The 59,200-nt window shown below is 45.8% G+C and overlaps 1 protein-coding gene across 1 annotated transcript; it reads left to right on the top strand.

Moving 5' to 3' along the window:
* The first annotated feature begins 48,843 nt into the window (after nucleotides 1-48,843).
* On the top strand, nucleotides 48,844-50,957 carry LOC119325267 (transcription factor bHLH94-like). The gene is made up of 3 exons (XM_037599007.1): nucleotides 48,844-49,518; nucleotides 49,625-50,101; nucleotides 50,485-50,957. Exons 1-3 carry the CDS (start codon nucleotides 49,075-49,077, stop codon nucleotides 50,602-50,604), a joined length of 1,041 nt encoding a protein of 346 aa, XP_037454904.1. The 5' UTR covers nucleotides 48,844-49,074; the 3' UTR covers nucleotides 50,605-50,957.
* Nucleotides 50,958-59,200: the final 8,243 nt, after the last annotated feature.

Below are 59,200 nucleotides of genomic sequence, written 5' to 3'. Positions count from 1 at the left end.
ACTAGGGTCCATGATTGAGCTGCAACAAACAAAAGTATATCACTACATTGTGCTAATCCGAGCAATTGGACTGACAAAAATGATTAGAAAATCGCCAAAAACCCTAACTCTGTAATCGCAAAAAATCCCCAATTTTTCTCTCTGAAACCCTAACAGTAACAATGCAATCAGAGCTTCAATTGCAGCCATAGGAGGAGGAGGAGGTCGGAGACCGTACCTTTGACGTCGCTCGTCGTCAAGCCGTCACGATCGCTGCCGCCGGAGCCGATCACCCGCCCTTCGCCATTGCCGCCGCTTGAGCAGGGGAATTTCAGGGGACGCCGCGAGTGGGGATGGACTGCCCCTTGCATGGGCTGGCTCTGATTAAGAGCAGGGGTGCGCCCTGGGCCTCATGGGCCGGCCCAACTTTTCTCCGCAACGCGGCCTACACCCTCCGATCCCAGTTTTGGTCTGCCACCTCATCAATCCCTGTTTGGAAGTGGGCTCAGGGTTCATTTTGGACCGGGATTAGAGAGTTGAGAGTGCTGATTACCGGGATTAGGAGTTGAGGGTTCGATTTAGCTAGGGTCTACGAGTTCAGGGTTTATTTTGGACTTTTTCCAATGCATGCATATGACTGGAGCATAAAAAAACCTAGTTTTGCGGGCCACATGCACGCATAGTGTAGTCGGGAGTAACAAACAAGCAGGAAAAATGTAACATCCCAAAATTCTAAATTTTGGAATGTTATAATAAATAGATAGATTTGATTGATTGTTTGATTGTTGGGTGAAAGTGAGTGAATTGAAACTTTTTGAAAGTTAAATGAGAGGGAATAAAAGGACTTCCCCAAACTTTCATTTTCCTTTTCTGATCTTCATGATTTCAAATTCTTTTCACCACAAAACCCTGGAGAAAAGATGACATGACTTCTTCCATTTATTTAAATGACAAGGGGTGTTGAAAATATTTGAATTTCATTTGGAAAATATTTTCAACCCAGGAACTTTATGCAACTCAATGATTTTCACGAGCGAAGATAAAATGACTTCTTCAAAACACATGAAATATGAGTTGGGAGTTTCAAAGAATATAAAATTCAAAGTTCTTTTGAATTTATTTTCAATTTGGAGTTATTGGAGTTTTTATTAAAATTATTTTTCTCCAAAAATAAAATATACAGAAATTAGGGTAACATGATTCCCTACATCAGAAAAATGGAGAGAAATAAATTTGAATTAATTTTGGTATTTTTAAAATGATTTTTACTGGATTTTACTAGGGCAGAAGCACTCTTTTCTTTATTTGAATTTGTGTGAATTTTATTTGATGCTAGGATAATGTTCATCTTGTAGAAAATATTTTTCTGAAGATTTTGATATATTATATGCGTATACAATATTTTTATTTATTTGGTTTTATTATTTTTATTTCGCCTGGTAAATGTTTAAAGAAAAACTCTTCCCTCCGCCGCCGAACTGGGCCGACCCAACAGGTCGCGGCCCAGCCCAGCCGCGTCGCTCACCCCGACCTCGGACTCCCGAGCGCGCACGCGCCGCCGCCGTGCCCGATCCGGCAACCGCCACCGCCTCGCCGTTGCCCCTCCTCCACGCCACCTCCTCCCCTCCCCTATAAATCCCGAAGCCCCGGGCCCCTCTCTTTCTTTTTTCGCGCTGCCGCCGCACCTCTCGCCGCGCTCGCGGAAGCCCCCGCTCCGGCGAGATCCAGCCACCGCCGCCCGCTCCACTCCGTCGCCCCCGACCACTGCCGCCACCACCATCCTCACCGCCGCGCCGCGCCGAGCGCCCCGATGCCCTCGCCGCCGCCAGAGACCCACCGGAGCCGCCGCCCCACCCGTAGCCTCCGCCGACGCTGTCGTCCTCTCCGCCGTCGGCGACTCCAACCGCCGCGGTAACCACCGCCCCTCCTCGTCTGTCCGATCTGGATCTAAGGATCCAGATCCATTTGTTTTTTTCTCTCTAAGCATTTTTTTATTTATTTAGAGAGCGTTCGTTAGCTTAGATCTCCTTAGTTAACGGTTTCCGGTAATTAGCATTCGGCAGCGAATGTTCGCTTTTTAGCCTTTTTCTTTTTCTGTTAATTTCGGCCAGGAACCCGTATGTAATTAGTTTCTTCACAGATTAGTCCCTAATCTTAAAACGACCACATCTTTTTACTCGTTGATCCGAATTCAATGAAACCAATGCCCACTTCTTCGTTATGATCCCCTCTATCTAGATAAACAACTTAAACATGTTTTTGACAATTTAAAATTTGAGTTTAGTTCAGATTAGTATTCAATCTTGTTTCGTCTGTAACTTGAGTTTCGTAACTCCGATTTAGTTGATTCTTTTTGTTGTTCGAAGCTCTTGACCTAAACTTTCTGATAAGGCCAAATTCACATAATTTTGGTATTGTTAGAAATTGTTTTATGTTGCAAGAGTTAATTGCTTGGTTTTGATGTTTTCCGAATCGTCTTCTTCGTTCTTTCTGGTCTTTTGAGTGATTACTTATGTGTGGTTACTATTGCTTGCTCACGATAGATTGACCGGAGTGTGACGAGTAGAACTATCAAGAGTTTTGAGTGCGAATCATCTTCATCAACATTGCAGGCAAGTAACACTTAATCATATCTTTTCTACTACCCAGTTTTTATGCATTAGATCAATCCTCAAACATTGCATGATTAGGATCTAATTAAATTGTGGGATGGGAAGTAGACGAGGTAGTACCTATTACCTGTATTACCATGAAACCTTTGGGACTTACTTCTGCGTTTGCTTATTATGCCATGCTATGCTAGTAGACGTGGATTGGGTGAGTGAATATCCATGACAGATGTGAGCTTGTTAATTAACGGTTTATCTAAGGTGGCAACTTAAATACACATCTGGGTGGATTGATGCACCTGGGGTATCCAGTGATTGCCTGTTTTTTTGGAAATCCTGGGGTTACCGAGTGATTTTCCTATGGACCGCCACCCAGGCTCAAAGGGATCATAAGATAATTCATGCTAGTAACTTCCGTGTGTAGCCACAAGCCATTATGGGCTCTGGCATAGTTGACTAAGTTGTGCGAACTCTTATAGTGGTAGACTAGCAGATGTAGGGGATGTAGGTGTACCGGTCTACCCATCGTAAGGTGCTAGCGCTTCTGAAAGACTATGTCTCGGTCATCCGTTTCTCAAACACCATGTAGTGCGAGAAACCAAATGGAGGCGATCGAGTCTTGTGGGGAAAAGTGCGCAAACCTCTGCAGAGTGTACAAACTAATCATGATTAGCCGTGTCCCCGGTTATGGACATCTTGAGTATCTAGTACTTGAATATCATGTGAATCTCAACATGTTACTCTAATTAATATTGTTGGGTTTAATGAGTACTTTTAATTGGGATTGAGAATGCTGCACCATGATAGTTAAATAAATTTATTCCTTTGCAGTAGGGAAAAATTGGCTTTTCGCAAAAAACTGTAACCATAGAGCTTTCCATCAGCCATATATGCATGTAGTGATAGACTTTATTCATCATTGCTCTATGGTGTGAATTTGGCAGTACATTCAATGTACTGACCCTTTGTGGCTGCAACGGCTCATGTTGCAGGATCTTACGACGAGTAAGTGTTACGTTAGGGTTATGATTTCCTATACTCAACTTTGCCGTTGGTGTTGATGGGAATCCACAACCTTGTTGCTTCCGCTATTTGGATTGAGGTAATAGTATTTACGTTACTTTATACATGTGATTTACCTCTGTTATAAATCCTCGAGTACTGTGTGTGTCAGCATACCGATCCAGGGATGACACGTAAGCACAGAGACTTGACCCATTCGGGTCGGGTCGCTACAAAAAATGGCGTAAAGAAAGTCACGTGCATGGCCTAGAAAATGGCCCGGAGCCTGGCAATCTGCCAAAATCTCGGCTAGTTTCGGCCTAAATCGGTGGATTCTAGCCTAGACGGCTGGATTATCAGTTTCAACAAGTGTTGCCACTATTTACCTAAATCTGGGCTACTTTTAGGCAGGTCTCGGGCTTGCCTCGCTTTGTTGCCTCAAATTTGGATGGTTTTTTGGCTGAGACGGATGGATGGGCCGAAGAAAAAGGAAAAGAGAGACATAGAGAAAAGGCCGGGCGTTGACCCCAAGTACACTTTGATGGATTGGTTTATGAGGAAGTGTGGAATCCTTCCCGTGACTCCTTGAGTTGCACGCGTGTATACATATAGGCGAATATGTCAGTACATTACACTTTTTTAGCATGTCAATTTCTTTTTGATTGTTGAATTTAGGGAAGTACAACGTCTGATTATTTTGAACGTGGTGAAATTCTTTTGTGTACATCATGGCATTTTTTGTTATTTTAACTATTTAAAATTGGGGACCAGAAAAAGTCCGCTAGGTGGTCTACGGATTTAGATGTAATTTTTATTATTTCTTGTGTCCGTTGTACTGTCATGATTGAAGATGAATAGATTGAAAGTTTTCTGAAAACAATCCAAAATCTAGTTTTAAGTTCCTATGGATGCACCCGAGGATTGCTTTAATTTGTAGATGCTCTTAGGGGATTAGTTTAATTAGTGTAGAAAGTTTAGTATATATATCATGGATTGCTTTGTGTCATGTAGAATCCAAGTTTTTCTTCCATGTTAATCTCCAAGACTGCTAGCTTTCCCCAATATAAACACAAGCACCCAGGCAAAGAACATGAATTCGATGAAATCAACGAACAATATTAGCAGGAAAGGAATAGCTAACTATCTCGCATGGCAGGTATGCGGAACTACACACGGGCCATGTGCTTCGTAGCTCTTGTAGCCATGGCCACCACTGTCTTTTCAGGTCATGCAGCAGAGCATTACATAGGTATGGTTTTCTTCTTTCTTCCATGATCTCTTCTCTCATATTTTGTTGCACAAACATATATTTTCCTGGTGGGTTATATGTGTTGATTGAGGTATCTCTATTGCGATTTGTGCACAGATACTGACCTGTGTGCAATTGTGAACTATTATTCGCCACCAGACCAAGCTAGTGGCAACATTGCATGCAAAGCTTACTGTGTTGCCTCCCAACAAGTTCTTCCTTTATAGCCATTAAGATAGGCATGAGATTTCAATGATGCTGACATGAAAGACAAGAATTGAAGCACAAACAGAGCATCATAAAACATGTGACAAACACATTTAAGTCTAACATGCTTCCTATGCGCATAGACATTTTGTAGGCAACCAAATTATCAAGACAAGAAACATCTAGCATATGCAAGGAAAAAGAAAGAGACAATAGCAATCTCAACATGATGAGAGATAAATTAGTAGCATGAAAATTTCTACAACCATATTTTCCTCTCTCATAATAACTGATGGAGCATCTGTCAGCAAAGGATGCAATTTTAACCTTAGCCGGTGTATCGCCAGGATCTGGAGTATTACATCAAGAAGTTTAAGATGGACTTTAGGAAGTCATATTTTACAAGGAGGCAATTGGTGAAGAACTCAGGAACCAGAAACTTAAAGTAGCCAAACTGGAGGAACAAAACCTCGAGATACCGGAGATTTGTCAGGAACTGAAGGACATTAGGACCATGGTTCATGCCAAAGATGTTGAAATCCTGAAGTTTGGAACGCAACTCCAAAAATATTAAAGGACGTCATGATAGACTTTGCGACAACAGAGATGATCTGTCAAAAGAACTTGAGTAGGACAAGCATGATCAGAAGAAGCCATCGGAGACATGAACAAGAATCGAAGAGTTTGATGATGTTGAGATTTATTGACCATTAGAAGACCAAACCCCGTTGTACTTACGTTAGATGCGACATTTGTGAGCTGTCATTTGTTTGTTGTTTTTCTGACAGCCACAATAAAACCTGTATTTTCAAAACTATTGTTTGTACTGTGTGCATCCCTCTCGATCTCTCTTATCCCACCCCAAAACCCATGGACCCAATAGAGGATGAATGGAGATGAGCTTGTAATTTTCTGGACCGATGAGTCAATTGGAGACAGTCCAATGGATTCAGAACATGGAGGATCACATGAAGAATAACCCTATAGTCAGAAAGGATATGGCCCAACATGCCCTATAGTGCTTGAAAAGAGGTGCTGCTACTTGGTGGAGGATGTACCAAACCATCAATGGATGGCAAGGAGTAACCACCTGGAAGGAATTTAAGTTGACTCTGCAAAGATCTCGTCTTGTGTCCCAGAAGTTGAGGCCTTATGGAAATGATATGAAGAAACCTTGTGCATACAAACTTTGTAGAGAAATAGGACACAACCATAAAGAACACCAGGATGAATACCCTCATAAGCGAGGGATTACCAAGGGAGTTAGTCGAGGATTTTCAGGGAACTTCGGTTGGAGATTGTTCCCAAAGGTTTTGTTGTAGCAATGGAAGTTCAGTTTACCTTGTTGGGAAAGATCCGTGAAGCTCAGAAGGATGACAAAGAGATTTCTGAGTTAAAAGAGAGGATGAGCAAAGGAAAGACCAAAGGTTTTCGTAAGGATGAGTATGACATCTTATGGTTTGAGGACCGTGTATATGTTCCCAATAATGCAAAGACCAGGAAGTAAATACTTCAGGAGGCTCATGACTCACCATACTCGATTCGCCCTGGAAACACCAAGATGTATTTGGATTTGAAGGAGTGTTTCTGGTGGACTGGTATTGCGGAGCATATAGTCGTGGGTGATGTATGCCAGAGAGAGTAAAAGCAGAGTATCAGAGGCAGGATTACTACAGCCTATGCCGATACCCAAATGGAAGTGGGAAAAGCTTGGCATGGATTTCATTACCGGATTTCCCAGAACCCGAACGGGACATGATTCTATCGGGGTAGTAGTTGACTCCCTTGACCAAAGTGGCTCACTTTATCCTAGTGAAAACCACCTATACAAGTGCGAAGTTAACCGAGATATATTTGACTAGGATTGTATGTCTGCATGGAGTTCCGAGGACCATCGCATCAGATAGAGGAACACAGTTTACCTCAAAGTTTTGGAATCAGCTGCACCAGACTTTGGGTACTAGGCTAGAGTTCAGTACAGCCTTTCATCCGCAGACAGATGGATAGACCGAGAAAGTCAATCAGATTCTGGAGGACATGTTGAGAGCGTGTGCGCTAGATTATGGATCTAGTAGTGATGATAATCTACCTTACGTAGAGTTCTCATGCAACAACAGTTACCAAGCCAGTTTGAAGATGGCCCCTTTTGGAGCTTTGTATGGGAGAAGGAGCCAGACACCGTTGATGTGGGATGAAGTTGGAGACCGTCAATTGTTAGGATCAAATGTGATCAAGGATTCAGAAGAGAATGTTAAGTTGCTTCGAGATAGACTGAAGGTAGCTCAGTCCTGGCAGAAGAGTTATGCAGACTCAAAAACGCAAGGAGGTAGTCTATGAAATTGGAGACAGAGCTTGTCTTCGTGTGTCCCGTCTGCGAGGAGTTAAACTATTTGGAGTTAAGGGAAAGTTAGCCCCGAGATTTGTCGGACCATACCAAGTTTGGAGCGTATGGGAGAAGTGGCCAACAAGTTGGAGTCACCGAAGGACTGTTAGAAGTTCATGATGTGTTTCATGTTTCCCAGTTGAAGAAGTGCCATGCAGAGATGGCCAATATTCCCCTGTAAGGGCGCTTGACCCTAGAAAGGATAATGATGTTCCATGAAGTGGAGTATGGACTTCATAAGTATAAGTTTTTATCTCGGTATGTGGGATATCCCACGAGGATGAAGAGATGAATTACTATTAGATATAAAGGAGGTATGATGTTGGAAATATGGATCAATGGAAATTCCATGATGAGTCTGAGTAATCATGTCTTAGTTTGGTGCCAACTGAAGGAAGAAAGACAGTACAATTGGATGGATTTAAGAATGCTAGGAAGTTGGATGTTGGAATAATGATCAGTTGCCGAGAGGATGAGTTCAAGGTTTACAAGTGATGAGATGGGCCATAACCCACAGGCCTCAGGACCTGCCAAGAAGCAAGCACACCCTTGCTGAAGGAAAACCCTTGGAAGAGGATATGCCTTTACCCACCGACGATTCTATAGGAGCATACGCAAAACCTGAGAGTTGTTAAGGAACGATAGATGTTCGTTTGGCTTGCAGAATCAATGGATTTATCCGAACTTGGTTCGTCGACAAGAGAAAATTCTGCAATGCTTGTGAGGAAGACCGAGTGTTAGCATGCGAGATTCGCTAAACCGTATACAAGGTAATGATTTGGGTGCGGGATGGATTGATCACCATACCGACTTACTCTTATTATTTGCCTTGCTATATGGGATGGTAAATCTGAGTGACTTACCTATAGTAGAGAGACGACGATCAAAACCTTGTTTGAACCTTAGAATGGTATAAGCAATCTTCCCTTGTACAAGGCAGTTGTTGCCAATCGTAGGTCATATGGTGAGGTTCAACCCAGACCCGTTTTCTGCAGGAGAAACCATAAATTGTTGACCACCATGAGATATCGATAGTTGTTTAGTATTGGCGCCAGACCCGTCAGCTAAGAAGTGAAGGAAATATGCCCTAGAGGCAATAATAAAGTTATTATTTATTTCCTTATAAATGTTTATTATTCATGCTAGAATTGTATTAACTGGAAACATAATACATGTGTGAATACATAGACAAACAAAGTGTCACTAGTATGCCTCTAGTTGACTAGCTCGTTTATCAAAGATGGTTATGTTTCCTAGCCATGGACAAAAGAGTTGTCATTTGATTAACGGGATCACATCATTAGGAGAATGATGTGATTGACATGACCCATTCGGTTAGCCTAGCACTTGATTGTTTAGTATGTTGCTATTGCTTTCTTCATGACTTATACATGTTCCTGTAACTATGAGATTATGCAACTCCCGTTTACCGGAGGAACACTTTGGGTACTACCAAACGTCACAACGTAACTGGGTGATTATAAAGGAGTACTACAGGTGTCTCCGAAGGTACATGTTGAGTTGGCATATTTCGAGATTAGGTTTTTTCACTTTGATTGTCGGAGAGGTATCTCTGGGCCCTCTCGGTAATGCACATCACTATAAGCCTTGCAAGCAATGTGACCAATGAGTTGGTTACAGGATGATGCATTACATAACGAGTAAAGAGACTTGCCGGTAACGAGATTGAACTAGGTATTGGATACCGACGATCAAATCTCGGGCAAGTAACATACCGATGACAAAGGGAACAACGTAGGTTGTTATGCGGTTTGACCGATAAAGATCTTCGTAGAATATGTAGGAGCCAATATGGGCATCCAGGTCCCTCTATTGGTTATTAACCAAGAATAGTTCTAGGTCATGTCTACATAGTTCTCGAACCCGTAGGGTCCGCACGCTTAAGGTTTCGATGATAGTTATATTATGAGTTTATGAGTTTTGATGTACCGAAGGAGTTCGGAGTCCCGGATGAGATCGGGGACATGACGAGGAGTCTCGAAATGGTCGAGACGTAAAGATCGATATATTGGACGACTATATTCAGAGTTCGGAAAGGTTCCGAGTGATTCGAGTATTTTTTGGAGTACCGGAGAGTTACGGGAATTCGCCGGGGAGTATATGGGCCTTATTGGGCCATACGGGATTAGAGGAGAGAGGCCGAAAGGAAGGAGGCGTGCAGCCCCCCTCTGGTCCGAATTGGCCAAGGGGTGCGGCCCCCTTTTCCTTCCTCCTCTCCCCCTCTTTCCCCCTTCTCCTACTCCAACAAGGAAGGAGGGAGTCCTACTCCCGGTGGGAGTAGGACTCCCCATGGCACGCCCCCTCCTAGGCCGGCCGCCCCCTTCCCCTTGCTCCTTTGTATACGGGGGCAGGGGGGCACCCCATGACACACAAGTTGATCTACAGATCGTTCCTTAGCCGTGTGCGGTGCCCCCCTCCACCATATTCCACCTCGGTCATATCGTCGCGGAGTTTAGGCGAAGCCCTGCGCCGGTAGAACATCATCATCGTTACCACGCCGTCGAGCTGACGGAACTCATCTCCGGAACTCGGCTGGATCGGAGGCCGGAGATCGTCATCAAGATGAACGTGTGCTGAACTCGGAGGCCCCGTACATTCGGTGCTTGGATCGGTCGGGTCGTGAAGACGTACGACTACATCAACCGCGTTGTGCTAACGCTTCCGCTTACGGTCTACGAGGGTACGTGGACGAACACTCTTCCCTCTCGTTGCTATGCCATCACCATGATCTTGTGTGTGCGTTGGAAATTTTTTGAAATTACTATGTTCCCCAACAGTGGCATCCGAGCCTAGGTTTTATGCGTTGATGTTATATGCACGAGTAGAACACAAGTGAGTTGTGGGCGATACAAGTCATACTGCTTACCAGCATGTCATACTTTGGTTCGGCGGTATTGTGAGATGAAGCGGCCCGGACCGACATTACGCGTACGCTTACGTGAGACTGGTTTCACCGTTACGAGCACTCATGCTTAAAGGTGGCTGGCGGGTGTCTGTCTCTCTCACTTTAGCTGAATCGAGTGTGGCTACGCCCGGTCCTTGCGAAGGTTAAAACAGCACCAACTTGACGAACTATCGTTGTGGTTTTTGATGCGTAGGTAAGAACTGTTCTTGCTAAGCCCGTAGCAGCCACGTAAAATTTGCAACAACAAAGTAGAGGATGTCTAACTTGTTTTTGTAGGGCATGTTGTGATGTGATATGGTCAAGACGTGATGCTATATTTTATTGTATGAGATGATCATGTTTTGTAACCGAAGTTATCGGCAACTGGCAGGAGCCATATGGTTGTCGCTTTATTGTATGAAATGCAAACGCCCTGTAATTGCTTTACTTTATCACTAAGCGGTAGCGATAGTCGTAGAAGCAATAGATGGCGTAACGACAACGATGCTACGATGGAGATCAAGGTGTCGCGCCGGTGACAATGGTGATCACGACGGTGCTTTGGAGATGGAGATCACAAGCACAAGATGATGATGGCCATATCATATCACTTATATTGATTGCATGTGATGTTTATCCTTTATGCATCTTATCTTGCTTTGATTGACGGTAGCATTTTAAGATGATCTCTCACTAAAATTATCAAGAAGTGTTCTCCCTGAGTATGCACCGTTGCCAAAGTTCGTCGTGCCTAGACACCACGTGATGATCGGGTGTGATAAGCTCTACGTCCATCTACAACGGGTGCAAGCCAGTTTTGCACACGCGGAATACTCAGGTTATACTTGACGAGCCTAGCATATGCAGATATGGCCTCGGAACACAAAGACCGAAAGGTCGAGCGTGAATCATATAGTAGATATGATCAACATAATGATGTTCACCATTGAAAACTACTCCATCTCACGTGATGATCGGTCATGGTTTAGTTGATTTGGATCACGTAATCACTTAGATGACTAGAGAGATGTCTGTCTAAGTGGGAGTTCTTAAGTAATATGATTAATTGAACTTAAATTTATCATGAACTTAGTCCTGGTAGTATTTTGCAAATTATGTTGTAGATCAATAACTCACGTTGTTGCTTTCATATGTTTATTTTGATATGTTCCTAGAGAAAATTGTGTTGAAAAATGTTAGTAGCAATGATGCGGATTGGATCCGTGATCTGAGGTTTATCCTCATTGCTGCACAGAAGAATTATGTCCTTGATGCACCGCTAGGTGACAGACCTATTGCAGAAGCAGATGCAGACATTATGAACGTTTAGCTAGCACAATATGATGACTACTTGATAGTTTAGTGCACCATGCTTAACGGCTTAGAATCGGGACTTCAAAGACGTTTTGAACGTCATGGACCATATGAGATGTTCCTGGAATTGAAGTTAATATTTCAAGCAAATACCCGAGTTGAGAGATATGAAGTCTCCAACAAGTTCTATAGCTAAAAGATGGAGAATCGCTCAACTAGTGAGCATGTGCTCAGATTGTCTGGGTACTTCAATCGCTTGAATCAAGTGGGAGTTAATTTTCCAGATAAGATAGTGATTGACAGAATTCTCTAGTCACCATCACTAAGTTACTAGAACTTCGTGATGAACTATAGTATGCAAGGGATGACGAAAACGATTCCCGAGCTCTTCGTGATATTGAAATCGACGAAGGTAGAAATCAAGAAAGAGCATCAAGTGTTGATGATTGACAAGACCACTAGTTTCAAGAAAAGGGCAAAGGGAAAGAAAGGGAACTTCAAGTGGAAAGACAAGCAAGTTTTCACTCCTGCGAAGAAGCCCAAAGCTGGACCATAGCCTGAAACTGAGTGCTTACACTGCAAAGGAAATGGTCACTGGAAGCGGAAATGCCCTGAACATTTGGTGGATAAGAAGGATGGCAAAGTGAACAAAGGTATATTTGATATACAGGTTCTTGATATGTGCCTTACTAGTGTTTATAGTAGCCCCTGAGTATTTGATACTTGTTCGGTTGCTAAGATTAATAACTCGAAATAGGAGTTACAGAATGAACAGAGACTAGTTGAAGGGGAAGTGACGATGAGTGTTGGAAGTAGTTCCAAGATTAATATGATCATCATCGCACACTCCCTAAACTTTCGGGATAAGTGTTAAACCTAAATAAATGTTATTTAGCGTTTGCGTTGAGCATGAATATGATTTGATCATGTTTATTGCAATATGGTTATTCATTTAAAGTCGGTGAATAATTGTTGTTCTGTTTACATGAATAAAACCTTCAATGGTCATACACCCAATGAAAATAGTTTATTGGATCTCGATCGTAGTGATACACATATTCGTAATATTGATGCCAAAAGATGCAAAGTTAATAATGATAGTGCAACTTATTTGTGGCACTGCCGTTTGGGTCATATCGGTGTAAAGCGCATGAAGGAACTCCATAAAGATGGATTTTCGGAATCACTTGGTTATAAATCATTTGATGCTTGCGAACCGTGTCTTTTGGGCAAGATGACCAAAACTCCGTTCTTCGAAACAATGGAGCGAGCAACAAACTTGTTGGAAATAATACATACTGATGTATGCGATCCAATGAGTATTGATGCTCGTGGCAAGTATCGTTATTTTCTGACCTTCACAAGATGATTTGAGCAGATATGGGTATATCTACTTGATGAAACATAAGTCTGAAATAGTTGAAAGGTTCGAAGAATTTCAGAGTGAAGTGGAAAAATCATCGTAACAAGAAAATAAAGTTTATGCGATCTTATCGCGGAGACGAATATTTGAGTTACGAGTTTGGTCTTCAATTAAAACAATGTGAAATAGTTTCACAGCTCACGCCACCTGGAACACCACAACGTTATGGTGTGTCCAAACGTCGTAACCGCACTTTATTGGATATGGTGCGATCTATGATGTCTCTTACTGATTTACCAATATTGTTTTGGGGTTATGCATTAGAGACAGCTGCATTCACGTTAAAAGGGCACCATCTAAATCCGTTGAGACGACAGCATATGAACTGTGGTTTAGCAAGAAACCCAAGTTGTCGTTTCTTAAAGTTTGAGGTTGCGATGCTTATGTGAAAAAGTTTCATCCTGATAAGCTCGAACCCAAATCGGAGAAGTGCGTCTTCATAGAATACCCAAAGGAAACTGTTGGGTACACCTTCTATCACAGATCCGAAGGCAAGATATTCGTTGCTAAAAATGGATCCTTTCTAGAGTAGGAGTTTCTCTCGAAAGAAGTGAGTGGGAGGAAAGTAGAGCTTGATAAGGTAATTTGTACCTTCTCCCGAATTGGAAAGTAGTTCATCACAAAAATCAGTTCCAGTGATTCCTACACCAATTAGTGAGGAAGCTAATGATGATGATCATGAAACTTCAAATCAAGTTACTACAGAACCTCGTAAGGTCTTTCAGAGTATAGTCCGCACCAGAGTGGTACGGTAATCCTATTCTGGAATTCATGTTAGTAGACCATGATAAACCTATGAACTATGAGGAAGCGATGATGAGCCCAGATTCCACGAAATGGCTTGAGGCCATAAAATCTGAGATATGATCCATGTATGAGAACAAAGTATGGACTTTGATTGCCTTGCTCGATGATCAGCAAGCCATGTTAAATAAATGGATCTTCAAGAGGAAGACGGACACTGATAGTAGTGTTACTATCCACTAAGCTCGACTTGTTGCAAAAGGTTTTCAACAAGTTCAAGGGGTTGAATACGATGAGATTTTCTCACTCGTATTGATGCTTAACTCTGTCCGGATCATGTTAGCAATTGCCACATTTTATGAAATCTGGCAAATGGATGTCAAAACTGCATTCCTTAATGGATTTATTAAAGAAGAGTTGTATATGATGCAACCAGAAAGTTTTTGTAAATCCTAAAGATGCTAACAAATTGTGCAAGCTCCAGCAATCCATCAATGGACTGGTGCAAGCATCTCGGAGTTGGAATATACGCTTTGATGAGTTTATCAAAGCATATGATTTAATACAGACTTTTGGAAAGGCCTGTATTTACAAGAAAGTGAGTGGGAGCACTACAGCATTTCTGATAAGTATATTTGAATGACATATTGTTGATCGGAAATAATGTAGAATTATTCTGCAAAGCATAAAGGAGTGTTTTAAAGGAGTTCTTTAAAAGAAAGACCTCAGTAAAAGCTACTTACATATTGAGCATCAAGATCTATTGAGATAGATCAAGACGCTTGATAAGATTTTCAATGAGTACATACCTTGGCAAGATTTTGAAATAGTTCAAGATGGAACAGTCAAAGAAAGAGTTCTTGCATGTGTTGCAAAGGTGTGAAATTGAGTAAGACTCAAATCCCGACCACGGCAGAAAATAAAAAAGAGAATGAAAGTCATTCCCTATGCCTCATTCATAGGTTCTATAAAGTATGCTATGTTATGTACCAGACCTATTGTATACCTTGCTCTAAATTTGGCAAGGGAGTACAATAGTGATCTAGGAGTAGATCACTGGACATTGGTCAAGAATATTCTTAGTGGTGACTAAGGAAATATTTCTCGATTATGGAGTGATAAAAGAGCCCGTTGTAAAGAGTTACATCGGTGCAAGCTTTCACACCAATCCAGATGACTCCAAGTCTCAATCTGGATATATATTGAAAGTGGGAGCAATTATCTAGAGTAGCTCCGCGAAGAGCATTGTAGACATATAATATTTGCAAAGTACATACGGCTCTGAATATGACAGACCCGTTGACTAAACTTCTCTCACAAGCAAAACATGATCATACCTTAGTACTCTTTGGGTGTTAATCACATAGCGATGTGAACAAACCCTTTGGGTGTTGATCACATGATGATGTGAACTATGGGTATTAATCACATACAGATGTGAATATTGGTGTTAAATCACATGGCGATGTGAACTACTCTAGTGCAAGTGGAAGACTGAAGGAAATATGCCCTAGAGGCAATAATAAAGTTATTATTTATTTCCTTATAAATGTTTATTATTCATGCTAGAATTGTATTAACCGGAAACATAATACATGTGTGAATACATAGACAAACAAAGTGTCACTAGTATGCCACTAGTTGACTAGCTCGTTTATCAAAGATGGTTATGTTTCCTAGCCATGGACAAAAGAGTTGTCATTTGATTAACGGGATCACATCATTAGGAGAATGATGTGATTGACATGACCCATTCGGTTAGCCTAGCACTTGATCGTTTAGTATGTTGCTATTGCTTTCGTCATGACTTATACATGTTCCTGTAACTATGAGATTATGCAACTCCCGTTTACCGGAGGAACACTTTGGGTACTACCAAACGTCACAACGTAACTGGGTGATTATAAAGGAGTACTACAGGTGTCTCCGAAGGTACATGTTGAGTTGGCATATTTCGAGATTAGGTTTTGTCACTCCGATTGTCGGAGAGGTATCTCTGGGCCCTCTCGGTAATGCACATCACTATAAGCCTTGCAAGCAATGTGACCAATGAGTTGGTTACAGGATGATGCATTACATAACGAGTAAAGAGACTTGCCGGTAACGAGATTGAACTAGGTATTGGATACCGACAATCAAATCTCGGGCAAGTAACATACCGATGACAAAGGGAACAACGTATGTTGTTATGCGGTTTGACCGATAAAGATCTTCGTAGAATATGTAGGAGCCAATATGGGCATCCAGGTCCCGCTATTGGTTATTGACCAAGAATAGTTCTAGGTCATGTCTACATAGTTCTCGAACCCGTAGGGTCCGCACGCTTAAGGTTTCGATGACAGTTATATTATGAGTTTATGAGTTTTGATGTACCGAAGGAATTCGGAGTCCCGGATGAGATCGGGGACATGATGAGGAGTATCGAAATGGTCGAGATGTAAAGATCGATATATTGGACGACTATATTCGGAGTTCGGAAAGGTTCCGAGTGATTCGAGTATTTTTCGGAGTACCGGAGAGTTACGGGAATTCGCCGGGGAGTATATGGGCCTTATTGGGCCATACGGGATTAGAGGAGAGAGGCCGAAAGGAAGGAGGCGTGCAGCCCCCCTCTGGTCCGAATTGGCCAAGGGGTGCGGCCCCCTTTTCCTTCCTCCTCTCCCCCTCTTTCCCCCTTCTCCTACTCCAACAAGGAAGGAGGGAGTCCTACTCCCGGTGGGATTAGGACTCCCCATGGCACGCCCCCTCCTAGATCGGCCGCCCCCTTCCCCTTGCTCCTTTGTATACGGGGGCAGGGGGGCACCCCATGACACACAAGTTGATCTACGGATCATTCCTTAGCCGTGTGCGGTGCCCCCCTCCACCATATTCCACCTCGGTCATATTGTCGCGGAGTTTAGGCGAAGCCCTGCGCCGGTAGAACATCATCATCGTCACCAAGCCGTCGAGCTGACGGAACTCATCTCCGGAACTCGGCTGGATCGGAGGCCGGAGATCGTCATCGAGATGAACGTGTGCTGAACTCGGAGGCCCCGTACATTCGGTGCTTGGATCGGTCGGATCGTGAAGACGTACGACTACATCAACCGCGTTGTGCTAACGCTTCCGCTTACGGTCTACGAGGGTACGTGGACGAACTCTCTTCCCTCTCGTTGCTATGCCATCACCATGATCTTGCGTGTGCGTAGGAAATTTTTTGAAATTACTACGTTCCCCAACAAGAAGACCCAGTCTCGGAATAACCTTACCAAGATGAAAGGACAGAAGAACTGCGGTAAAAGTTATGCCACTACTGGAAGAGCCAGAGAAGGAATTTTCCCGAGATCTGAGAAGACCGACACTGTCAGCAATAACGATGGAGTATATGAGTTTTGATGGAACCGTAACAATGCTTCTAAGGGTGGTAGCACCCGAGACCCCGGAGACGGTCGATGGATTTTGAAGACCCCCAAACCCTAACCTATTTCTTGCTAGCCTCTCCGAATCTCGAGGACGAGATTCATTTTAAGGGTGGTAGGTTTGTAACATCCCAAAATTCTAAATTTTGGAATGTTATAATAAATAGATAGATTTGATTGATTGTTTGATTGTTGGGTGAAAGTGAGTGAATTGAAACTTTTTGAAAGTTAAATGAGAGGGAATAAAAGGACTTTCCCAAACTTTCATTTTCCTTTTCTGATCTTCATGATTTCAAATTCTTTTCACCACAAAACCCTGGAGAGAAGATGACATGACTTCTTCCATTTATTTAAATGACAAGGGGTGTTGAAAATATTTGAATTTCATTTGGAAAATATTTTCAACCCAGGAACTTTATGCAACTCAATGATTTTCACGAGCGAAGATAAAATGACTACTTCAAAACATATGAAATATGAGTTGGGAGTTTCAAAGAATATAAAATTCAAAGTCCTTTTGAATTTATTTTCAATTTCGAGTTATTGGAGTTTTTATTCAAATTATGTTTCTCCAAAAATAAAATATACATAAATTAGGGTAACATGATTCCCTACATCAGAAAAATGGAGAGAAATAAATTTGAATTTATTTTGGTATTTTTAAAATGATTTTTACTGGATTTTACTAGGGCAGAAGCACTCTTTTCTTTATTTGAATTTGTGTGAATTTTATTTGATGCTAGGATAATGTTCATCTTGTAGGAAATATTTTTCTGAAGATTTTGATATATTATATGCCTATATAATATTTTTATTTATTTGGTTTTATTATTTTTATTTCGCCTGGTAAATGTTTAAAAAAAAACTCTTCCCTCCGCCGCCGAACTGGGCCGGCCCAACAGGTCGCGGCCCAGCCCAGCCGCGTCGCTCGCCCCGACCTCGGACTCCCGAGCGCGCACGCGCCGCCGCCATGCCTGATCCGGCAAGCGCCACCGCCTCGCCGTTACCCCTCCTCCACGCCACCTCCTCCCCTCCCCTATAAATCCCGAAGCCCCGGGCCCCTCTCTCTCTTTTTTCGCGCCGCCGCCGCACCTCTCGCCGCGTTCGCGGAAGCCGCCGCTCCGGCGAGATCCAGCCACCGCCGCCCGCTCCACTTCGTCGCCCCCGACCACTGCCGCCACCACCATCCTCACCGTCGCGCCGCGCCGAGCGCCCCGATGCCCTCGCCGCCGCCGGAGACCCACCGGAGCCGCCGCCCCACCCGTAGCCTCCGCCGATGCTGCCGTCTTCTCCGCCGCCGGCGACTCCAACCGCCGCGGTAACCACCGCCCCTCCTCATCCGTCCGATCTGGATCTAAGGATCCAGATCCATTTGTTTTTTTTTCTCTCTAAGCGTTTTTTTATTTATTTAGAGAGCGTTCGTTAGCTTAGATCTCCTTAGTGAACGGTTTCCGGTAATTAGCGTTCGGCAGCGAACGTTCGCTTTTTAGCCTTTTTCTTTTTCTGTTAATTTCGGCCAGGGACCCATATGTAATTAGTTTCTTCACAGATTAGTCCCTAATCTTAAAACGACCACATCTTTTTACTCGTTGATCCGAATTCAATGAAACCAACGCCCACTTCTTCGTTATGATCCCCTCTATCCAGATAAACAACTTAAACATGTTTTTGACAATTTAAAAATTGAGTTTAGTTTATATTAGTATTCAATCTTGTTTCGTCTGTAACTTGAGTTTCGTAACTCCGATTTAGTTGATTCTTTTTGCTGTTCGAAGCTCTTGACCTAAACTTTCTGATAAGGCCAAATTCACATAATTTTGGTACTGTTAGAAATTGTTTTATGTTGCAAGAGTTAATTGCTTGGTTTTGATGTTTTCCGAATCGTCTTCTTCGTTCTTTCTGGTCTTTTGAGTGATTGCTTATGTGTGGTTACTATTGCTTGCTCACGATAGATTGACCGGAGTGTGACGAGTAGAACTATCAAGAGTTTTGAGTGCGAATCATCTTCATCAACATTGCAGGCAAGTAACACTTGATCATATCTTTTCTACTACCCAGTTTTTATGCATTAGATCAATCCTCAAACATTGCATGATTAGGATCTAATTAAATTGTGGGATGGGAAGTAGATGAGGTAGTACCTATTACCTGTATTACTTATGAAACCTTTGGGAGTTACTTCTGCGTTTGCTTATCATGCCATGCTATGCTAGTAGACGTGGATTGGGTGTGTGAATATCCATGACAGATGTGAGATTGTTAATTAACGGTTTATCTAAGGTGGCAACTTAAATACACATCTGGGTGGATTGAGGCACCTGGGGTATCCAGTGATTGCCTGTTTTTTTGGAAATCCCGGGGTTACCGTGTGATTTTCCTATGGACCGCCACCCAGGCTCAAAGGGATCATAAGATAATTCATGCTAGTAACTTCCGTGTGCAGCCACAAGCCATTATGGGCTCTGGCATAGTTGACTAAGTCGTGCGAACTCTTATAGTGGTAGACTAGCAGATGTAGGGGATGTAGGTGTACCGGTCTACCCATCGTAAGGTGCTAGCGCTTCTGAAAGTCTATGTCTCGGTCATCCGTTTGTCAAACACCATGTAGTGTGAGAAACCAAACGGAGGCGATCGAGTCTTGTGGGGAAAAGTGCGCAAACCTCTGCAAAGTGTACAAACTAATCATGATTAGCCGTGTCCCGGTTATGGACATCTTGAGTATCTAGTACTTGAATATCATATGAATCTCAACATGTTACTCTAATTAATATTGTTGGGTTTAATGAGTACTTTTAATTGGGATTGAGAATGCTGTCAACCATTCTCAATGTTTAACAACCACCATGATAGTTAACTAAATTTATTCTTTTGCGGTAGGGAAAAATTGGCTTTTCGCAAAAAACTGTAACCATAGAGCTTTCCACCAGCCATATATGCATGTAGTGATAGACTTTATTCATCATTGCTCTATGGTGTGAATTTGCCAGTACATTCAATGTACTGACCCTTTGTGGCTGCAACGTCTCATGTTGCAGGATCTTACGACGAGTAAGTGTTACGTTAGGGTTACGATTTCCTGCACTCAACTTTGCCGTTGGTGTTGATGGGAATCCACAACCTTGTTGCTTCCGCTATTTGGATTGAGGTAACAGTATTTACGTTACTTTATACATGTGATTTACCTCTGTTATAAATCCTCGAGTACTGTGTGTGTCAGCATACCGATCCAGGGATGACACGTAAGCACAGAGACTTGACCCATTCGGCTCGGGTCGCTACAAAAATGGCGTAAAGAAAGTCACGTGCATGGCCTAGAAAATGGCCCGGAGCCTGGCAATCTGCCAAAATCTCGGCTAGTTTCGGCCTAAATCGGTGGATTCTAGCCTAGACGGCTGGATTATCAGTTTCGACAAGTGTTGCCACTATTTACCTAAATCTGGGCTACTTTTAGGCAGGTCTCGGGCTTGCCTCGCTTTGTTGCCTGAAATCTGGATGGTTTTTTGGCTGAGACGGACGGATGGGCCGAAGAAAAAGGAAAAGAGAGACATAGAGAAAAGGCTGGGCGTTGACCCCAAGTACACTTTGATGGATTGGTTTATGAGGAAGTGTGGAATCCTTCCCGTGACTCCGTGAGTTGCACGCGTGTATACATATAGGCGAATACGTCAGTACATTACACTTTTTTAGCATGTCAATTTCTTTTTGATTGTTGAATTTAGGGAAGTACAACGTTTGATTATTTTGAACGTGGTGAAATTCTTTTGTGTACATCATGGCATTTTTTTTATTTTAACTATTTAAAATTGGGGACCAGAAAAAGTCCGCTAGGTGGTCTACGGATTTAGATGTAATTTTTATTATTTCTTGTGTCCGTTGTACTGTCATGATTGAAGATGAATAGATCGAAAGTTTTCTGAAAACAATCCAAAATCTAGTTTTAAGTTCCTATGGATGCACCCGAGGATTGCTTTAATTTGTAGATGCTCTTAGGGGATTGGTTTAATTAGTGTAGAAAGTTTAGTATATATATCATGGATTGCTTTGTGTCATGTAGAATCCAAGTTTTTCTTCCATGTTAATCTCCAAGACTGCTAGCTTTCCCCAATATAAACACAAGCACCCAGGCAAAGAACATGAATTCGATGAAATCAACGAACAACATTAGCAGGAAAGGAATAGCTAACTATCTCGCATGGCGGGTATGCGGAACTACACACGGGCCATGTGCTTCGTAGCTCTTGTAGCCATGGCCACCACTGTCTTCTCAAGTCATGCAACAGAGCATTACATAGGTATGGTTTTCTTCTTTCTTCCATGATCTCTTCACTCGTATTTTGTTGCACAAACATATATTTTCCTGGTGGGTTATATGTGTTGATTGAGGTATCTCTATTGCGATTTGTGCACAGATACTGACCTGTGTGCAATTGCGGACTATTATTCGCCACCAGACCAAGCTAGTGGCAACATTGCATGCAAAGCTTACTGTGTTGCCTCCCAACAAGCTCTTCCTTTATAGCCATTAAGATAGGCATGAGATTTCAATGATGCTGACATGAAAGACAAGAATTGAAGCACAAACAGAGCATCATAAAACATGTGACAAACACATTTAAGTCTAACATGCTTCCTATGCGCATAGACATTTTGTAGGCAACCAAATTATCAAGACAAGAAACATCTAGCATATGCAAGGAAAAAGAAAGAGACAATAGCAATCTCAACATGATGAGAGATAAATTAGTAGCATGAAAATTTCTACAACCATATTTTCCTCTCTCATAATAATTACATGTAGGATCATACTCAAATTCAACAATATAGCTATCACATAACATATTCTCTATATGACCTCATGCAAAGTTGACACTCTTCCAAAATAGTGGGATTATCGTCAAATAAAGTCATGACCTCTCCAAACCCACTTTTTATCAAAAAATTCATAAGATTGATAATTCTCAAAAGTAGTGGGATCATTATTACCTAAAGTTGACACTATTCCAAACCCACCTTCAATATTATCGCAAACATATTCATCATGAGGCTTAAATAATTTTTCAAGATCGTAAGAAGAATCACCCTAATCATGATCTTTGCAATAACTACAGGACATATCAAAATTAGCATCCCCAAGCTTGGGGTTCTGCATATTACTAGCATAATTGACATTAATAGAATTTATTATAACATCATTGCAATCATGCTTTTCATTCAAGGAGTTATCATGAATCACTTCATAAATTTCTTCTTTTATCACTTCATCACAATTTTCAGATTCATGAATCTCAAGCAAAACTTCATAAAGATAATCTAGTGTTCTCAACTCAGTAGCAATTGGTTCATCATAGTTGTATCTTTTAAAAAGATTAGCAATTGGATGTGGATCCATAAGGTTTTTGGTTTCACATTTCCAATAAAACACACAGTTATGCCACACAAACAAGCAAACAAACCAGGAAAGACATAAGGGCAAATGAAAAAGAGGGTGAATAAAAACAACAAATTTTGGTGAAGTGGGGGAGATGAAAATGAGAGGAAAATGGAAAATAATGTAAATTGCAAGGAGATGAGATTTGTGATTAGGAACCTGGTGAATGTTGAAGATCTTCCCTGTCAACGGCATGAGAAATTGTTGGGGAATGCAATAATTTCAAAAAAAATCCTACAATCACGCAAGATCTATCTAGGTGATGCATAGCAACGAGGGGAAGAGAGTGTCTATGTACCCTCGTAGACCGGAAGCGGAAGCGTTATGTAACATGGTTGATGTATTCGAACGTCTTCGTGATCTAACCGATCAAGTACCGAACGCACGGCACCTCCACGATCTGCACACGTTCAGCTCAGTGACATCCCTTGAACTCTAGATCCAGCTGAGGCCAAGGGAGAGTTCCCTCAGCACGATGGTGTGGTGAAGGTGTTGATGAAGTTACCGGTGCAGGGCTTCGCCTAAACACTACGACGATATGACCGAGGTGGAAAACTATGGAGGGGGCACCGCACACGGCTAAAGATCAACTTGTGTGTCTATGGGGTGCCCCCTGACCACGTATATAAAGGAGGGGAGGGAAGAGGTGGTCGGCTCAAGGGGGGCGCGCCAGGTGTAGAGAATCCTACTAGGACTCCTCAGTCCAAGTAGGAGTTTCCCCTCCTCTTTCCTATTCCTAGTAGGAGAAGGAGGGAAGGAGGAAGAGGGGAGAAGGAAGGAGGGGGGCGCCACCCGATCCTAGTCCAATTCAGACCAGCCCATGGGGGGAGCGCGGCCACCCCTTGAGTCCCTTCTCTCCTTTCCCGTATGGCCCATTAAGGCCCATTACTTCCCCCGGCGAATTCCCGTAACTCTTCGGTATTCCAAAAAATATTCGAATCACTCGGAACCTTTCCGATGTCCGAGTATACCCTTCCAATATATCGATCTTTACATCTCGACCATTTTGAGACTCCTCGTCACGTCTATGATCTCATCTGGTACTCCGAACAAACTTCAGTCATCAAATCACATAACTCATAATACAAATCGTCATCAGACGTTAAGCGTGCGGACCCTACGGGTTCGAGAACTATGTAGACATGACTGAGACACATCTCCGGTCAATAACCAATAGCGGAACCTGGATGCTCATATTGGTTCCTACATATTCTACGAAGATATTTATCGGTCAAACCGCATAACAACATACGTTGTTCCCTTTATCATGGGTATGTTACTTGCCCGAGATTCGATCGTCGGTATCATCATACCTAGTTCAATCTCATTACCGGAAAGTCTCTTTACTCGTTCTGTAATACTTCATCCTGCAACAAACTCATTAGTCACAATGCTTGCAAGGCTTATAGTGATGAATATTACCGAGAGGGCCCAGAGATACCTCTCCGAAACACGGAGTGACAAATCCTAATCTTGATCTATGCCAACCCAACAAACACCTTCAGAGACACCTGTAGAGCACCTTTATAATCACCCATTTAAGTTGTGACGTTTGGTAGCACACAAAGTGTTCCTCCGGTACTCGGGAATTGCATAATCTCATAGTCTGAGGAACATGTACAAGTCATGAAGAAAGCAGTAGCAATGAAACTGTAACGATCATAATGTTAAGTTAACGGATGGGTCTTGTCCATCACATCATTCTCCTAATGATGTGATCGCGTTCATCAAATGAAAACACATGTCTATGGTTAGGAAACATAACCATCTTTGATTAACGAGCTAGTCAAGTAGAGGCATACTAGGGACAATATGTTTTGTCTATGTATTCACACATGTACTAAGTTTCCGGTTAATAACATTCTAGCATGAATAAACATTTATCATCAAATAAGGAAATAAATAATAACTTTATTATTGCCTATAGGGCATATTTCCTTCAGAAATTCCTTTTGATTGCCTGCTAGAACTACGTCGGTATTTCCCCAAAGAGGAAGGGATGATGCAACACAATGACTGTAGGTATTTCCCTTAGTGATGAGACCAATTTTACCGCAGTAGAAGAACCAAGCAACACAACGTAAACAACCCCTGCACAAAAATAACAAATACTCGCAACCTGACGTGTTAAAGGGATTGTCAATCCCTTTCGGGTAACGATGCCTCAAATTGGTGAGAAGACGTGATAAAGTTGTGATAGATAGGATAAATAGATCGCAAAATAAATAAAGTGCAGCAAGGTATTTTTGTATTTTTGGTTTAATAGATCTGAAAATAAAAGCAAATAAAAATAGATCGCAAAGGCAAATATGATGAGAAGAGACCCGGGGGGCGTAGGTTTCACTAGTGGCTTCTCTCGAGAAAAATAGCAAACGGTGGGAAAACAATTACTATTGAACAATTGATAGAACTTCAAGTAATCATGATGATATCCAGGCAATGATCATTATATAGGCATCACGTCCAAGATTAGTAGACCGACTCCTGCCTGCATCTACTACTATTAGTCCACACATCGACCGCTATCCAGCATGCATCTAGTGTATTAAGTTCATGGAAAAACAGAGTAATGCAATAAGAACGATGACACGATGTAGACAAGATCTATTTATGTAGAAATAGACCCCATCTTGTTATCCTTAATAGCAACAATACATACGTGTCATTTCCACTTCTGTCACTGGGATCAAGCATCGTAAGATCGAATCCATCACAAAGCACATCTTCCTGTTGCAAGATAAATAGATCAAGTTGGCCAAACAAAACCCAAATATTGGAGAACAAATACGAGGCTATAATAAATCATGCATATAAGAGATCAAAGAAGACTCAAATTACTTTCATGGATAAAACATCAGATCTGATCATAAACTCAAAGTTCATCGGATCCCACAAACATACTGCAAAAGACTTACATCATCTGGCTCCAAGAGACCATTGTATTGATAAGAGAGAGAGAAAGAGAGAGAGAGAGAGAGAGAGAGAGAGAGAGAGAGAGGAAGCCATCTAGCTACTAACAACGGACCCGTAGGTCTACAATGAACTACTCATGCATCATCGAAGAGGCACCAATGGATATGATGAACCCCTCTGAGATGGTGTCTAGATTGGATCTGATGTTTCTGGAACTTGCGGCGGCTAGAATTTATTTTCGTCAACCCCCCCTAGGGTTTCTGGAATATTGGGGTATTTATAGAGTAAAGAGACGGTGCGGGAGGCCACCGAGGTGAGCACAACTCACCGGGGCACGCCTGGGCCCCCAGGCGCATCTTGGTGGGTTGTGATCCCCTCGGAGCTCCCCTCAGGTGCTTTCTTGGCCCACTGGATGTCTTCTGGTCCAAAAAAATCCACAAAAAGTTTCGTTGCGTTTGGACTCCATTTGGTATTGATTTCCCGCGATGTAAAAAACAAGCAGAAAAGAGGAACTGGCACTAGGCACTATGTCAATAGGTTAGTACCAAAAAAGATATAAAATGACTATAAAATGATTGTAAAACATCCAAGAATGATAATATAATAGCATGGAACAATAAAAAATTATAGATACGTTGGAGATATATCAATGTTTTGATAGGTCTCGAGGTAGATGTTTTGATATCTCTCGAGACAGAGGTAGCAAAATAGCGCCCTTGTAATCAAGACCGCCACAATCAATTGCAATCAAGCAGGATGTAGGCTTTCACCTCCACTGTGAGGGGCTGAACCTCGGTAAAATCGTGTCTTATTACATTTCGATAAACCCCATCCAAGCTTCCGCCTAGCGGAGATGGCCTCACAACCTAGTCTTCTCACGAGGACATATGTCGTGGCAAAACCACAGCAGGAACTCCACCTCCACTCCGGCGAGGTTCATGTTGGATTTGCAGGCGATTCGGTTACTCCTCCCGTGCTATTCGGCTTGGATTGATGAGCGCTCCATGCATCCTGCTGACCTCCTTCCCCTTTTTTTTCTTGTGCAGCTCGATGTCGCGCCACCTGCAGTTCGCTGCTCATCACCACACGCCCATACAGTATGACTCAATGAGCTGCACTCCTCCCCTTGCAGTCAAGGCGTCCCGGGCTTGTAGTGCACAGGAACACCCAAGTGTAGTTCATTCGTCACCTTCTCCCCAAAACTTATTTTCTGCAGTTCGCTATTTTTAATCTGGGCAATGTTCAGTACAATGCGCTTCTTATTTTGAGTGTAGGTCCATTTGCGTGAAGATAACATTCATGTGACATGCGGTTTGTACATGCTGGTGGAGCGGGAGCTTGAGATGTGGTTCCGTGTGCGTCTCTACGCAGTTGATGGGCACACTGAGCGATGACGAAAAACAACGTCTTGGTTTGTAGCGAGCTCTATGTTCAACACTGTTGCAGTTTGAATCCCAACATGACACAGTGCACTTCCCCGCGCTAAGACGTCTAGTTGGGGGTATGGTGTTCGACTATGATGGCAGATGAGTATGGTGACGATTAGTCACATCGTAGGCGTGTCCAAAAGGACCGGATTAAAATATTGATTATATGTTTTAGGTCCATTTTTACCATACACACCCGTGTGAAAAAAGAAGCATTGCAGTTCATTATCTCCTCTATAAAAAATACTAAAAGTGAAAAAATAGAAATGATTCCCATAGTACATAATCATGAAAAAACAACTACGGTTCACTAAGTTTGACCATGGAGTCCATATATGTTTGTATTTTTTTATAAAAAGACAAAAAAACTAATGCGGTTCATTTAGATTCCATGCCAACTAATAGAAAACACAATTATGATAAAAGAAGGAAAAAGAATGCGGGAAACACCCATGGTTCATTGCTCATTGCTCAAAATGCGGTTATCGTACGCAGTACAAAAATCCAAACTTGGTGGGATGCAGTCCATATTGACAAAAAAGATTATTTGGGATGCGGTTCAATGTAAACATCTTCTGTAGTTCACTTTGTAAAACGGGAAAAAAATGAAAAACATCGCAAGAAGTTCACTTCTTTCTAGATGTAGTTTATTAGTTTTTGCCCCGTGGTTCACTTTCAAGAGTGATGTTGTTCACTTGTGTCCACCGAGAAATGCGAAAATATTAGGAAAACAACAAAAATAATAATTCAATTCACTTCTCGATGCAGTGTGGTTCGCTCGCTCAGTCCATGCGGTCCACTCGACACGTCTATGTGCGCAAAAAAATAAGTATGAAAAGGACAACAAAAACTCACGCGGTTCACTTTTTGGGGGGGGGGGTTCACTTTAGGTAGTGTCGCGGTTCACTTACGTCCGATATGATGCACTATCCAGTTCCTCAACGGGAAAATTTATGTCTGAATAGAAGAAACCATGCAGTTCGCTTGCCCGTGTGATGCAGTTCGCTTGCCCGTGTGATGCAGTGCGCTTTTCCGTATGAAGCACTGCATTCTTCTGTCGGATGCAGTCACTTCATCAATTTTGGTGTCGCAAAAAACAAAGTGTCCGCATTTCGGTAATTTAAAAACAACTCTTAGGCCGTAATGAATTAGAGAGAGTATTCTATAAGAAAAAGTTGTGCCTCGTCAATATATTTCCATTGGCGTATCATTTGCATCATTCCGACGAGCGGTTTGTACAAAAACACGAAAAACCGGTTGCTGCCACTCGTCGGATGCCGCACCATTTTGAAAATTCATTTAAAACCGCAAGGAATATCAAAACAATATCATAGATTTGAAAGTTGTCCCTATTCCATAACTTTCAAATGGCGTATCACAAGCCTTGTTTTGACAAACGGTTAAAAAACTTAAATGAAAGGAGTATTGGAAAATCACAAAATTTGAAAAATAGAGTTTTCGTGTTTCGGTAAATTTGAAACTGCTCTTAAACCGTAAAGAATTAGAGAGAGTACTCTATACGAAAAAGTTGTGCCTCTACGATATCTTTCCAACGACGTATGATTTGCATCACTCCGACAAGCGTTTTGAAAAAAGGGAAATATGTTCGCTGCCACTCGTTGGGGGCCGCACCATTTTCAAAACTGCTCTTAAACCGTGACGAATATCGAAAAGTGTTCAACGTGCAGAGTTGCACCTAATCCATAACTTCCCAATGGTATATTACACGCCTCATTCCAACGAACGGTTTAAATATTTCATCGCAAATAGTACCGAAAAAGGGCATGCAGTTTTTTCTGCTAACATTGCAGGTAGTTTTGCTAGCAATGCAGTTCTCTTAGCCTCCGGAATAGAAGTTTATGGAAATAACATCGACCAGAAAAAAAAGATATTTCTTAAACTGTACTACTACACAGTAATTGTTTTATGGTTGGGTTGCTTAGATTTACTACATGATAATTCGTTTACTGCACATTGCTTCACTTTTACCATCAATGAAGAGGTTGTTTTTGTGTAGGCACGTGTGACGGTTTAATTTGTTGGTGCGCGTGGTGGTCGGAACGTAAAATTATATACTTCAATATTTTTGTTATTGTATATGTCAATATTTTTGTGTATAGATTTGATCAAACTTTATAAAGCTTCACTTTGACCAAAGCTAATACGTGAAGTAAATAAAAACGGAGGGAGTACTGTATGTGTCACCCCCTTTTTTTTTTTTTGAGGTAATGTGTCACCCCTTATTGCTTCTATTCTACCCGCGGGTGTCGGCACTGGCCAACACCATCATGAACCACGGTTACAAAAGCGCGATCTTTGGGTATCTTGCAAGGAAAGAAAGAGGCGGTCCGTTGCACCCGTCGAACAAAAGCTACGCCGGCGCCTTTCTCCGGCCCGGGGCACAGCTTTAGCGCCGCCTGATGGTACCCTGGATGAAAAACAAATCCACCATTAGGAAGGTCCGTGCACGCAGCGGCAGCGATCGCTGTCACACGATTCCACGGCCGTACGTGGGCTCGTCACGCTCCTTTGCTCCGGCCACCGGCCCACCGCCGCATCCTGGCCCCGCTAGTCAACCGCGCCCGCTGGCCTCTGCTTTGCGCGGCGCGGGCAACAAACTCCGTACTACGTCGTGACCTCTGCTTCGTGCTGTGTGCGGCGCCATGTTTCTCTTTTCAAATCAAGCCACCAGACACCTCCGCACGAATGCACCACGTAGTATCTAGCCATCATTCCCTCCCCGCGATCGAGCCCTCCACTCCGCTCGCACTGATTGCCATTTACCTCCCACCAGTCCACCGCACCCTGCACCGCGCGCGCGCCGGCCGGCCGGCAACCATGTCTCCGCGTCGCTGCGCCGGCCGCGTCCCGCCGCCGAGCAGGGAGCGGGAGCACCACCCGTCCTTCTCCGCGGCGCTGCTCGACGCCATCTACCACTCGCTCGACGCCGACGCATGCGCGCCCGCCGAGGAGCTCCGCCGGGCCAACGTGTCCCCGTTCGAGATGCCGTCGCCGCCTCCTAGCCGTCACCGGCGTCCGTCCACCGGCTCATCGCCGTCCGTGTCCTCTGCACGGTCGCCTCGGCCGCCCAAGCCGCCGCGGCCGTGCCGCGTCCTGCCCCACCCGCAAGCACCGTCGCTTCTCTTGCCGCCGCCGCCGCCGATATCGATGCCAGCGCCGCCAGCCGTGGAAAGCAAAGAGAATAGGAAGATCAGGAGGAAGAAGAGAAGCAAGTCGGCGACGTTCGCGTGCCTTCTGAACGCTCTGCTTTGCAACCGGAAGCCCCCGGCAAGGTCGTCGTCTGTTGACGCGACGGCGATGAGGGCTCTGCCGCCGACAGTTGCGGCAGAGCCGGCATCAGCGAGGTCGATTCTGTCTTCTCGCGCTTCCCGGCGGGACTCCACGGCGGCCGCTGGCGGGTTTCTGACTCCGGGGAGGCGGGCCGTGAGGTTCTCGCCGGCGGTGGAGGTCGTGGTGGACGAGGGGGAGCACGGCCATGGAGCCAGGACGACGGGGAGGCTACGCGACGCTAGCGGGAGCGGGACGGAGTCGTTGGCGGCTGCTGATGCGGAGCGGAGGGTGGAGGAACTGCTGCGCGCGCTGAGCGTGGCGGAGGAGAGGGAGCGGGCCAAGGAGAGCAGCGAGTCCAGCTCCGACCTGTTCGAGCTCGAGAGCTTGCCGCCGGCGCTCGACAACGCCGAGTTGCCGCGGACGACAGTCGCCGCCGCTGGATTGGCACCGCCGAGGCGACGCGTTCTGCTAGACGAGATGGTTGTATAGTCGTCGATCGATGATCCTGCCTTGGTGGTGTGATCGTGTGATGGATCTCTCAGTGGAGCATTTGTGCATTGAGCGCGCGTGCGGATGCCTACGTAGATGGCATGTCAATCTAAAGTTGTCCTACACATTGGTTCCATCCTAGTACTCCTCTATGGCCCAAATGTGATGCATCATGCACGGAAGGAGATTGCACTTGCACTTTTGCTAACTTGAGTGAGAAACAAGGCATAGGAACATCATTCTGCACTTAGGCTATCATCACATTTTTCCGACATCTATTATTGTGTCAAAGGTCATTTATTGTGTGAGGATATCTTGTGGTCACAATCGTTCTTTCAATGATATAAGCAATTCCGAATTGGGAAATCCAATTAGTACTTGCTTATAATGAAAGTTACAAAATTGCATATTATGTGATATGTGTGGTACACACAGGCTAACTTCTATCAGGAAGCATTAAGGAGCAACATATTTACAAACTCTAAGCTGCTTAGAGCAACTCTAGGAGAGTCGTTATATTGGCAGCCACCATAACGTGTATCAAGCGTCCTTCATAATTTTATAGACTCTTGAGGTCGATGTGCAAACACAAAATCGCCATAAATACAACCTAAAACAAATTCATGTGGGTCCCATTTGTCTTTGGTTAACAAGACCTCGTCCTCCCTCATCTTATATAACAAAAGTGAATTCAAACTTTGGGCCGAAAGGAACCATGTGTCTCATATGGGCCAAAAGAAGCAATGGGTCATACTTAGCTTGAAAGACCCATGAGCCGCTAGTGGGCTATCCCAACAAGGATTTCAATAAGGATTTCTACAACGATTTCAACATTTCAACTATTATTCTACTCGTTGAACACAAACGAAGTACGCGAAGTTGCAGCTATGGCGAACTTTTAATCTAAACAAAACCCCACCTTGATCAATAAAGCTTTCATCTTATATTCGCAATATCCAGATTGCAATCTTAGTTTCTTGCTTGTTCTTCGTTTGCTCGCAGGAAACAGACCCTCGTGGTCAGGTTGATCGTGCTCCGGCGTGGTCAATAACCTCTCGGAGTTGGTTTAGCGATTGCTAAGGCGCGACATCCTCGCACGTTCGTAGTCGGATCGTCAAAGTCGACTTCCACCAAAGCGATATCCATCATCTCATCGAAAGACGGGACACCTTTGCCTCTATCAAGTAGCACAGGCACGCGGGGGAGCCGGCGGTGTGTGCCGGCGCCCGGGCGACCGGTGTGCGGTATTGTAGCGGTGTCATGGGGAGGAGTGTCCGTAGTCATGCCCTGGGGATGTAGCCATAACGGTGAACCTCGTTAACAAATCTCGGTGTCGTGCTTGTGTGATTGCTTGGTCCTCGCTAGATCGACGGAGTGCCTCAGATTTATTCTAACAAGTGGTATCATGAGCAAGGTTCGAAGAGCTCATGAAAGTTGATTTAGAGGAGAGCGATGAAGACCGGCAGCTGTGGAGGCACAATGACGTGCGGCACCGATCGGAGATCAATCGCGTATGAAGCAATCAGAAACAGTAGGATTTGGTCGGGTGCATTTCTCCAAATCCTCCATGATCACAAGTGGAATGCTAAGCAAGGGTGGGGAGGCTGCGAGCTCCGCGTCGAACAGAAAGAAGCAAGCAAGGGATGTTGCCATAGCGCGCCGGAGAGCAAGCGTAGGCAACCAAACTAAATAAGGCTACAAAAGTAGCTAGCTAGCGTTTTTAAGTTGGCTGCCTTTTCTAGCGCGCGTACTCTTCTGTGGAGTTGCACGGAACGAGCCTTGTCTTCCCTCCAACGACTAGCTCCCTTTTCTTGTTCCGGTCACCCTTCTCTTGCCGTGGAAGGACTTTTACCTGTGGTGTGGTCCAACCCGTGGGCGGAGTCGCCCTCATCCCCCCATTGCTCAGTGCTCCCTGCAGCTTCGCTGGGCTTTACCCGCGTGGGCGCGGGCTTCTATAAGAGAATGAAAAGCTCTCTTTTTACAATAAAACGCGAACCGCGTGGGGCCCACCCTTTTTCGTTTTCTGCCGCCGCTGGGTGGCCGCAGGGGAAACACAACCCGGCCGCCTCTCGAGAAAGGGGGGTGGGCCTACCTATCCCGAGGGAGCAGCTGAGAGGTTCCATATGCCAAGCCGAAGGGCAGAACTTCAGTGCATGATCGTAGTATGTCACCTCATCTCGTCCTCACAGCATCGAAGAGTACCTATGCACTATGTTCCGGTTCATTGATAAGGAAGATAGAGTTGGGGTGGGGGTCTACGATGTGATACTATAGTATGCCCCAGGGAGAAAGATGTGCAACTCAAAACGGAAGCAGGAAGCGTGTTGTCAAAAATGTCGGAGGTTACCAGATCTCTGAGACTACCATCGATCCGACAGAGCGGAACGACTAGAAAAAGAAGTGGAGTTAGAAAGCCGTATGATAGGTGGTAACTATCTTGTATGGTTCGGGGGGTAAGCGGCGTACTCTAGGGGAATATTAGGCTCTATCGAACATACAGGGAATTGGAGGTAGCATTTTACTTATGTTAAGTCATGGATTGGTTTCTTCAGCCCTTTTTCTATGTGTTGGTGTTCTATATGACCGACATAAGACTCGACTTGTTAGATATTATGGAGGTTTAGTGAGCACCATGCCGAATTTCTCTACCATTTTCTTCTTTTTCACTTTAGCCAATATGAGTTTACGCGGCACTGGCAGCTTTATCGGGGAATTTCTAATCTTAGTAGGAGCTTTCCAAAGAAATAGCTTAGTAGCCACATTAGCTGCGCTTGGGATGATTTTAGGCGCGGCGTATTCCCTGTGGCTATATAATCGTGTGGTTTCTGGAAATTTAAAACCCGATTTCCTCTATAAATTCTCCGATCTAAATGGCAGAGAAGTTTCCATATTTCTACTTTTCTTGTTGGAGGGGCGATCGTCCGTTGAACTACCAAAAAAGGGTAAACCAATGTGATCATGACATTGTAGGTGCTTGCGATGGGACGGATGCGACTTCCCTCATAAGTAATGGTTGGCATAGCCCGTAGCAGAAGTCCCCTTTTTTATCCATTTCTTTATTACCCCAGAGGGGCCCACCCTGGTGGGACCAAGAGAAAGAAAGGACGGGGGGGCGACCATGCATGGCACTTCTCGACCGTGTCTCTGAGGGATAGTTGAACGAACGACTCATGAATGCTGTCGGGTCGGACGAGCCAATAAATCGAACATGTTCGGTCAGCTTTTTGAGCAAGAATCACAGCGCTACCTTACCTTCACCATGATACGGACTCCAAGTTCTTATGGCAGAGCACGAGGAGTTTCCTTCAATATGATGATGAGAATGGAAACCAGAAGCACGACTGGGTCTTCGTAGTCCGAGATCATACTTATATATCAGTCACAGTAACGTAAGCATGAGACTTTTTGGTAGTATCGGTGAACTAGATGGCCGCGGTGAGGGAATCTGGGACGGAGGACTCGTAATATCTCTATAGATCTGGCAAAAGCGAAAGACCCCTAACGTCAGGGGCTGACCACTGAGCTCACTCAGGCCCCGCTGGGCGGGCCAGAGTGGGTGCGAGCTGGAATTTCCATAGCTTATGGTTAGAGCAATAGGAAAGGGCCCAGCAGAGAAAATAGTCAGGATAACGAGCGCGGAGCCCACTTGGCAGGCGGCAGGAGCAGCGGGCAAGTGCTTGCTTGGTAGGCCAACAGCCCTGTGAACCGGGCGGGGCACTCAACGAAAGGGGGGCATGCTGAGCAAGTACGCGAAATTGGCCCTGTGGAGCTTTCAAAAAAGAAAAGCAAGGACCACTACGGGAGGTCGAACCACGGACCGGAGGTAGTAGAACATGATCCACACCGGTCAATATTGGATCAAACAATAGGGGACCGTAGCACTGACCTTTTTTTTCAAGACAATAGGTACTGTTCCCTACCGAGACAAGGGACACTCTCAACGGATCCTCCACGCGCTGGGCATACCATAGTTCTTCCGTGCGTCTTTATCGTGGCGGAAATAGAACAAGAGGGAAAGACCCGGCCGACTCGCCCAGGGCTCGAGGGCGATCCATACAAGAGTGAGTCGAATTCTGTTTACGTTCTCGGTTTGGGTTCGGGCCCCTCTCGATCTTTTGCGTATAAGGGAAGGGGGAAGGAGTCTAAATCTATGGACATTAATGAACCACCATTGATGGACGTTGCACATGACACGAGAAATTCGACTCGACGGTCCGGTGCTAATAGAAGTCACTTACTCTCCGTCTAGCGAAGGTGCCAGATCCTTAAAGTAAAGTATCTATCAGCCTAGTGTACCAACCACGTGGTACGACGGGCACTCAAAGACCTGGCGAATGAGGGCCCACCCCACCCAAGAGTGCTTATATCATATGGGAACTCTTGGCTGGAAACAATCCTTATGGTTTTTATATCCGGTTAGAATAATAAGAAAGAATCAAAGTCTAGGTTGGTTGGTGAGCCTAGTGATAGGAGACTATCTAGCTTGGTTCGGAGAGCACTTGTTGGGTTTCAGATTCATTTTTTGCTAAATGTTACGGCCTAAATGCTGAACTATTGACCCTGCTTGTTCGGATGGGTGTTCACCCCAAAGTGTTCCCGGACTGCATGCATACATCCGTAAGTAACTTAGTGCAACATGGCAAATTTCATTGAGAGGAATCAGCAAATAAAAGAGAGCAGGAAGCCACAAAAAGCATTGTGCTCTTGTAACTGATCTTTTAGTAGGCTAAGTTGCCGAATTCTGAAATCACTACAGGCACAGTGCAGGAAATTGTGGTCCTCAAAACAATGTGTCCCCATGATCATTGACTTACATCACGATATCTTTTTCTTCCTCATTCTTATTTTGGTTTTTGTATCACGGATGTTGGTTCGCACTTTATGGCATTTCAACGAGCAAACTAGTCCAATCCCACAAAGGATTGTTCATGGAACTACTATCGAAATTATTCGGACCATATTTCCAAGTGTCATTATTTTGTTCATTGCTATACCATCATTTGGTCTTGCGTTGACAGTACTAATAATGGCATTTGTTGTCTTATTCGGAGTTCAAGGAATAGCCTTTCATCTTGGGAATGAGAATGTCACGGATCTCAATGTTCTCGTCATGACCAATGCACCTAACGAGGGTGACTTTCCCATAGACCAACCTCCCGTTGGCGGACTACCAGACCTCCAGCAGGAAATGGCGCACGCCGCCCATCCCGAAGACATAATTTCGGAATTGACTTCCAAGGTTGAAAGAATATTCACGAAGTAGGCACTCCTCTTCCTTTAGAGGAAGGTGAATCTGCGCGATCGTTCACCGAAAATCATGTATTGTGGAATAGTGAGGGAGGAGATACTCTTCAACAAATCTTCTCCGATTATACGGAAGCCGGGGACGCAAGCGAATTCATCGCAATAGCCACCAATCTGGCGCATTTCTCCAAATCCTCCAGGATTTGGGGATCCCAGTGGGGATCGACTCGAAATTCTTGACTCCCGATGTGGAGCACCCGCGATAAGTGGGGATTTCTATAGCCTAGCTAAAGAGATAAACAAGAACAAAAGGGAAAGTAGCGAGGGTTTGCAATAATTCATTTTCATGCCTCTCGCACCCGCGGGGTGGAGTATAAGTACAGAGATTTTACAGCCACCAACAGTTTGTGGTAAACAGTAACTGGTGACTACCAGTGACTAGCTACAGGTGAAGTTACCAGCCATCTCAGCCGTCGGTCTGCAGTGGATCTCAGCCGTTGGATTTCATTAACTTAACTGAACCATTATCTGAACTGAAGATCGACACTTCGTCAGTAACATACAGAATCTAACAATACCTCCCCGTCGAGCATGCACTTGTCCTCAAGTGGTACTATTTGGAAACCATGATTGTATGGTGTGTTTGAATAAGATAGGAAACACTTTCTTGATGAAGTTGGCATCCTCCCAGGAGGGTTCATCAGGAGGTAAATTCGCCCATTGTACTAGCCACTGTGTCACCAGCACCCCATTCCTGGGCATGGATCTTGTCTCTAGCACCTGTACTGGTTCAGTTCTGATTTTGCCGTCGGCGCCAATTAGTGGTAGTTCTTGGGTTGGAACAGCATGAGTGCCTTTATGCTTCTTTAACTGGCTAACATGGAAGACGGGGTGGATGTTGATTTGGGATGGGAGTAGTAGCTTGTAAGGGGAATTACCAATTCTCTCCAAGATCCCGAATGGTCCATAGAATTTGGTTGTCAATTTGATAGCTTGCCTGAGACCAAAAGACGCCATTCTGTAGGGCTGCATCTTTAGGTATACCATGTCGCCACTATTGAAACTTCTCTCGGACCTGTTTAAATCAGCATACTTCTTCATTCTTTGTTGAGCTTGCTGCAAATTGTCCTTGAGTTGGCTGAGAGTGTTCTGTTTTTCAGTCAGAAAGTCTTGAGCATCTGTATCTGCAGGTCCAGGTATGGCTATTTCACTTATCATGGGGGGTAATATCCATACAAGGCCTTGAATGGTGTTTCCTTGGTGGTTGTGTGGTAAGATGTGTTGTACCACCACTCTGCTAGGGAAAGCCATGTTGCCCATTTGTGTGGTTCTTGGAATGTCATGCACCTCAGATAAGACTCCAAACATTGGTTAACTCTCTCTGATTGCCCATCTGTTTGGGGGTGGTGGGCTGTGCTCAGTTTCAGCTGCACTTTCATCGCCTTGAAAACTGCTTGCCACATGTTGCTAGTGAAGATCTTGTCTTTGTCAGTGATTATGCTAACAGGTGGCCCATGGAGTTTGAACACATTATCAATAAAAGCCTGTCCCACTGTATGGACATTGTAGGGATGTGGTAGGGCTATAAAGTGTGCATATTTAGTGTATCTATCGACCACCACCAGGATGACTTCTTTGCTCTGGGATTTAGGCAGACGTTCGATGAAGTCCATTGTGATATCAGTCGAAGCTTGAGTGGGAATGGGTAGTGGCTCAAGAAGGCCTGGATAATGGCAGTGTTCTGCCTTGGCTCTTTGATAGACAGCACATTCAGCAATGAAATTATGCACCTGTTTTTTCATTCCTGGCCAATAAAAAATTCTCTTGAGCCTTTGGTAGTTGGCAACCATACCCGAATGTCCACCTAGAGCAGAACTATGAAAAGAGTTGATTATCTGAGTTCTTACATGCTCATCTTGCCCAATGTAAACTCTCCCTTTATATCGTAAGATACCTCCCATTAGTGTATAAGGAGAATCTTTCTCTGGGGCTACTGCAAGCTGCTGTAACAACTGCTTGCAGTGTTCATCTTCCTCATAACTTTTTTCAACAGTTTCAATCCAGAGGGGAGTCAATTTAGTTACTGCCATGAGGGTGTTATCCTTCCTGCTCAATGCATCGGCCACTTTATTTTCCTTCCCCTTTTTGTACTCGATTGAGTAGTTGAATTCCAAGAGTTTGAGGAGGAGTTTGTGTTGCAAGCCTCCTGATACTTTTTGCTCTGTGATGAACTTGAGACTTTGTTGGTCAGTTTTGATCACTAGTTCTGCCCCATAGAGGTAGTGTCTCCAATTTTTGAGTGCTTCTAAAATTGCTAGGGCCTCCTTCTCATAGGTGGACATGGCAGCTGCTTTGACCCCTAGTGTTTTACTAAAAATAGGCCAAGGGTTTCCCGTTTTGCATAAGGACTGCTCCAAGGCTAGTACCACTAGCGTCAGTCTCAAGTACAAACTTTTCCTTGAAATTGGCAGAGCTAGTACAGGTGCAGTTGTTAGTTGCAGCTTCAGCTCATTGAATGCAGCAGTTTGTTCCTCTGTCCATTTGAAGGAGTTCTTCTTAAGAAAGTTGTGCAATGGCCTGCAGATGTTACCATAGTTGGCTACAAATCTTCTGTAGTACCCCGCCATTCCCAAGAAGCTTCTTAGTTGTGTTAAGGTCTTTGGGAGGGGCCATTGCTGGACAATTAGGATTTTGCTGGGGTCTGTAGCCACTCCTTCTGATGATATTATATGGCCCAAGTACTCCACTTGATTTGTAGCAAAGACACACTTGCTCTGCTTAGCATAAAGTTGTTGTTTCCTCAGTATGTCCAGTACTATTCTCAGATGTTTGAGGTGTTCTTGGAGTGTTTTGCTGTAGATCAGGATGTCATCAAAGAAGACCAAGATAAATTTCCGCAAATACAGCTCAAAGATATAGTTCATTAGGGCTTGGAACATTGTTGGGGCGTTTGTCAGGCCAAATGGCATAACCAAGTACTCATAGTGCCCCAAGTAAGTTGTGAAGGTTGTTTTGTGGATATCCTCATTTTTCATTCTTATCTGGTAGTACCCTGATCTTAGATCGATTTTAAAGAAATAGCTTGCCCCATGCAACTCATCCAACAGGTCTTCAATTATTGGAATGGGGAATTTATTCTTTACTGTTTGCTCGTTTACTTTCCTAAAATATGTGCATAGCCTCCCAGTGTCGTCCTTTTTCTTCACTAACAGTGCTGGAGCAGCATATGGACTGTCACTGGGTCTGATTACTTAGTTATCCAGCAGGTGCTTAATTTGCTTTTCCATTTCTTCCTTTTGCTGATGGGGAACTCGGTATGGTCTCATTCTTGGTGGTTCTGACCCTACTTTAAGTGGGATAGCATGGTCAAATTTCCTTTCTGGAGGTAGACCTGATGGCTCAGCAAAGACATCAGCATACTCCTCTAATAATGCTTGCACCTCTGGATGTTCTATAGTTTCTGTGGGCTCCCTTTTGGATAGAGGAAATAGGTAATAACCTTCCACCACTTTGGGTTGCAGAGCAATAAGCTTGTGTAAGAGCATCTCCAACAGCCGCGCTAAGCGCGCGCGCAAAAAACCTGTTTGCCGTGAGCGCTTCGGCTGGTTCAGCGCGGCCATGAGCGCTGGCTCCAGCAGCCGCGCTATAATGCAGCACGCGCGTGCCGCTCCAGCAGCGCGCAAAAATGCAGCGCGCGTGACTCGTCGGGCGCGCGCGAAAATGGGTTTGAAACAATTATCAAAATGAACATGGAAATTTGTCACAAACACTTTCCAACAAAGTTCATGCCCACAAGTTTATCCAACCAAGTTCAAAATGCAAACTAAAAGTTCATGCCCACAAGACATAAATGAAAGACACATCAAACATCTTCCTCGTCTTCGTCCTCATCTTCCGAAGACGATTCTTCCGCCTCCGAAGATGAATCTTCCTCCCTATCCTCATCACGCATCGCATCACGTGAAGCTCCGACGGTGTTGGCAAGATCTTCAATGGCATCTTCATGGGAATGTGTGTGAGGAGGCACATTGAAAGACATTCCACCCATGGCCGAGGTGCACCCATGCCTCCCATAAGAGTAGTGAAACTCATGCCTCCCATGGCGGCCATAGCGTCAGAGGGTGCTCCAGAGCCACCCATGCCTCCCATGGCAGCCGGAGGTGCACCCATGCCTCCCATGGTGCCCAAGCCACCCATGCCTCCCATGGCGGCCGGAGGTGCACCCATGCCTCCCATGGCTCCCAAGCCACCCATGCCTCCCATGGCGCCGCCCGCCACCCATGCCGCCAAGGCCACCGCCACCCATTGTGCAGATCATGGCTCTTTTTTGCATCAAAACTTCTTCACGGGCAAGGTTGACATATTCCTTTTGCTCACCATTGAACGAAGATGTGTCCAAGAAGAACAAGTACTTCTCCCATTCCGACAACCTAGATCGCTCCTCCATGCCCACCTTCCTCTCCTCCAATGCCACTTTCCTCTCCTCGGCGGCCACTCTCCTCTCCTCGGCGGCCACTCTCCTCTCCTCGGCCTCCAACCTCCTCTCCTCGGCCGTGGCATCTTGGTTCCTTGCCATTTTCCTCACCTTGTTGGCTTATTTTCTTGCCTTCACAATAGCTTCCATAGCATTTTTGAGCTCATCATCTACTTTCCTCTTCTTCTTTTCTGTTTTGTCTTTCTTGCACCCATCCGGTCGTTCTGGCTTCGAGTATGAAACCGAGTTGGGTGTGGGGCTTCTCTTGCCGTCATCACTTGATGCATCCTCCTCATCATCATCATCATCCACCTCAATTGTTTGCTTGCGTTTGTTGCTCAAATGCAAATCATCCAAACCATCACGATTCTTCCATTTCTCTTCATTCTTTAACACTTCATAGCAATGAGACAAGGTAAAGAACCTTCCTTTCTTGATCTTCCCCTTCTTAGTTTTCCTCGTCTCTTCTTTGAACAAGTTTTGTGCAATGTTGAACTACAAGAAAAACAAAACAAGTTAGCACTTCTGACACCAAAAACAAGTATGAGATGAACATATATGAGATGCCACTTACTCTATCATCCTCATTTGTGCCACTTGGGTTAATCTTGTCAACTGACTTTTGTGCGGCCGCCCACTTTTGACAATCCGAGTTGATTGTGGATCATCGGGACCGAAGTGATCTCTCCGAGCGGTCAATTCCACTCATGTTGTGATCATCAAAGTATTCTTTCATTCGCCCCCAATACGCATCTCTACTTTGATCACCTCCAATGGATGGATCCCTCGACACTTGCAAATAAGTATTGCATAGTAACTTGTCATCGTTGGTGCTGTAATTGCCCGCTCTTCCTTTCGGTGCGTCGACAATGCCCTCACCCTCCTCGTCCACCTCAAACTCATGGTCTTCCAAATGGATGTCATTGGTTTGAGACCAATGCGAATTGTTGGACCCAACACCCATAGTTGACATATATGCATCATCATTTAGACTACAATTTTTTTTGAGAACAATGCAAATAAGCTATCTATATGTGAGATGATGCATTAAAAAAACAAGAAGAAAATAAAATTTGGAATTCTTTTCACGTTGGGGGCATTTCGTCGAACACATGGTGCGCGTCGGCGGCCGGCTCAACGAGTGAGCTTGCCGGCGCTTCGGTAGTCGCCGCGGCCGTCGAACGCCCTGCAAGCTTCTTTCCCCTCGCCTTCGTGCCGCCGGAGCCGTCCGCCGCCTTGTTTTTCTTCGCCGAAGTTTTGCCCTTCTTCGGCCGCGTCGCATTGGGGAGCTTCGACGGTGCGGCGGCGGCACGGGACGGTGCCGGCGCGACGCCACCCATCGCCGTGGTCATCCACGGCGGAAAGAAGAGGCTGCGCGCGAGGCCGGCGCTCGGCGGAGCTCCGACGGTGGCGACGCCAACGCTCCCCGTGCTAGGGTTTCCGGCGGCGGCGGGCGGGTCGCGGCTGTACAACAGGGTGAGCGGGGTGCCGGTGTGCGCGTCCATGGGTGGCAGGGCGCCGGCGCCGGCGCGCGTGGGCGTAGGAGGAGGAGAGGAGAGAGCGCGGCGCGAGCGGTCGAGTGTGCCGCGCGCTGTAGCAGGCGCTCGAAATACACCGCGCGGGATGGCGTTTCCGACAGCGCGCCCAACTAGTTATAGCGCGCGCACCGTTTTTGCGCGCCTGCTGGAGCGACCCGCCGCGTTGCGCGCGTGCTAAAATCGACTAATTTGCGGCGCGACGCTAGTTTAGCACGGCTGTTGGAGATGCTCTAAGGATATTGGTTTTATGCCTTTTCCAAAAGACCAATCCTTAAGTGTTATTTTCTTTTTCCTCTGCCAATTGATTATCATGTGTTTGATGTCATAATCTGTTGTAATTGGGTTGTGAGCTCCTAGCCAATCACAGCCAAGTATGATATCATACCCTTTGAGAGGTAGGATTTTGAAATCATTGAAAAATTCATGTCCTTGAATCCTGTACTGGGCCTCTGGCAGGTAAGCTCCAGTTTGCAATTTCCCTCCTCCAGCAATAAGGACTGACTGCAGTGCAGTTTTCTTGATAGTGCATGATGTTTTTGTGGCAAACTTTAGATCTATGAAAGTATGTGTGTTGCCTGAATCTACTAAGGCAACTCCTTTCTTGCCACCAATCTCCACTTGCAGGGTGAAGGTTGACACTGTGCTTTTCCCTTTCATTGCCTGGACTGAAATCTGCATAACTTGTTCTTCATCGATTGGGGACGTGGCAGGTTGTTCGGTTTCAGTCTCAGTGTGCACTAGTTGCATTTCTTCATCTGGAGCATTGTCCACTTCTTCACTGGCCATAAGGTTGAGGGATTTATACTGGGCATATTTATGGCCCAGAAACCATTTTTGTCCACAGTACCTGCATTGTCCTGGTTCTTTAAACTTACTCTCTGGTTTGTGAGCAAGTTCGTCTCCTGGTTTAGTAGTTGGGAATTCAGGTGGTCTGTATTTGTTCTAGTAGGAAGTAGTTGTAGAGGTTTTCTGGAAGGTGTTTTGGGAGTTGTATCTTCTAGTTTGGGCAGAAGCTCCTTGCTCCATATCTCTTGCACTTCCACTGCTTCATAAAGAGAAGTGGGTTTGAATGATTTCAAATAGTGCTTAATTTCTCCTCTCAGCCCATTTATGTAACATTTGATGTAATAGCCCTCTTTGACATCTGGGTTTTCCTTTTTATAAGCTGCCATTTTATCTTCAAACTTGTCAGTATACTCGGATACTGAACTGGAGCCTTGTCTCGGGGAATTAAACTCCTCCGCAGCTTCATAAGAGCTATTTTCCTGGAATCTTTTGCATAAGACCTGGCAAAGCTGTTGCCAATTGAGATTTTCTTCCAGCACCCCAGAATTTCTCAGCCATGTATCCGCTTTTCCAGTGATATACATTTGAGCATAGTCCAATTTAGCGTCCTCAGGTACATATACCATAGCAAAGTACTTCTCTGTAGTTCTCAACCACTATTGTGGATTTGTTCCATCAAATTTAGGGAAGTCCATCTTTGGTGCTTTAGCTATTGATCTATAGAATTGGGCTTCCCTGTCAAATCCATAATTCCTATCTCCTCTGCCCCATTGTTCCGGTGGTCTGACTTGGTGTTGTTCCTGTACAACTCTTTGCTCAGGCTGGTGCCCTCTGTACTGTTGGTGCACATTTCCTTGAGGGGGTGGAGCAGGTGGTGGGTATGGGGTTTGGGGATGATGTGGAGTAAAATGGGGTCGAAATTGGTTTGGTGGGGGGTATATCTGATGCTGTGGGAGTTGTGGTGGTGGTGGTTGGGGTGGTGGATGGTATGGATAATGGTTTTGTTGGTAAGGGTATTGCTGCTGTCCTTGTGTTGCAGGGTACAGGGATGTAGTGTAGTGATGGTTTGGGTAGTTGTTGGGCATCTGGGTTGGGTATGGATGGAAAAAGGGTGGGTTTTGAGCATAATGGGGTTGTTGGTTTGTGGCCCAAGGAGGGTATTGTTCCTGGTAAGAGCTTGGTGGCACATTTGGCGTTTGGTAGGCTTGTTGGTGCTCCCAATTTGCCGCCTCTTGTTCATAATATTCGGGAGGTTGATCCATGTGTGTCTGCAGCTCCTGTAGAGACTCTAGGGGCTCATACCTGACTGTCTCTCTTGCTTGATCAGGTCATCTCCTCCAGTGTGGTGGTTCTGTGTGCCAACTCGCTTGCTCATTTTGATCAAGGTTGGGTTGGGATTGGGATTTCTGACCAACTTCAGTTTCCTTCCCTCTGTTACCTGTTGTTGGTGGAGTGCTTGGTGCCCCTTTTTCCTTCAGCAGCGCTTTCATTCTTTTCAGGGTCTCATTCAGAGCAGTAACTTGCTCTTGCATCCCATCTACCTTGCTGTTGATTTCCTCGGTTCTTGCCCCGACATGGTCCAGATCAAGCTTCATGGCGGCCACTTCTTGGGCGTCCGCCTTCTCCTCTTGTGTCTTCGATTTCACCATCGGGTCGCAAGCGAGGTCCGGAATTTTACCAAGGAACAAGTCCTGAACCCTTCCTGCCTGTGACCCGCTGCCGCCGCCTTGCCTCCATGTCGCCGGAGATGCACGGATCTTCCTGAGTCACGGGATTTTACTGCAGCGGCGATGTGCCGATGCAACCGTACTCGAGCTACAGATTTGCGCCCGAATTGGTCTACCACCGCCTGCGCCTCCCGGATCCGTATTCACCGCCGCCTAGAACGCCTCCGAAGACCGTTAGCCTCTAATACCAATTGTCAGATCCCAGTGGGGATCGACTCGAAATTCTTGACTCCCGATGTGGAGCACCCGCGATAAGTGGGGATTTCTACAGCCTAGCTAAAGAGATAAACAAGAACAAAAGGGAAAGTAGCGAGGGTTGGCAATAATTCATTTTCATGCCTCTCGCACCCGCGGGGTGGAGTATAAGTACAGAGATTTTATAGCCACCGATAGTTTGTGGTAAACTGTAACTGGTGACTACCAGTGACTAGCTACAGGTGAAGTTACCAGCCATCTCAGCCGTCGGTCTGAAGTGGATCTCAGCCGTTGGATTTCATTGACTTAACTGAACCATTATCTGAACTGAAGATCGACACTTCGTCAGTAACATACAGAATCTGACACGACGTAATCATGCAGTGGCCGGGAGTCTCGCGAGGCTGGCGGCGCATGGCACGTAGGCATGGAGACTCGGCGAGATCAGATCACGTGCGGCAGATGCGATCCGACAGCGTGCAGCCCGCAGTAATCTGTGGCGGCGGCGGATGGATCAATCAGGGCTGGTGCGGCGTGCCAGGGCAAGGCCCATGTGCGAGCGCTAACGCAGGTGGTGCCCCAAGTAACGAGGCCAAAGCCCACTAGGGCGAAGTGGCGTGGTGGACACAGGCCGCCTAAAGCGCTACACTGGAGGCATGTTCGAGATTGGATTGGTGCTGGTACGTGCGCGGGGTTGTGATGATGTGTAGAGTCAACGAGGCTGGCAAAGCTACATGAGAATTTGTTAAAAGAAAAAACAGGATTCGTTTCCGAACGGAGCTGCTACAGCGTGTCAAAACATGGGAGTTCCAATTACATCATGTTGATCTATAGCGTGGAAAAGTAAAGTACAAGAACATATTCAAAAAGAGTCAAGGGTGCTACACGCATGAAGATAAAGGGGAAACGATGCCAGTGATGTGCGGCGTGCGTATAAGGCTCGGAGGAGTCTGGAGCTCGTCGTGGCAGGATCATGCATACACAGGGCGTCAAGCATGGCACGGAGATGTGCATGGTGGACACGACGCAGGGTGGAGCATGGTTGCAGTCGGATAATTTCGACTGGGTTTGGACTGGACAGTCTGATGGATCGACGTGGATGTCGGTCAAAGCAGAAGACGGCGGTGATTTCAGCGACAACGATGTAGGAGCGTGATGCTGATGGTGGCCAACTTCTGGGGCGTGGAAACACGTGGTGCAGGCCTGAGGGCTTGTGCGACTTCGACAAGACTATGGCGCAGGGTTGATTCAAGGAAGTGTACACATGAGAGCTTGAAGTCGACGGGGCGGGGGGTAGCATGGCGCAGCTACATGGAGTCATGTTGAAGGTGGAGCTGGAGTTTGACGGAAGACTTCACTCTGTGCTGATGGAGGGGCTACGGTGTAAGATATCGGAGAATCGAAGCCTATTTCAGTGGGATAGCGAGAGACACGTGGATCGGACTGGGGCCCAATGGTCTGATGGAGACGTGATACTCGGCTTCGGTCGGTGATGATCGGTGGTTCTCTGCAGTGGGGGTTGAGGTAGTGTGGCTAGCTACCCGGGAGACTCAACCAGGACAGCAGAGGCTCGATGCGGTGATAGTGGCGAGGCGTGCGGTAAGCACGGGACACAGCGACACACCAAGGCACTAATGGTGAGACGTGTGGTCAAACAAAGTGTGCAGGGGTGCTGAAGCAGTGTTGACGAGTAGCAGATTCAAGTTGGTGACGGGGTCTATCGGTGCCGGTTGATGGACAGGAGTTGACCATGGAGAATCTGAGAAAGTGACAGAAAGTCTGAAATTGTCAAAAGCTGGGAGAGTACATGGCCGTATATTCTGTGATGTTCAGTGCACATGGCAAAGTGCAGATGACAAGTACAGAAGGAGGCGGAGTGCTATAGCTATGGGACATGTCAAAGACTATCCGAGAAAAGGGTGAGACAACTGTGAATTTGACTTAGGGTGATACAAGGCGACGGTGAAATTCCTTCAAGTTTCAGATAGACGGTCAAGAAAGAGCGGTGGTATTGAGTTCAGGTAACTCTTATATGTGGCGTCCAATATGCGAGTTGTTCATTTTCACGCAGATAGTGATCGGTGTGTGATGGTGTTGAACGGATTCTCGAAAGTTGGAAGCACAAAGTAGAGTAATGAGGAACTTAATTTTGCTCGAGGGTTGACTGTGAAGAAGACGAGAAGGGACTACAGTTGCAGGTAGAGTCACATGGAGTCTGGGAGTAGCAGCGGTGCTCATGACGTATCTCAAGTCCAATGTACATGGAGGTTCGACGCACGGACGAATTCAAGATTGTGGAGAATATTCGCCAAGGTGGAGTTTGTTAGAGTTGTGTCGAATATTATTATACAAGTTAGGTTACAGTTGGACTTGGAGTCGTACAGTGTGTAGACGGGATATGGAGTCGTGTCTAAGTAGGACACTTGTATCTTAGGCCTCTCATATATAGTGAGGGTAGAAACACGATGTAACCTATGCCAACATAATAGCACAGGCACGTGGGGGAGCCGGCGGCGTGTGCCGGCTCCCGGGCGGCCGGTGTGCGGTATTGTAGCGGTGTCATGGGGAGGAGCGTCCATAGTCATGCCCCGGGGATGTAGCCATATCGGTGAACCTCGTTAACAAATCTCGGTGTCGTGCTTGTGTGATTGCTTGGTCCTCGGTAGATCGACGGAGTGCCTCAGATTTATTCTAACACACGCTCTCTCACAAACGGACTAAAAATAGATATTATTCTTGAAGTATGGATAAACCATGAGCTCGAAAAGTTAGTTTGCATGTGGTGGAACCAACTCGTCGGGGTTCAAGTCATACATTTAGCTTTCTGAGGCGCACATAAGGGATAGTGTGTGTGTGTGTGTGTGTCGGCTGAGTCTCTCTGAGGCGCACATAAGGGATAGTGTGTGTGTGTGTGTGTGTGTGTTTGTGTTCATAGGAATGAGTGCATACACGTATATGTGTGTGTTCATAGGAATGAGTGCATGCGTGTATATATGAGTCTTTGCATCTGTACCGTCTTAAAAAAATGCCACACTTTTTATGACAATCAATAACATAATATATTTATAGTAGGGAATTGTACATGGTAGGGATACGTAAGCAACGAATACAAAATAAAGTCTAAAAAGAATGAGCAACTCTTCGAGGTCTTCAAACTCTTTCTTCTTTCATGACACATTTTTGTATTTTTCTGAAGGCAGCCGTTGGAAAATAACAAATGTATCAAACCATAGACCTGCAAATACCAAAGAGGGTTCTCCCATAGTTTTAATTTGAGCCGCAATGCCAAGGTTGCGATGCACACACGCAGCCATTAAAGTAATCAACCAACATCAGCAGGAGTACCATCACCAATATTCCTGGGATAAAAAAACAAACAACCATGTCAACGTCGCTGCGACCCGAGAGTATGAATCACCATTGTCTAGGACGTAGCAGCCGGGACAAATATTGCGAGGACAATCCTCCTCGCGGCGACCATGAGGAAAAATTCAAAACCGATCTGATGAAGCAAGATCTGAAGGACCATACCTAGACAATTTTAACCTTTCAACACCACCATTGACGTCGGGAAGGAGATCTCGTCGTCGAACGAAGGGATAAAGATTACTTATTGTAGACGATGACATCTCCAAAGAAGAAGACGATTACCAAAATCCTAAACCAATCTAATGAGAACACTACTATTATTAGGAACTCCACTCATAGATCGGGTTCCCCACCCCTCCCGGCGCCGGCGAGGTTGGCTTGAGGAGGGGGAACCAATCTATGCTGGAGGGGTAGGTGCTTGGCGACGGCTAGGTCTTTTCCCAGGAGCTAACTTAACGGAACCGAAACCTAATTTGAGTTGGACTATAAAATCGCCACACTTTTTTGTACATTCGAAAATTTGCTACCGGTACGCACGGAATGGACCGTGAAGCCTGTCTTCAAACCCCTAAAAAAAGAGCCGGTTTTCAAAAGAAAATAAAAAACCACGCCACGTGTATTGCGTTTTTCTTGGGGCATGTTTTTCTTGGCAAAGCCAATGTTGCATTTCCGGATGACTCGCATGCCGTCCCGTCATCTATGCACATCCATCCTCTCTTCTCTCTCTCTCTCTCTCTCTCTCTCTCTGCCATGGCACGACGCCGTGCCGTGCAGTGCCAGCAGTCCGACCAAATCATAGCCTAATCACACCGCAAACCACGTAAGCCCCGCGCCCCGGCCGCTCCAGTGGCGCGAGTATAAATTATTCTGGCCATGGAGCCATCAGACATGGACCGAGAGCTAGAAGCTAGGTAGTGAGACATCTCTCTTCCGCGTGCACATCTGCACTTTCGTCAATTCCTTGATCAAGCCGAGCGCGTATGGCGTTGGAGGCCGTGGTGTTCTCGAAAGGGTTCTTCGGGCGCTGCGCCATGGCTGCCGAAGGAGTTGGAGGAGGCGGTGGGTTTTGGGGCGGGAATGGCCACGGGCACGGCGGTGGCATGGACTTGGACGGAAGCAACGCCCATTGCGGCGCCGCCGTTGCGAGCACCGAAGCCCCGGAAGGAAGTTCCTCCTTGCCGGCGCTGCTGCCGCCGGGGCACGGAGGTGACCGTGGAGACGCGGACGACGGTGCCGTGGGCGCGGCGTCGGCATCAGGTGCGGCAGGGAGGAGGAAGCGGCGAAGAGCGAGGAGCGTGAAGAACATTGAGGAGGCGGAGAGCCAGCGGTTGACCCACATCGCCGTCGAGCGAAACCGCCGCAGGCAAATGAACGAGTACCTTGGCGTGCTCCGGTCCCTCATGCCGGCCTCCTATGTGCACAGGGTGCGTACTCCTCACCCCTTTGCTATAGTGCTTGTTTGTACGGTCATTTCGTGAAAACTTGGATGTAATTTTCCTACCTTTTTCAAACTTGATCGATTGCGAACAGGGCGACCAGGCATCCATAATTGGCGGCGCGATCAACTACGTCAAGGAGCTGGAGCAGCTAGTTCAATCCCTGGAGGCGCACCGGCACGCCCCCCTCCGCGACGACTGTCCCGTCAGCGGCGACGTCTCCACCGCTGTGGTGCCCTTCGCAGACTTCTTCACCTTCCCGCAGTACACGATGAGCGTCCGCCACGCACCTGAGGCCGCCGCAGCCACAGCAGAAGCAGCAGACGCACTCGCGGACGACGGCAGAGGCAATGCAGCCGACGGCGACACGACGTCGGGCTCGAAGCAGTCGGCCGTGGCGGATATCGAGGTGACCATCGTGGAGAGCCACGCGAGCCTGAAGGTGCTGTCGCGGCGGCGGCCGAGGCAGCTGCTGAGGATCGTGGCGGGGCTGCAGGGCCACCGGCTCGCCGTGCTGCACCTCAACGCCACCAGCGCCGGCCACATGGCCCTCTACTGCCTCAGCCTCAAGGTACGTACGTACTCCACACTCCACAGACTCCCCATGCTAGCTAGCTGTAGCTGTTTCTTTTTCGAGACCATTCTCGCTCGCTTGGCAGCGCGTGACGCCGAAACAACTAACTGGCCTCATTTTCCGCGCCCTTGTCCGGGACGGCTCCTCCAAAACATCACACCTCCGCGTGTTTCACCACAAAGATGAAGCAGCATTATTGTTTTGACGCTAGATGAGGGGCTGCATGGATTGACTGCCACAGTGTTTGCTGCCGTAGCGTCATGTAGTGACCGCAGGATCATCGAACGTCCATTTCTTTGTGTCGTAGACTCACTAGTACGTAGCAAATGAATTCATGTGAACCGCTCTGTGTCGGGTTGATGATGCCGTGATGACTGCAGGTGGAAGACGACTGCCGGCTCTCGTCGGTGGATGACATCGCCGCGGCGGTCCACCGCATCGTCGAGACGATCGAGCGTGAGGAGGAGGAGGAACAGCGCCAGCAGCAGAGCTGTACGTAGGTAGCTCGAGGCATTCATGTTAACAATTCACGAGCTACTCCTAATTACTTGCAGCCTTGTAGGCACGGCAACTTGATAGCTCTCTATGTAATGTACCTTTATGTACTCTGCCTATGTACCTATGCATGTCCTACGCATCTCTCCGCGTGTTATCTGGTTGTGCGTGCACGGCATGGGCAGGAGTGGGGTTTCCGTCCATGTCCCACGCGCCCTAGTGCCGGAGCCTCTTGGACATATTGTACGGTTGACACTACGTGGGCACGATTGACATGCATGTACAATTAAGGCTTACTTGGTTCGGTACCAATAATCGAAGGGAAAAAATGATCAGTATAACTTTTAATGTTATTTTACTTTTTACGGATCGTTTTGTGGTCAGTTGTCTTTTCATTGTACTCTAGCCACCGTTTTCTTTGATAATTATCAGATCTAATATGTCTTTCTTTGGGGGGTAAAATAACACATTAGAGAATCCCATATTTTGTCAAGACCAAATGTTGCCGAAGTTAGAATGTATTAAGAAAAATGGTCAAAGAATTTGTAGCCAACCAATTGGTATCCTGTTTCTAGATTTGCCAATACATTGGTATCCTATATATTGGCATCAAACGAGCTACAACTAGTTAAATAAAAAAAACTTTTTATCCTAGTTGGTTTCCACTACTAAGGATTGTTCAGTTTTTGGAAAACCACAGTTTTACTTCTTTTCTGTTTGGTTTGGTGGTACTATGAAAATGCACTTTCACTCCATTTCTGCATGGTCAATGGCGTTTCACCATTTTCTTTGTTCAAAAATATCCCTAAGTAGCTGGCGGACAGGCTCTCTGTATATAGGTCACTTGCATGCGGGACTCATCCGAAGGGAAGAAAGGGGGGAAAGGTAAAAATAAAAAGGGGAAAAACTTGATCTCTCCCCTCCTCTCTCCGCCATCATGCCCCCACTACACGTCCTCTCGATCACCCTTCTTCCTTCCACTGTGGCATCATCAGCGTGCGGACAGGAACGACAATGCATACAGGCAAAGACACAACCCGACGGACAAGTCGAACATGTCTTGGCCGCGCCAATGCATATGGGGTGAATGACAGTCAACTCTGAATGACCGTACTTGCATTGTACTCCCTCCGTCCGAAAATACTTGTCATCAAAATAGATAAAAAAGATGTATTTAGAACTAAAATACGTCTAGATACATCTCTCTTTTTATCCATTTTGATGACAAGTATTTTTGGACGGAGGGAGTAGCGCAGAGAGTGCCGTGTGATGGTGATGAGGAGCAACAGGATAGAACATGAGGCGTGAGAGGTCTTGGTGATGCCCAAGGAGAGAGGGATTGACCCCTAAGCCTGAAATTTGCCGTGGATGAGTTTGTTTTCCTTGCCTCTGGTCGAGCCTCGCCACGAGCAATTTGTCACCGCAGTAGGTCCTAGCGCCCGTCTGTCCGTCTTAGCACTACTATGAGCTTCTAAATCCGCCAACGTCCATCCTTAGCAACATTGCATCGTCAACTGTCGGAAGGATATCCATACGTGCGCTCATAGAGATAAGTGTGCATGCACATATATAAGGGTCTATATTGTATTGTGTTTTCAAAATGAAATAATTAAGAAGCCACGCTAAATAATCGATTTACAGAAAAAGAGTTTCTAGGGATTTTTCATGACCCCGCAGGCAATGGTAACCATTCTGAACAAAATATATCATAATAAGAACATCGTCTCCAGCCTTACTTTGAGTTATGCTATCATATCAATGGTCCCACCGGCCGTGGGGTTAAGAGCCTGCAACACCTAACGAAGATGATATTTCCTCCGTCTGGAAAAACTTGTCTCAAGCTTATGTCTAGGTGCTAGATACATTTATCTAAAGGACAAGATTTTTCGAACGGAGGGGTATGTGTTTGGCCAGCAGATGTGCTAAGCTCCCCGCTAAATCCTAGCAACACGGCTTCACAAAAGGGATTTCAAGGTTTGGCAACAAAACGGTACTTCCTCTGTTTCATAATGGAGTGCGCATATAGATTTTCTTTAGAGAAGTCAAACTTTATAAATTTAACAAAGTATATAGATAGAACTACTAATATGTTCAATACTAAACATCTATAATATGAAAGGGCGCTAATAGGCGCCGGCGCACCGGCCGAAACTTTCGGCCGGTCTCGCGTGGGCCGCTGGATCTGTCTAACACGGATCGCGCGGAACCGCTCGATCACGCACGTATCGGACGGGCTCGATGTGGACCCGGTCGTCGTCTTCCTCATCCGCCGCGCATCGTTGACTCTGGCCGTCGTCGCCGTCTGCCACACCCCGCGTTCCTCGTGGCTCGCTGCATTGGCGGCTCTCCATGGCTGCCGCTCGCCGCTCGCTGCCACTCGCCGTCGCCACTCGCCGCCACTCGCCGTCTCCGCTGCAGCAATAAAGATACCAGATGCATAAAAAACAAGCGGTGATGGCGGCCGCCAGGTCCAACAACGTCGGGGCCGCCGGTTTCAGCATCCGTCGCAGCACCATTAGTGCATAGAAAAACAGTCGTGTGCATTAACGGCTCGCCGCTGCAGCTTTTTCGTCGCCGGTCTCTGGTTGAAGCTTTTGAAATATATGGTTGAAGCTTTTGTGTTAACGATTGTAGCTTTTTGCGTTTCCTGTCACCGGTTGAAGCATTCTATATCGCTGGTTGAACCTTTTTTTCTAGCCGGTTGAAGCTTTTTTCGTCGCCGGTTGCAACCTTTCTGATTTCCAGTCACCGGTCACCGCCGTGAAATGGTGGTACAATTACTGTCTATGGTAGTAGCAAACATTCTGTGTGGTTGCAGCAAAAAACGTTGTCGTGGCTGTCAAAGGGTTGCATCTTCTTCATGAATGATGTAGCTTTTCTCTATCGTTCGGTTGAAGCTTTTTTCATCAAAGGTTGTAGCATTTTATATAGACGGTTGTAGCTTTTCTCGATAGCACTGAACGCTTACAGCTTTCTGTATATACGGTTGAAGCATTTTTAATCTTGGGTTGAAGCTTTCCTGTCAACAGTTGCAGCACTTGCCAGCCTCCCCAGCTATCGCACATCTCTGATTGAAGCAAAAAATACCATCGGTTCCAGCAAAAAATCTCTATGGTAGTAGCAAAACCAAAACATAGTTGTAGCAAAAAACGGTCATCCGCCATCTCGCCGTGACGTCGAGGTTCCAGCAAAATTTGCGTCGTGGGGTGCAGTCCTGCCATGGCTGGTTGCAGCTCCGGCGTGGCCGGGTCCAGCGAGGTAGGGAGAGCTCCGATGCACGCGGATCCGGTCGAGGGCGGCCAGATCTGCTGAACGGCGGCACGCCTGAGAGGCCTGCGGGCGCGGGGCAATGCGTTGACCATGGCAACGGGGAGAGAGAAAGAGAGAGATGCGCGAGAGGAAGAAGAGAAAAGGGAGGAGGACTAGTCGTCTCGGGTCCATCGTGCCACGTGGTTGCTCGCCAGTGGGTCGCATCGCACGCGCGTGGACTGGACCGGCCGAAGCTTCGGCCGGTGCCCCGGCCCCAAACGTTTCCCAATATGAAAACACTTATCATGATATACCTTATTATATGTAATTGGTATTCTAGATATAGCTATTTTTTTCTATAAGCTTGAAGATAAAGAAAATTTGTATAGGTTGACTTTTTAAAAAGTCAATATGTGTTGCAATATAAAACGGAGTACTCCTAAAGGGGTTTCCAATGTTATTTTTCTTTCGAGAATAAGGGATTTCCAATGGTTGACGTGGGGATTGTTAAACCATCATCGGATCCACGTCAACCAGGAAATACGTGTCTGACGAGCCCCTTTCAGTTTCACCCGGAGGAAGAAGACGATCGACAAGCTTTTGCGGAAAGAGAGGGAGATGGACAGGGAGCATGGGCATGCATGCATGGGATCGAGAGCCAGAGGACACCGGAAACAGCACGCGCGCGAGGCGACGACGAGAGCCAGCCAACCGGCCGGGGAAAAGACGTGCCCAGCCGCTGCGCTCGTGCCGTCCCATTGACCCTCGCCCAAGTTCGGGGTGTGGAGATCGTGATCTCTGTGTGCAGAGTCCCTTCCACCCCAACAGAGCGGTTCACCTTTTCCCCTGCCCAGCCATGAATGATTGACCCCAACGATAGTCGAGAGGGCCAGCGAGATGATCAGTCCCTCCCTCTCGGGATGTTTTTTACCTCGTGATTTGACCAATGTCACCTCTGCTTGCTGCTGCGCAGACTTCGGAGTCCACTAGCATGGATGCCGACCCCAAGAGGAAAAATAAGTTTTGACTCTTTGGTGTGGCGGTGACAGATCCAGAGCACGGCATGGACGGGAGCATCTTTCTCGCCGGTGAGAGAGGCACGAGCAGGAGAAAGTGCCTTTCTCTTCTGTGGTACAGCGCAGCTAATGTCGAGACCTGGCCTTCGGGAAAGCGTCTGCATGCCCTGGCGGGACATGTCAACTCAACCCAAAACCAGAATAATTTACGAGCTAGGCAGCCAATACATATGCTTTAGATGTGGAAGAGAACTACCCAGCCATGTGGAACATTCAGCTTCGTATTCCTCGCTTACATGGCTCGTAGCCAGCTCAAACAAGTACTCCCTCCGTTCCGAATTACTTATCGCACGTATTAATATATTTAAATGTATTTTAATTCTAGATGCACCCATTTCAACAACGAATAATTTGGAACGGAGGAAGTAGATTGCTAGAGTAACATGGAGAGAATAAATCAGAGAACTAGATACTTTATTACAGAAACCAGACATATGCTCGATGGACTATCACCATGTAAACACAACCAAACGAGTTTTCTGTCAACTCTTATTTGATCACTGGGCGTTTCCAAAGCTTAGGTCAATAAGAGCAACTCTAGCAGATCCCGCATCCCGTCCTGGCCCGCAAAATAACCGTCAAATTACGGGTCGGGGCTGGAAAATCCACACGATCAGACCTCGCATCCCGTCTCGGCCCGCAAATTTTTTTCGGGGTGCGACAAATCTTCTCCCCCAACCTCTATCTTCACGGGCTGGAAGGCCGACCCAAGCTGAACCCCTGTCCGACGTGAGATTTGGCGGGAGGGACATTTTCGCGCGCCCTTTCCCGCTCCCCGCACCCTCCGCCACCGTTGCCCCCCCCTTCCGCAAGCTCCGGTTCCTCCTCCCCGGTCGTTCCTCGCCGTCATGGAGGACCCCATGCTGTCCCCGTCACCGTCGAGGTCGCGCATGCTCCTTCCCCTCGGGCGGATCTCGTCGCCGGCCATGTTGCCCCCGCCGCCATCGCCCAAGCACACGCCGCGCCTTCCCGCAAGCGGCCGGGCAACGTGGTCGTGCAGGGCGGGAATCCGGTTGCCCCCGCCACGACGTCCCGCGCTCCGGGCGCCAACGCCGCAGTGCGATCCCGGCCGGCGGCGGAGAAGGCCGGCAAGGCCGCGGGCGTAAAGCGGAGGAAGGTTCCGGCTTCAAGGAAGCCACCTTCTTCAACCTCTCACTCCATCCCCCCGCAAGGAGGTGCTCCGGCGATGCCGTTCAACGGTGCCGCTCTGCGAGCGAGGTGTTCGACAAAATGGCCGGAAGGTATGCCTCTTCGGTCTTGGAGATTCCATTTCATTTTTCGCCATTAGTCTCGATAGCTCGTGACTTGTTATCGTTCGCTATAGCGGTGGTTCGAACAATGCACCAACCGAGTTCGTGAACTTGTTGGACACGAACGCGGTTGACATTGATCAAGCCCCTTTCGAACCATTCGACTACAATGAAACGGACGGCGGCGTGGATGATCATGGTTGTGCAGACGAATTGGAGGAGATCGAAGCGGAAGCGTTTGAGCAATCGCAAGCAAAGACTGGGAAAAGCCAAAGATCGAAGAACTACACGATCTTGGAAGATCAAGCTTTGATCCAAGCATGGAGTGCGATGTCTCTTGATGCATGCACGGGTGTTTCTCAAACCGCCAAGAGATATTGGCAAAGGATCAAAGATCAATACTTCTGCATTATGAAAAAGTATCCTAATAGGACTCCACGCACATTTCGGTCGTTTCAAGGGCATTGGGAGAATATCAAGCCTATGTGCAGCCGTTGGGCAGCTTGCTTGGAGCAAGTACGCAATGCACCTCCAAGTGACACCATGGAGTCCGACTATGTGAGTTTGTTTTTCCTTTGTTCAAGTTGTGCATCATCATAATGTATCATGAGAAATGATTGCATCACTTTGTTCACATTTTGTAGGACAAGATTGCTCAACATAGATACACGGACATGGAAGCTTCGGAAGGCAGATTTTTCAAATTAGAGCATTGTTGGGAGTTGCTCCAAAAGTGCGAGAAGTGGAAGTTGATCGACAAAGAATCCCCACCAAAGAGAGGCGCACTTATAAACATGGATGAAGATGAGGATGATGATGGACCAAGAAATTTGCACAAACCCGATGGCGACAAGAAGACTAAAGAGAAGATGAAGAGAGCAAGAAGCATCGAGCTTCAGGGAGAAGATTGATGCCATGGTGCAATCAAACGAGTTGATGTTGTTGAAGTCGTTGGAGATCAAGAAAGAGTTGGCCGAGAAGAAGGCAAAAGAGAAGCAAGAAAAATGGCAAATGCTCAAGGAAGAGGGGCTCCGCAAAGCTGCCATTGAGGAGAGAAAAGCACACGCCTCTGAAAACAAATCGATGTCATTGTTGCTCTCCGAAGAGAACAAGATCATGTCAAAAACATGGACGACCTCACCAAACATGGCATGATATGGCAAGGAGAGAGATCTTGAAGAGGAGAATGGTCACCTCGGGCGGTCCGTGTTCCAGTTCCGGTGATGTTTTCTCTGCTCCATATGGTGGCAATGTGGATGATTTCGGTGCGGGAGTTGGAACAAGCGACGGAGGTGGATTCGGTGGCACCCATGAACTTCAATATGGACTCCATGGCGCGGAGTGAAGATCGACCCCCAAGATGATGCCGGACATGGGCGCAAACCTTTGCATGCCCTCTTTTTGCGTAATGAACTTTGCTTTTATTTGCGCGCAAACTGTTTATGTCGTTTGAATTTGAACTTGTTTTCCTAACCCTATGTCAAATGCGAGATTTGCAGTTTTTCTGTTTGCGGGTCGTCACGGTGGTACCCGAGCAGAACCCGCAGAAGCCGATTCGTAAAAAAGCATATTCCACGAATATACTTTTTTACGGATCCGTTTGGGGGATCTGCATCTGTGACAGCCCGCGCCGACTCGCAAAAATGATTTTGCGCGAACTGCAAACGCGTTTTGCGGGCCGGCAGGATGCGGGGTCTGCTAGACTTGCTCTAAGTTACTCTCCTACTTACAAGTTTCAGTGTCCTTCCCTACAAAAGAAAAACAGTTTTCAGTCGGCTACCTAACGCCGGCAACTCTATCCCGATTCTGAAAGAAATCATTGGTGTAGACCTGACCTGCTGGACATCAAACATGGTAAGAACAAATTCATAAAAAGTATTCCTGCATCTACAATTTGTCGGGCCAAATATCTGTTGATATCACGCAGACAATAGTACATCATAGTACATTTACTTGTCATCCATTAACTAGATCCACTGATCGTTAGGTCTTTTAAAGGAACAGTTTCACACTGGAGATCAGATAAGTCAGTATGCAGCATAAAAAATCCGAATATCACAAGACAAATGTATTAACGCATTCATTTAAATAAATTTACTTGATGAAGGAAACTCGATAGGAGTATTAGGGGATTTACTATATGAAAAAATGTGTAATCCCTTAAAAATTATAAAGGAAATAAGATAAGTGATATGTTTTGCACTTTTAGAATAGGTGATCTGCTAGAGATGCCAATAGAAAGAGTAATTGGGGAAACTGACTCAAACATGTCAGAATTTTTTGTGTGTATAATGAGAGGATCTAGCAACATCTTGTTAGGAAACCAGCAAAATCCTTTATTGTTTGGGTATGATAATTAATCATTCATCACAAGTTCGTCTACAATCTGGTAGTTTGTTAAAATAAAAATATTTCCGATTCTGCGCACCTATCAGCAAGAGTAGAAAACAGAAAGATTATAGTGATAATTCCAAACATAGTGATGGATTTACCAAAACAAAAAATAACAGTTGCTAAACCAGAGTTCTGGTGCAAAATCATTTAAAGACAGGTCATCTATATGTTTGTTTCGTGCTTGCAGATTTACAGATACAAGTAGTACATGAGACTTCAGGCGCAGTTCAGAGATGGTATGGTCAGTGGGGTGTGAAGTATGATCTACAAAAGCAAGGAACTCACTCAAGATGGCATGGATATTTTGATGTTTTTTCTGGTAAAGAGCATTTTCATTCAATTGATATATCGAGATCATTAATAAAGGCCATTTTAAGATGGGGTAGATCATATTGAAGATTACACAATCATCTATGATGGGAGAAAACTTCCTTGGCAGTATGCTCCAACCAGGTAGATGTCATCATAAAAAGGTATTTGTCCTCCGGCCTCTAATAAACCAAGTACGGAACCATCGCATACATGCATGAATAATCTGCACTTGATATGAAACACATATTTTGTTCAAAAAACACATCTCCTCTAGTACGCCACATATCCAAACAATAGGTTGCCAATTGCCGAACATATTA

This window comes from Triticum dicoccoides, chromosome 6B (assembly GCF_002162155.2).
Source record: "Triticum dicoccoides isolate Atlit2015 ecotype Zavitan chromosome 6B, WEW_v2.0, whole genome shotgun sequence".
Lineage (NCBI taxonomy): Eukaryota > Viridiplantae > Streptophyta > Magnoliopsida > Poales > Poaceae > Triticum > Triticum dicoccoides.
The sequence above is the reverse complement of the archived record's forward strand: the minus strand, read 5'-3'. Positions and strand labels throughout refer to the sequence as shown.

What these genes read in the sequence shown, in the direction of transcription:
- LOC119325267 (XM_037599007.1), top strand. Translation starts at nt 49,075, where the DNA reads ATGGCGTTGGAGGCCGTGGTGTTCTCGAAAGGGTTCTTCGGGCGCTGC. An exon ending in CGGCCTCCTATGTGCACAGG is followed by an intron (nt 49,519 to 49,624) that starts GTGCGTACTCCT and finishes GATTGCGAACAG; the next exon opens with GGCGACCAGGCATCCATAAT. An exon ending in TCTACTGCCTCAGCCTCAAG is followed by an intron (nt 50,102 to 50,484) that starts GTACGTACGTAC and finishes TGATGACTGCAG; the next exon opens with GTGGAAGACGACTGCCGGCT.